Genomic DNA, 72,089 nt, shown 5'->3' with positions numbered 1-72,089 from the left:
AAGGGAGTGGCGGCGAGATCCAAGGCGAGTGTCTCTGGGGCTCACTGGATGGACAACGTTATTTAGGTTTGATGTAAGAGGGGCAGGGACGTCCCCTAATAAAATTGCCTTTAAAACGCGAGGCCAAGGTTTATGGAGTGGAGGCACTAGAGTGCCATTCACGATTGCGTGGAGAAGTACTGTGTCTCTCAAGCATTGCGGGAAGGACATCACTGCAGTGAGTAGCAAGGGTCAAGTAAATCTAGAGGGGTATTTTGAATACTGCGGAGTACCCATACCTGCTCCACTCTGTGTGACACAGGTTTCTTACAGCAGCGGGCAAGAGCAGGTTTGGGAGCCCTGCATGGAGGAGAGTGGCAGCAACGTTGCTAGCCTGTACACAAACAAACCTAGTTCTACCCCGAAAGTACCTACTCTTAAGGCAGGAGTAAGCCGCTATACCCTTCGAAATTGAGCAGTCAGTATAGTGCCTGCACCTCAAAAGCCATTGGCGACCCCGCCAGTGATACAAATCCAGGCTGCGTCCCGGATAGGGAAGGGGAACTACACCAGCAGTCTTACCCCCACGGTGAAGGGAAAAGGTAAAAAGAGGATAAAAAGCACAGTATCGATCGCATCCACCGTTACCCCCTCCCTAAAATAATTTTATAAGGCCCTTTTGTTGTCTACTACAGATAGAGCGGGAAAAATGGCCTCTAATAGTACCTCAACCAGTATAGGACCGGGACCAGGTGCTGTAGTTATTACAACGAACTCACCCATGGCCATGTCCTCCCAGTTAGCTCAACCATTTCAGTCATCCCCATCTGTATCTCCACCTCCAGGGGAAGATAGGGTGCATCCATCAATTGAACTCTCGAATAGCTTTTCAGCTTTGGAGATTCAAGACTCTGTGCAGGAGGAGGAAACTGAAGCGGAGGGTAACGGCCCCCAGTTAGCTGGCGAGGGCGTTCATACAGGCCCTATTCTACTAACGGTGTCTACTCCTGTGAATACTCCTGTTACACTTGCAGATATCTTGCTTGGATTAAAATAGGATATGGGGAAGAGATTTGAGGAGATGGGGAAAGGTTCACAATTTCACAGACCAATCAGGTCGCTATTCAGGCATCCTGTGAGGTGCTGGCCAAGAAGGTGGAGGAGGTTTCATTACGGACAGAGGCCCTAGAAGCGGAGGTGCCCAGAATTAAGGAAGCATTAAGATATGGAAAAGCTAGCGCAGCAAAATCGGGAGATGAAGGATGACATTGAGAGACTTGAAAATCACGCTAGGAGGAACAACTTAAAATTTCTAAATGTCCCAGAAGATATGGAAGGAGGGGACATTAAGGCATTTGTGGTGGCACTACTTAAAACCACAATCCTGAAGGATTCCGCTGATGGCGACTCAGACCTACTAGTGGATATTCAGAGGGCTCACCGGGATCCATATAGGCGGAACCCAGGGAGGGAGCACCCCAGGAAGATTCTGGTGAACTTCCTGACATATGCTATCAAAGAAAGTATTCTGTCCATGGCAGTAAAAACCAGAGCTATAAAATCAACCTCCTTCTCCAGCCCGTTTAAATTCGTTCAGACATCTCACACACAACTGCTGCCAAGCAATGGGAGATGGGCAAGAGACTTCCTATATTTAATGCATTAGGAGCCCGAGCCCAGCTGAAATTCCCCGCTTCACTCTGCATAATGTGGAATAACCACATGTATAACATACGGCAGATTGATGAAGCAGATATACTCATTGAAAAGATCAAGGCAGGCAATAAAGGCCATGGTGGAGAACAGAGCGGGGTAGTAGCCCACAAGTAAAAGAGAATTTAGGATATTTAAAATATGGGTCTGATCTTAACCTGATTCTTTAATTAAATTATAGGCACACCAGGGAGGGAGCAAAGACCACTGCCGCCTAGCAAATACAAGATGAAACTAAGAATGTATCACATTTAACATACACAGAGGGAGGGGGGGTACCCGTCTAAGGGCGTACGCCTGAGAAGACAGGGAGGGCTCCCCAAGGGGGGTGGGGGGGGTTGGGGGTGAGAAGGGTAAGAGGAGAGGCATGGGTGGGGTAGCATGGGGAGAAAAAAGGGAAAAAATGTTGTCCTTATTCCATCATAAGTTTCAGGTTTTCCTGAAGAACAGACAGGTGTTGGGTTGGATGGCTAAGGAGGGAAGGATGGAGATTATAAATGGTCCTTAATAAAGTATCCTATATTTCATGGAACGTGAATGGTCTTAGGTGTCCAAGGAGAAGGAGATAGATTATGAGCTTCCTGGAGCAATCTTCGGCTAAAGTAATTTTCCTTCAGGAAACTCATCTAACCCCCACCGAAAGCAAAGAGATCTTTGAGAAACTGAGATGGATTGGTGCATTTTGTTGTTTGGGACAGACTGGAGTAAACAAGGGTGTGGCAATCCTGATTAAGGCAGGGATTAAGGGGTCTATAAAATCAACATCTACAGACCAGTCAGGGAGATGGGTTTTGGCACAAGTTGATCTTAGTGGTAGTGAACAGACCATCGTTTCCTATTATGGTCGTAATGTAGATGATCCTACCTGGCTACTTAGAGTCCAGTCCAATGTAACCGGGGTCACCTCCCCTGTGATTATAGGGGGGGACTTCAATGTACTCTTAGAACCTCAACAGGATCGATCCAATCATAGTTATTATGTTACTACCCAACGTTCTAGATGAGCCATGGTCAATATGATGCATGAGGTGGGTCTTACTGACCTTTGGAGAATCAAGGGGGAGGCGGCACCGGGTTTTACGTACTTCAGCAAAAAAAATGGGCACGCCTCAAGATTAGATTATGTCTTGGTAGATAGGTTAAGTCTGGAGTCTATGCATGATATAAAAATACCCCCTACCATTCTTTCCGACCATGCTCCCATAATATTTACATCTTGGATAGGGAGCACAAGTCGAACTCCTATACCCAGATGGACTCTAAAGAGGGCTGTATTTCACAATCAGGATATAGTCGCTGCTATCATCACAGCAACTAATAACTACTTTTCAGATAATGTTGGGTCCGCCCCAATCGAGTTCGTTTGGGACGCGTATAAGGCTCATATTAGTGGTCAGATTCATAGCCTCACTAGCTCCAGTACCAAGTAACAAGGAGGAGGCTCTTAAACTTAAAAACCTGGAAGGTAAAATTTCTCTGTTAGAGAATAAAAGATATGGTGCTCAATTAGACAATTTGCCACAGGTTATAGCTGACCTAGAACATCTCCGGTTGGAATATCGCGGGTTGCTGGATTTAAAAAGTGGAGCGCAATGGGCAGCACAAGCCATGGAGAATTATGTGTACGGAGAAAAGACAGGGGCTATCCGGGCCAGTAAAATCAGAGCAGATAGGTTTAGAAATAACATAAATCGCTTAATCATCGACAATCAGGGTACCATATCATGCCGGCAGGAGATATGGAAAAGCATTTACTTTCTTTGTTCTCTAAATTATATGCTGAAGATGAATCTTCACCAGACTCGGGCAATACCCAACAGTGGTTGGAGAGTAAGGCTCTGCCAAGACTAACAGATATAGGTCGAGATATTCTTAACAACCCTTTTACGCAGGAAGAAAACGGAGTGTATATTAAAAATATAAAGAATAATAAAGCGGCTGGCCCGGACTCCCTCCCCGGAGAACTGTATAAAGTATTACAGGACACCTTAGTGTCACAGCTCTGTGAATTGTTTAACTATGTCCATAGCCCGGAGGGTAGGGCACACCCCTCCTGGAAAGAGTCTACAATTGTGCTAATATTAAAACCTGGAAAGGACCCCCTTAAGGCAGACTCCTTTAGACCTATCTCCCTGCTAAACGTGAACTATAAGATCTTTACAAGCGTTTTGGCAGGGAGATGGCAAAGTTAATCCCACAACTCATTAATTCCGATCAAAAAGGTTTTGTGCCCAGAAGACATATACAAGATTTAACCCTTCAGTTGATTGGAAGCATAGATCTAGCAGAGGCACGGTCGGAACCCTTGGCAGTTGCTGCTTATGACGCAACTAAGGCCTTCGACCGTGTCAACTGGGGATTCCTGTGGGATGTACTGAGCTCAATTGACTTTGGGGTAACCTTTATTAAATTAGAATTGGAAAAAACCATGTCAACAGAGGAGTTGCATAAAATTCTAGAGGATGTCAAAGTACAATTAGAGAAACACACCCAGGAGGTCAATGAACGTAAAATAAGAAAGTATCGCAGAGATACTATTGATTACAAGCTTGGCGAAGTTTATACGTGGGCTGACGTATATGCGAGAAAATGACAGAATCGCCCATACACCCAACAAACTGATACTTCGTAAACTGATACAGACACATCAGAAACAGTAGACAGCCTGGACAGCAAGCCTCCACTAGCACAACCGCGCAGCCTTTTTTAGAGGTAGTTCAGAACGAAAGAGAAGACCCAGGAGATCAAAGAGGAGAGGTAAGCAAGGAGAAGGAAAAGGACCCGCCGCAAACGTGGAATGTTACAGCCAAAAAAGACAAGAAGAAAACACAGCATTAAACAATTTAGTCATTAATATATCTGATGTGGTGTTTTCTGATATACAATTACGTACTCTCCAAAAAGGCACGTCAGATGTTCCAACGGCACACACCAACCATTTAGAGCTTGACATTAGCTTTTACAAGCTCATGAGAAAATTGAGGTTGAGACATTTTTTTGAAAATCTAATAGAAGAGCGACAACCAGCAACACAGGATTCCCTAAAAGGATTAACCAAAACCAGCATGTTCATGGCACCTCTTAGCCATGAAACTCTTGATCTATATGAGCAACTGGTAAAACAGGATTTATCTAAAATTAACTGCCGCAAGCAAACTAAAATGAAGAATCTCATGAACAAAGAATTTGGCATTTTAAGATCAATAGCCAATAATCGATCAATCATTTGTCAAAAAGCAGACAAGGGAGAAGCATTGGTTATTCTCAATTTCAAGTATTACCAAGAACAAGTACGCTCTCACCTGTTGGATGAAAACACATATATGGCATTAGACTTCAACCCAGCAGCGGAAATCCAGGATACACTACAAAAAATTCTACAAAAAGCATTGGATAATGGGATTATCAATGAAAAATGAAAACCTATCTCACTACTCACAATCCTAAAGCACCACGATTCTATATGACACCCAAAATTCACAAAGATCCTTTAAGACGACCATGCCGTCCTATTGTGTCAACATGCGGAAGTGTCCATGAGCCAGTTGGCAAACTATTATACAAGTACCTACAAATATTTGTTCAAACTATGGGCTCATTTATAAAATACACCACTGACTTTCTGAATAAACAGTTAAATGTACAACCAGAAAAGGAAGAGAATCTCTTGATGTGTAGCATTGATGTACAATCTTTATATACGTCCATACCACACTAACTTGGTATAGAGGCGGTTGAAAAGGCACTACTCAGGACGGAGTATGAGGAATCAATGAAGATTTTTCTGATGGAGCTTCTCAATTTTACGTTAATGCATAGCTATTTTGAATATGACAAACAGTGGTATCTCCAAAAAAGTGATACTTCTATGGGGACTTGCGCAGCTCCCTGCTACGCAAATATCTTCATGCATGAATATGAAAGCCAACACATTTTGCAGTCCCCGAAATGGAAAGACGATCTACGCTTATACCTTCGCTACATAGATGATATTTTCATCTTGTGGAGAGGCACAGAAGATCTGTTGAAGGAAAACATCATTGATCTAAATAAAGTGAATGAACGTATCCAATTTACCTATGAAATTCAGCACTATTCCATTAACTTCCATAAACTTCTTGGATGTAACCATACAGAAATCTGCTACAGGGTTTACTACAACCTTGTTTACCAAGAAACCAGATCGTAACAACATGTTGGCCTACCAAAGTTTTCACCCTCAGGCTCTTAAACAGCATCTACCATACTCACAACTCCTGCGAATTAAAATAATTGTCTCAGACCCCGAGGAATATACAAATCAATCACTCAAAATAATACAGAGTTTTCGTGAAAGAGGATACCCTGAAGTTGTGTTAAATAAAGCTGTTGAACCAGCTAATACTAAAGATCAGAAACTACTACTAGTGACCCAAAGCACACAGAAGGAACCCAGAATAACTTACGTTAGTAAATTTTCCAGGGATAGCTTTCAATTCAAGAAAATCATCAAAAAACACTGGTTGCTACTTCAGACTGAACCCGATTTCCACAATATTTTTAGCAAAACGCCACTGTTTGCCTTCAGTAGGGCTAAAAATATAGGTGAAATTATTAAACAACCATCATCAAGCACCACTGGTCAAATATACAGAGGCACAGTTCCGTGCTGGAACTGTGATAACTGTAATAACATCTTGTAAGGTAATAGTATCAGTCATCCCATTAAAGGGCATAAAATACCATTGCAAGTGAATGCCACTTGTGACACCAGTAACATTGTATATATGTTAAAATGCCCGTGTGAAATGGGATATATTGGTCAAACTGAGAGGAAACTGAAAATAAGACTGAATGAGCACAAAAGTAACATCAGGACTAAAGCTCCTAATCAGTCGTCGCTGCCCACTTTATTGAAGCAAATCACCAAATGAACCAGATGAAAGCATGCATTCTAGAAATAATTGAGAGATCGGAAGGAAAAGACAATAAGAAATCTCTCCTGACACGCGAAAATTACTGGATTTATCATCTTCAAACCCTGAAACCAAATGGCTTGAATGAAAGGGTTGAATTTCTATGCTATTTATAATAAGTAGTTCATGTTATCAGCTATTGCACAGTGTATTGTGAAAGGGTTGAATCTTTATGCTATTTATGAAAGTAGTTCACGTTATCAGCCACCATATCGTTTTTTATGTCATGACTGACGCTGGGTCTCTTTCTTACACTCAGTTACGAAGTTTAGCGTTTGAGTTATTGCATACATAACATCACACAGACCACTAAGTGTCATTACAGGAGTCCACTGTTTACCTTTTTACTTTTTTCAATATCTTTATTTGTTTAAGACATAATACGCATACTAAAATATGGGTATACACCTTTAATACTATTGCACACTGAATTCGCGTACTTAACCACTCCCCTCACGTTACATGATACACGCCCCTAATCCACTTTGGTGAAGGGACGCGGAATGAGCTTATGGCATATTGAATAAACTGCAGCATGTTCTCATTTGGTAAGCATTAAGTTCTTTCATCCCGTAGAGCTCTTTGAGACAGCTTCACCCTATATCGCACGGTCACAGCGAAGATCACACTTTTGTCGGTTAAACTACCATGCGTAAAGCGTAATGTGGTTAATGTTGTTCCGATCACGCACGCATAAGCTAGTAGCGTAGAGTTCACCACTCCAGCATGTGTATTGAAGCACGCCTCTTTACTCGTACACACCCGCACCACTCTAACATTTACTTTGTCAAACTTAGTCTCGTTTTTGCAACACTATACACTTGATTTAGCTTTCTTTGTGGACATTCCTTGTATAACCATTAGAATACTAACAGTTAAGTTTATGCCTCAGTGATTTTTTATGAACCACGTGTTTTTCAGATTACTTACACGGCAATGCTCATTAGGTGGTGGATACTTTGCAGTGGCATATTCGCATTAGTGATTTATATTATATGTTTTCCAATAGATATTCCCCAGATGAAGGCACTAGCCGAAATGCATTGGGAATGAAAAGATGAAAAGTATACACGTTGTATGGATATCCAGGAGTGAAAAAATATATTGCCAACTTACCTGGATGTAGTAAATGATGAATAATATCACTTACGGTTGATAAAGAAAAAAAATGGAACATTGATTGTTTTATTACAACTTCAAGGTTGAAATTAGCTGCAGCACGCAGCACCAAATCTGTGCCCAAGGAGACACGAGTGTGTTGGTGCTACTTTCTAGTTATAGTGTTTTTTCTCCTGAGCGGGGAGTCATTCTTTGGAGCACGAGACACATTCGAATGTGGTTTGACTTTTGTGGCTGTGCACGGTCAAAACTATTGGTAACCTTTATTAAGACAATGAGGGACTGCTACGAAGGTGCATCTGCTGTAATCCTATTAAACGGCTTATTTACACCACGTGTTAGTGTAAGGAGAGGAACTAGACAGGGGTAATCCATCTCGCCCCTCCTATTCGACCTCTCCATGCTGCCTTATCTCCCCATCTCAGCTGGGAAGACCCTAGTTACCACCTTGGTGTTTTCCAAAATTGATTACGGAAATGCCCTATTTCTCAACTCTCAGAAACTCGTTCTGTCTAAGCTACAGTCTATACAGAACGCGGCTGCTAGAATTCTCTTAGACATTCCTCGCCACCAGCCTACTACTCTCGCCATTCGCCAGCTTCATTGGCTTAGAGTAGAGAGCCGAATTAAATTCAAGGCCCTCTGCATTGCCTATAAGGCAGTGCATGGCGTCGGACCCAAGTTTCTGATCGATGCATTTCAGTTGTACACCCCTAAAAGGCTGCTGAGATCTGCCAACACCTGCCTCCTACCGGTACCCCGCACAAGAACAGCAACTTGGGGAGACAGACGTTTTCTGGTTGCTACGCTAAAGCTCTGGAATCTTCTGCCACTCACTATCAAAAACGCCCCCAACTTGATGAGCTTCCGTAGGCTCTTGAAGACATGGTTGTTTAACCAGTGAATTTTGTTTGTTTCGGTCCCGCTAGCCTACATATGCGCCGAGACACCTTCGGGTATTTGTATGCGCAATAAAAATTCCATAAATAAATAAATTGAGCCTCTAGCGCAAGCGTTGCGGCTGGATGATCGGGTTACACGCTTCAGGGTTGGAAACTTTAGCTGCAAGTTGGCATTATATGCTGATGATTTGCTAGTTTATACTGGTAACCCGGTTGAGGTTTTTCCCAGAGTGGAAGAGATAATGAAATATTTTGGCCAATACTCTGGGTACATGATCAATAACTCAAAAACCGAAATAATGTGCTGGGGGGTAGACAATTGGGAGGGAGCTGAAAGTAGTCAGTTTAGATACCTGGGTATAATAATAACACCGGATCTTAACATCTTAACACAGACCAACATAAAGAAGGTGGCGAATGACATTGATCATCTTCTGCTGAGATGGCAGAACCTTCAGCTCACAATCTATGGCCGGGTAAATCTGGTCAAAATGGTAATCTTGCCGAAGCTGCCATACCTATTTAATATGATTCCATTGACTTTTCCATATAAATCTTTGGCTAAAATTCAGGGGAAAATAGGCAGCTTTATATGGGCAAATAAAAACTCTAGGATCTCTTGGAAAAAGCTAAAAAGCAGATTGATGAAGGGGGGCGGGGTTTACGCTTCCTGACATCCACTGGTACTCCTTTGCCTTCCAACTGAAAAACATCCGATGTCTCCTTACCAGTCCCGATGATTCCAACAGGGGGCGGGTATTGAACACAATGGTTGAACAAGTGGGTGGGGTCCTGGGTTCCTTTATAAATTCGGTGCGCCACAATTTTACAAAAAGGTGCGTCTAAAGGTACTGAAACATGCAATTTTAGTATGGCTCAGAGTTAAGGAGAGATGGGGTATAAAGTATTACTCAGATCTTGCCCCAATCTTGGATTCCCCGGGTTTGCCGTCTTGTTTTGATGATAGTCTCTCTCTTCCTATTGGGAAAGCAGCGATAACAATGTGGTCGGACATAGTAACATCAGAGTGGGGTTTTACCAAGGGAGGATTTGAGGTTAAAGATCGGGGACTCCTTCTCTAGATTCAAGTACATTCAGATCGGCTCCTGGTTTACCGCTGAGAGAGACAACATAGGTGGAAACTGGGATGTTGAGTCTGCTCTCCAATCCCCTAGGCCGATGAAGAGGGAAGTGGGACTCTGGTATGGAAAAATGCTGGAGGAGGAGGAATCGGAAGCCCCCCCAATGTATCAAATCTGGAATACCTCTAGGTTGGAAGATATATCAATGGCTCTATACGATATATCTCTCCATTTTTTGTATAAATATGTTAGATCAGCCTCCCTGAAGAAAAATCATTTATTTACCATTAACAGGCTATACTACACACTAAAAAAGATTGCGAAAGTTGTAAATCCCCCCCCATCTTGCTCAAGATGTGGGTTAGTCGAAGCAGACGACATACATGTTGTTTATGACTGCCCTATATTGGGCCCTTTTTGGTCTATGGTGGAGAAGGCCCTGGAGGGCATTTTTAAGGTGCAAGTAAGCTTGAATATAGCTAGAGTTTTTTTGGGGTTCGATACGGATCTTGTTAGTTTATTAAGGGGGCACAAGTGGAGTGATTTCTCAGTCTTGTTTTAATTGCACGTAGAGAGATTTGTAAATTATGGAACGACCCCAGCCCACCTTTGTATGAAAGTTGGTTACCGGCGGTACTGAGCACTGCGCGTTTAGAATCCGGATTGGCACAAAATGTAAATAGCACAGTGTGGGGCCCTTTGGTAGAATGGGGAAGAGAAATGAGGCTGGTCTAAGGCCCTTCTAGTCCTATGATTACACCATGCCTCGGAATAAAGGGGCAGGGCGGGACAGCCCAGGCTATCGCAAGAACATCAGCCCTAGGGCGCTCACGATGGAATGGGTTGAGAAAGTTTATTTGCACAGCTTTTGGTGGAATGAGGACAAAAAAAAAGAAAAAAAACATTCAGCCATCCTATTGGTATTTATGCATATTTATTTCACTTTTTAATAATATATGGAGTCTTAACATGGTGTATTTCCACATTTATTTTACTGATAAATATGCACTCATACTTTAATGCCTGTTGCCTTTGAGCAAATTAAGCAGTCATTATAGCAGAACACTACACCCACATGTAAATATTACCAATATATAGAAATATATAGAAATATATGTTAGCATATGCCTACATTTAAGGAAATCCCATCCTGTTTTTTGACTCCTGTGCTGTTTTTGCATTCAGATGTTGGTTTGGAATTCATACAGGGCAGTGTCAAATGTCACTCACGAAAAGCACAATATTCTGTATTTTTCTGCTTTCAAAAATAAATACAGACAAGAAACACATTCAGAAATAAAACCTTTTCTGTTAAAAATGATTCCTTTAATATAAGTGGTCCTTGTAAAACTCCAAACCACTTCCTTCACAATGCATTATATTAAAATGACAACATAGGTTAAATGTATCACAGTCAACTGAATAGTGATGAGTGCAAACCTAAAAGTCGAACTAGCTGGATTAACATGGGCAGAGCGGCCATTTAAGCTGATTAAGCCACTTCTGCTCAACCAATCACAGATAATGCTGGACTCAATTGAGGATGCAACAGCTGAATAGTTAGTGAGAGGGATATTATACAACTGACTTTATATCCTTATGGAGATATACATTAGCTAAGAGTAACATTTCAGTTCGATTTTGTTTTACCTGAATTTCAACCACTGATATTTGTGCCCACATACTTATACTTTCTATCCTTCTTACCTTTCTTATTTTTTGTGTGTAAATAAACGTTAAAAGGTCTCCACATAATCAACCGTATCACCTAACATGGCTGAGTTTACATATTGAAATGATACAATCAATATTCGGGTTCTCTTGGAGCTAAATCTCCTGTAGGAGGATAACATGGTATACATTTAAAAGATTTGCTGAGAAAATTAGTCAAATAAAGTGCAGTATAACACGTTGTCAGTCGTCCATGTCTTAATCTCTTTATTGTTCCAATTGTCTCTTCAAGTCAAAGATTGAAGACAATGACACTATTTCAACTCTTCCTTTTCATAATATTCACACATGTGAATGTAATGTTTACTTCGATACTACCACAGCCAACAACTGTTTCACAACAAAAAGGCTTTTTCACAGCTGTTAAATTAGAAAGATTTATTGTAATGACAGTTGCTTGTGATAAACATTACTTTATCCATACCATAAAACAAATTACTCAACAAATCAAATATTTATTAATTTTTTTAAACTTTGCTATTGTATTAATTGCTCTGAATGATCCCAAAATTAACACCTACAATTTAGATCATTCTAGGAAATGACAATTTAATCATGTACAGGAGCATCAGTCATTGATAATACAGATTCACACCAGATTTCTATTAATGGTATGTATTGATTTTAGGCATTAATAATACCCGTTCTAAATTACAGATTAATCTACGGTTTTAGTAAACTTAAAATAATATTTCAAAAGTACTTCCCATGGAACCAATTCACTCCCATTCGACAAATACCTCAAATATAAATAAATAAGTTCATTCAGTATGAACATAGTTTAGGAAAATAAGTCTTTGGTACGTTTTAGAGATCTATAGCATGGTTGAAGTTTAAAATGAATCATAATTCAATACATTAAAATAAAGAATTTTAGATCTATATAACACAGTGCAAGGAGAGCCAGTCAAGTTCAAAAATTAGTTTACAAGTATCCAAATTAGCTCCACTTAAAATATGGCACAGAGAATTGCTGGAATTAACCACTCTTTATTCTTCTCTTGCCTGCCACTTTTTGCACAGAGGCGCTTTTTTCAATGTTCTGTGCCCCTGCTGATGCAATTTCCTTTGATTTCACAAATAGGACAGATTAAAGTTTGAGGAGAGGTTCCGTTACCCACTGTTAGAAAGTGCAAGCTAACCACCATTGGCCACTAAGAGACATGTTCCGTCCCATTTCCTCCTAAATAATTATTAGTTAAGTCATCTAAGGCAATATCGACATCTGAAACATGGTCTTCTACCAAATTTCCTGACAAAACATTATGCAAGTTTTCTAGAGACTTGTTTACTTGTCTTATTGAAGGAAGTCAGCAAATGTTCACATTTTGTAATTCCCCAGTTATATTTTGCTGTTGAAATGTGTGGGACTGTTGATTTTTATTTGGTACTGTTGATTCTTATCTAGTACAACCAGCACTTCTAAAATTATTTTTAGAGTGCCTTGCATAAGCACTATTACACTCAATGAGGCAGAGGACATTGTTGGATTTATAGTTTAACCGGTTGAGAATAAGGAGGGAGAGATTTATTCACCATAGACTCCACTTATTGCAGCTTAGTGTGGCATCTACAATAATTTCATGTGCTTTGAACATCAGCTTCTACTTCTGTTCTGATGATATCCACACTGTTTTGTGCCCCTAAATCACCACTTGCTTTTGCTGTAGTATCTACTGGGATACTCTGGTGGATTGTCTTTCCATCATTAGCTGAGAGGAAATACTTGGACACAAAGTTTCTTATGAAACTTGGTAAAGGAGATCTAGTATCTTTCTTTTAGGAGTCAGCTTTTTTTCCCTCCAGATTCATCTTCCTTATTCACCTGAGAGACTTGTACATCCTGTATACATTGCTTGGGAATTTTTCCTGTTCCCTTAGACTTGATGCAAACCTCATTAGACCTTAATATTTGTGTGGCCATTTGTCATTTCTCCATTTGTCAAACACCTGTTTAACAATCAATAATAATCTACTCTGATAACACTGACGTCTATCACTTGACAGTGGAAGGATTATGCCACAGCATTCACAGGGCCACAAGTCGCATCAGAGCCCCCTCTCTTCAAATTTTCCCCACACTCTTCGACCACCACGACCAACCATCCTCACTTTGAAGCCAATAAGGGTGGCTAAGGGTGGCTAAACAACCTAAAAAGCCAATGCATGGTATGGCTGACCGCAAAGTCGGGGATGAGGTAGTCTACACACAAGGGGGACAAGCACACCATCCTCTTCTGTGGCTCTATTGTCTCATATAAACTTTAACTGAAGACCAGCTCTCCTCTGGAGTGTGCAGGCCCCTCTCCTCAATCAGATCTCCACAAGGTATGACAGATGGGTGCACCACCACACTCCCTGCCACACCATACATTCACCTTACCATATTCCCTTAAGTGGGGAATAGCATTGTGTGCCAAGGAGACAATCACCAAATCTCCATCTCCGATGGCTTTCCGCCATATGTCATGGTGAGACAGCCTGTAGGAAAAACAGATAGGACCTGAAACCCTTCTCATGCTAAACAGTGATGTCACATTGCTCATGCCACTGACAAGAGAAAGGCTGATAAACTAGCAAACATTACAATGATTATCTAGGGATCTCTGTCTAGCACCACCTCAAAAAAGACACCAACCAGGTTAATGATAATGGGCAATGCACTTGAACTCGCATAAGGACACCCCTGGGCATCCCAAAAAACAGCATACTACCTCCCCAAAGCGAGGTCCGAGGTTGGTCACTGTCTATCTCTGCCACTGAGTAGCTGGATCAATACCGCACCTGCAGCAGACGAGGGGCAAGAATAGTACAGGTGGATGAGAGTAAATGGTGTTTCCCCTCCTTGGAGATCACAACATCTTGTGTCTTTGTCCCCACAGGCCTCTAGGTTCAGGCACAGGATTGGCCCCATTTTCAGCTACAACCACCAGCGCCTCCTGTTATTTGACCGTAAGCCTTACGGCAGAGCAATTGATTCAGTGCAGTGCAGCGGCCCTACAATGAACTTTAACTGCAGCAAGATATCCTACCATACTAAGAATAAATATGTGCATTTCATGAGGTCTTCGCTTCCTGACCATGACAATTTTCAGCCTTTCTTAGTTGTTGTAACTGTTATTCTTTTAGGAGGCCACTCTGAAAATGTCCAAGTATTTCAAGTTCCATCATTTTACTACGCCTAACAATTTTTATACAACTCCTAATTGTAAGATTACAAATCGTAATGTGAGATTGGACATGAAACAAATTTCCTGACTGCACTCATGCTTGGAGAGATTATGTTCCAAAATGTGCTTGACTTATTATGTTGCAATACGCCAGTCAGGGAATCCCATAGACTGTCATCGCTGAAGCTCCTGGATGTTAAATTCAGTTTGGAGAGATAGTTTCTTCAAAGTTACTAGGTTTCACTTCTTACTGCAGCTTTTATCACATTCTGTGCAGTGGTAGGGTTTCTCACCAGTATGGATCATCTGATGTGTGAACAGTTTGCTTGTCTGAGTGAAACTTTTCCCAAATGATGTGCCCAAAGAGGGTTTCTCTGCAGTGTGGATTACTCTCACATTTCCCACACTACATCCGCCTTTGACTAAGTAGGTGTCCTCCAATGCTGGAACAGACCTTCCTTTGAGTGAAGTTTTTCCTACAATCTGTAACTTTATTCAGATTCTCCACTGTATGGATTATTGATATCTTAACAGTGTGCTGTTCAGATTGAAGCATTTTCCACATTCTGCTCACAAATAGGGGTTTTCAGGTGCATTACAAAGAGACATTAAAAATTCATTTACGCAAAACACTATATACAAGGTTGAGGCAGAAGGTCAAATACATACAATTGATGATAAATACAATAGTAGACATAGAGGAAACGTGTTTTGTGTAAATGAATTTTTTATGTCTCTTTGTAATGCACCTGAAATCCCAATAAAAATATTTAAATAAAATAAAATAGGGTTTTTAGTGTAGATTCTTTGATGGCTTAACATATTTTTCATAAGAGTGAATCTTTTCTCACACTTTCTACAATGATATGGTTTCTCACCAGTATGGACTCTGATGCTTCACCAGTTCTCCGCTCTCAATAAATCATTTTCCACATTCTGTGCAGTTGTGGGGTTTTCACCAGTATGGATTCTCTGATGTACCAAAAGCATTTTCTTCAGAGTGAAGCTTCTTTTGCATTCTGTACTTGGAAATGGTTGTCACCAGTATGGATTCTCTGGTGTGACAACAGTGATCTCTTTACACTGAAGCCTTTTCCACACTCTGTACATTGAAAGGGTTTCTCACCTGTATGGATTCTCTGATGCTGCATCAGGTTGTACTTCACACTGAAGCTTCTCCCACATTCTGTACACTGAAAGGGTTTCTCACCAGTATGCGTTCTCTGATGTATCAACAAAGTGGATCTATGAAAATAGCCTTTCCCACATTCTGTACATTGATAGGGATTCTCATCAGTATGGATTCTCTGATGTGACAATAGTTTTCTCTTTACACTAAAGCCTTTTCCACACTCTGTACACTGAAATGGTTTCTCACCTGCATGGATTCTCTGATGCTGCACCAGGTTCCACTTCACACTGAAACATTTGTCACATTCAGCACAGTGGTAGGGTTTCTCACTAGTATGGATTCTCTGATGCCGCTTCAAGGTGTACTTCTCACTGAAGCTTTTGTCACAATGAGCACAGTGGTAGGGTTTCTCGCCAGTATGGATTTTCTGATGCTGCACCAGCTTGTACGTCATACTGAAGCTTCTCCCACATTCTGTACACTGAATGGGTTTCTCACCAGTATGGATTCTCTGGTGTGACAGCAGTATGCTCTTTATACGGAAGCGCTCTCCACATTTGGTACATTGATAGGGATTTTCACCGGTATGAATTCTCTGATGCCGCACCAAGGTGTGCTTTACACTGAAGCTTTTGCCACATTCAGCACAGTGGTACGGTTTCTCACCAGTATGGATTCTCTGATGTGCCAAAAGGCTTCCCTTCTGAGTGAACTTTTCCCCACATTCTGTACATTGATTGGATTTCTCTCCAGTATGAATTCTCTGATGTACTAGCAGGTTGCTCGCTTGAGTGAAGCTTTTCCCACATTCTGTACACTGAATGGGTTTCTCACCAGTATGGATTCTCTGGTGTGATAACAGTGTGCTCTTTATACGGAAGCGTTTTCCACATTCTGTACATTGAATGGGTTTCTCACCAGTATGGATTCTCTGATGCTGCACCAAGGTGTGTTTTACACTGAAGCTTTTGCCACATTCAGCACAGTGGTACGGTTTCTCACCAGTATGGATTCTCTGATGATAAAGCAGTGCACTTGCTTGAGGGAAGCTTTTCCCACATTCTGTACATTGAAAGGGTTTTTCACCAGTATGGAGTCTCTGATGTTGCTTCAAGGTGTGCTTCACACTGAAGCTTCTCCCACATTCGGTACACTGATAGGGTTTCTCACCAGTATGGATTCTCTGATGAACAAGCAGTGCACGTGCCCGAGTGAAGCTTTTTCCACATTCTAAACATTGAAAGGGTTTCTCACCAGCATGGATTTTCCGATGCTTCACCAGCCGACGCTGCTCACTGAAGCTTTTTCCACATTCAGTGCATTTGTAGGGGTTCTCACCAGTATGGATTATCTGATGTGTGATTAGTGCGCTTGTCAGAGTGAAGTGTTCCCCACATTCTGTGCACCAGCAGGCTTTCTCACCAGTGAGGATTCTTTGGTGACTTAACATATTTGTCTTACAAGTGAAGCCGGTCCTTATTCAGTACAGATAGAATCCATACTGGTGAGAAACCCTATGATGTAACAGTGTGCTCTGCACATCAAAGTGTTTCTCACTGATGATATTTCTCACCTCAATGAATTCTCTGATGCTTTTTATCTCAGTGAAACTTTTCCCACATTCCATACACTGGTATGACATATACTCAGAACAAACATTTTGATGCCTGTGTAACAAAGAGCCCGTAGAGCCCGTACTGCAGCTTTCCTCAAGGTATGTACACTACGATGTCTCCCATATAAGCAACCTATGGTAAGTCACCTGATTTTGTTGGTGAGTCAAGCTCTTCTAATCCTCTTTACAATGGTATAGTTTCTCTAGAGTATGGATATTCTGATGCTTGCCCTAAGCTGATATTACAATGAAAATGATGTCACACTCCGTGCACATCTATGCTTCAGTCTCGTATGGATCATCTGATACATGTACAGATATGAGCTCTGAGTGACACTTTTCTCCGACTCTGTACAAAAATATGGTTTCTTGCCAGAACAAAACCTCTGAGGATCATATCGATGCAAGCTCTAAGCAAACATTTCTCACTCCGTAGAATGATAAAGATTATTCATGGTATGGAGCATCAAACTGTCCCTAAAGATGCGCTCTGTATGAAGGTCTTCCTTAAGCTAGTTCACTGTTTTTTCCCCAGAATGTATTGTATAGCGTGTGAACAGATCAAGCTTCCAAGTGGATGTTTTTGCAGACTCTTCACACGGATACAGTTTTTTCTTCTGGTAATGCTGATCAGGAGTATTTGGATGCAGGGGGCCTTTAGGTCTGTTCATCAGCTCCTTGATTCTGTAAATGAGAAACAAATGTCTGTGAGTTTGTCACAGCCAGGTGGCTAAAAGACAGAAACGTGGGATGAGGAAGGAGCTACTGTAAAGAGGGGAGAGACACTGAGGGGGGAAAGCTGCAGAACATATACTGATGTCTGATATCACAGTTGAAGCCTAAAAGTAAAATACAGTGTCCTTGCCGGTTAGGAGGACGCTGCTGACACTCATAAATCCAGATCACAATAGCCCAGTTTCGAGGTAAAGCCTCTTTAGGTCGGTGACCTTTGAACACTACTCTTAATTGGTTTTCAGATCAACTCCAGCACCAGTTATCTCTCCTAACTTGACAACTGACTGCAAGGACCAGTTAAACCTGTGAAGGGTTCCTCCATTCACTCAGACTCCAAGCAACAGATAACTAGAAGCACAGTTTGAAGGAAGCCAAGCTCTGATTGACTTTATGAACTACTATTCCATAAAGCAATGAATATTTTATAAATTGTCTGAGCACATTAGCAGTGCTTCAAATCCATAAACTGAGCTATCTTATATCACTCCCAACCTACAATATACTAAGGCAAATCAGTCCTCTACTACGCCACCAGAGCTGTTATGTGAGAATATTTCAATAAATTCCAAAAACAACATTTAAAAAACCCATACAGACATTTCTCCCCTTGCAATCCCGATGACTATGGAAGACGAACCTCACCTACGAACATGCTATTAAAATCTGAGCCAATAGCAGAGGTCTAGCTTATGGTCTTTCGCCTCCAGTCTCCTATAAAGACTTCATCCCAGTAAACACTATGAAACACCTGAATAATTTTTATTCCTCAAACAAGAGTTGCTTTTATTATTGCAGAGTTGCTAGCACAGAGACACATGTTTGTGGAAAAAACTCACCACAAAGGGCTGATCATCAGAATAATTGGCTTTAAATACTGGAGAAGCTGACCCAAATTCACTGACAGATATGCTCCACTTGGCCACTGTCAAATGGTGTTTTTCCTGAATTAACTAGGTGACTCTGGTTCCAGGACGACCACATGAGGCTTCTTAATATAAGAAAATGACCTCAACTTAAAGTTTCCAATACAAAGAGGGCAGCACAAGAAGTCAGTCCCACAGTAGGAGAAAACTCCTACTTACGTTGAATTACACTGCTTTGATGCCCTTTGTGAATATCATTATTCAAGTTACTGCTGCTACCTTTCTGTAGAGGGAGTAGCCTAGTTCCTTTGGGAGCCACGAGGGGAGAATATTTCCACAAGCAGCACCAAATTTAAACTCTTTAGGTCGAGCCTAGCGGCAGCGCGCATGCAATTCTCGCTTTGTGAGACTGCTGTAGTAGAGTATGGGAGAGAAGCCACGCCCACTCTCCTCCCTTATTTTCATTGGCTTGTGTCATTATCTATCATAAATGCTGCCTTCGGATTCGTTAATAGGCTTATTAGTCTCTCCTTAGTACGGCCTTGTCTTCATTTGTACCCTCCCATGGTGACTGCCCTTTTTACTTCAGTTGCTGCGCAGGACCTGTTATTTAATCTGTAAGCACTATCTACTTCATTGAGTTTCTCTTACTGCAGGCCGGACATGCACTGCTTCAGCTGAAATCGCTTGTGTTTTTTTAAGCAGCGAGGCCGCCCCGTAACAAGGGTGCCTGCTTTCAATCACTTTAACCCAGCATTACCTCGTATCTGTATCAACCACCCCGCCCCAATTAAAATGGATTAAGACATGATCAGCGAATTAAGCTATGGGTATTATTCCATGTAGCACATAATCCTGTTCTAATGGGCTGAAGCTGACAACAGCACATATGTGTTACATGTGATCTGTACTAAAGCCACCTGACGGGTTGTTTTCAAAAGCCTGTTTTATTAACACTACCACCATCTCCAATATCACCACAAGGAACCACCAGTACCACCACCACCAACAATACAACCATCCATCACCTCCACCAATACCACCACCAATACCACCACCGCCAATACCATCACTACCACCATCACCAATACCACCACTACCACCACCTATACCACCACCTCCACCAATACCAGCACCACCAATTCCAATACCACCACCTCAGCGCCTCTTGTTCACTAGGAATAGCAGGGGCACTGTACGAAGCCAGAGCTGAGGCCGAGACAATCCCTCCCTCCATACCTGCCATAAAGCACAGCCCACCCTGCATCATGAGGTGAAGCCAGGGCCCTACTACAGCTGGAGTGTTTTTTATTAGGCCAAATATAGCAATGACATTACACAATGCCACACTGCACACTCAAATCACAGAGAGGGCAGGAAATAGCGCCCCCTCCCCGCTTATCGTCCTGAGCCATGACTGTGTAATCACAGAGCGAAAGGTGTTGGAGCGCTTTGTTAGTGTTTAAAGCTCGGATCATATGTAACTCTCACTTCACACTTTGTGTCTGTATACTTTACAACACTTACACATCTTCTTCACTGCACTATTTATCACTTTGAAGACGTTGCAGGCCGGTCTCTTCCTCTAATATTTACAATCTAATAAGCGGTCGAGAAGGCCCTTTATTGCAATGCAATAGGTCTCACATTTGTGGGAGTTTAAGCTATTAGTATTGTAAATGACAATGCCTTTGATTTATGTTTTAAAATCCAAAACATAAATAAAAGGCATTGTCATTTACAATGCCAATAGCTCAAACCCGGGTGAATGCAAGACCTATTTCATTGCAAATGCTTGTTTTACTCTGGAGGTTACTCCACCAAGCTCCATCCAATTTGCCACTTTATGTGTTCCAGGAAAAGCCTATTTATAATGGTGCAAGAGTGTTAAAGATGGTCAAGTTTTGGCTTAATTATTTGTGGGCAGTCTAAAATTAGCCTTTAAGTTCCTATTGTGTTGCTTTTTCAATCCTCCGACTCACAAAATTTACCAACATAGATTCACAACTCATTAAGAAGCAATTACAAGGAGAATAAAGATTTAGGTCCTCCAACCGGTGCTGCATCGGGTCAGCTACATTTGGCACTTGATTTGTCCAGATCAGGCCACTCACTTAGTCCTTCACCCCAAGCATTCACCTTGCAATCCGAACGTTCACCCACATCCACTACCGCTCACAATTAACTACTACCTTTAACCCACCAGCCCTCCTTTCAGTACTAACTACTTGTCACTCTATTTGTCCATCAGGATCATAAATGCTTATTGGATATCAGAAGATACTGACATTAGTCACTCAAGAGAGACCTGACGTCTATGACGGGGGCAAACGTTATAGACCTGGCCACAGGAATTATGTAATTGTGCAGCAGAGTGTTTTGTATAATTACAGATCTGCCACATTTATCACACAATCCAGTTTCTGCTACAAAATCTGCACATTATATAAAAAGTAATTTCCAGCTCAAAAGGTTTAGAAGTTAATTAAGGCGCAGCAACCTGAGTTCCCTCCCAGTGGAAGGCCCTTTGCAAAGGGTAACTGGTCACCGTTCTTTTGCTTATGGCAATGTTCAGGTGTTAAACTAGGAGCTAATGAGCTGCAACCTATGCTCAGACAGTGTTAATAAGTGTAATAATTACAAAATAACAAATCAACACTATCAGAAAATATGACACATTACCCTGCATAATTTGTCTTTTCTAGGTGCATAATTTAGTCAACCCTGCCGCATAGTTTGGCCTTCTCTTTAGTATTTCTCAGTCCTCCAGGATGGCTTATAAGAACTGGATACTTGCTCACCAGCTCGAATTGTGCCAGATACCACAGACTCGCTAAAGCAGCGCTAAGTAGTTCAGAAACAAGCGAAACAGCGCTAGCCAATTTGGAATGATCAACCACTGCTCGCTAACCTAATTTATTAAGAAATCAGAACGCTGCATCTTCTCAGTGGCAGCCATCTTTGAAAATCTGATAGCTTATGTCCGTTAGTCCTGACCCAAACCTAATCCTCTTGAATAAGTGGATTTTTACTGAGCTTGAGCTCCAAAAGGCCCAGTACACTTCTTCCATATCTCACTCTCCTTAATCGTCTGAGTTGAGAGTGACAGCCACCACAGATCCCTACTGCCGGATAACACAAACATGTTAAAATGTAAGACAATAGTGGCAGATAGCACGTATACTCTAAAGCTAAACCCGGTCTGCTGATACCCTAGATAGCACTAGCCACGTTGGAACTACCATCCCTCAGCTGCTCCAAAGTCACTGAGAAACTTTTTAAGAAAGCCTGCCAGTTCTCCAGCTACCCATTGGCCCAAGTAACACCTAATGGTTAAGCTGAGAGAGAAGTTGGGTGCCTACTAACTCTACAGACTCCTCCTATCTTCAGAAGAAATGCAACAAATTTCAATTAAGCAGAACATTAGTTATATCAATGGGGAACATCAACACCCAAGAAGAAAACAAGGCTGAAGAAGGAACAAATCATGCTTTCAGCATCTCACCGACTAAAAGAAGCAAGATACAATGAACTCTCTCAAAACAAGAAACCAATGAGCTACATGTAATTTAATTGTCCCTTGGAAAATAAGTGGTGAACCCATGTTATAGGAGATAATGAGTGGAGTCGGATCATTGAAGTCTTTCCTGACTTTAACCTCAGATGACATACAATCAGTAGAAGCAAAACTCAACAACAGTGAAAATAGAATAAATTGAATTCATGCAAAATAGAACATTTTTCTTATGGAGGGCTAAAACTTGAATTCAAAGTCCACAAGCTCTGTCAAGCCTAGAAAGACCAATATAAGGGAAAAAGAAGAAACAACATGAGCATATATTGCATACCTGAGCAAGAGAAGAGGGAGAGGCAATTTCCATTCTAACCAGCTTGTTAACCAAACTACTTGTTATCTTAATAGAACTTCAACATTCCATTCACCTACTGACAAGGCCCTCTAATCCGTATTCCAATAACCCAACTCTAGGGGCATAATTATGTCCTAGGACCACAGGTTAGGAACCACTGATGTAGAATATGTCCAAGCCTCCATGATTCTGTAAGCAGCAAGTAAAACAAGAGAAAATCACTTGGTTGGTCGACAAATCTACCAGTGCCACAAAAAAAGATGTAAGAATAACAGTAAAACACAATCACATCAAATATAGCATCATCCAACATTTTAAAACTTTGTCTTCTGTAGACTCCTTTTGAATCATTATTGGAATCCAAAGAGAAAGAAACGGAGCTAAGAAAGTCCATACTCATAGAACCTTGAACTGGGAGGGGGTGTCACGTGTACATCAATGCCATCACATACACAAAATCTACTACAATGTTCATTGTAATTGCATTTTATAAAGCGCTTAGTACCCCGGACGAGGCGTCGAAGCACTTTTTCAGCGAGTAGCACACTACTCCGGGACCCATAAAGGATTAGTGCTGAATTAGTATAGTGAAATATGAAAGTAATTAAAGTGGTGGATAGGTTAGCCAGTTATTTGAATTCGGAATAATAGCGGAAGGATAGAAGAGGAAAAAAGGTTTGCATTTAATATAGCGCTGGTTACCCCTGATGGGGTGTTAAAGCGCCTTTTTTTGGGTAGTACCACACTACTCTGGAAACCCATAAAGGATTATTGGGGAATTAGTATGGTGAAATGTGAAAGTGATTTGAGTGGTGGATATTAGTAAGTTATTTGGAGTTAGAAGGATAGCGGAGGGATAGAAGGGGAGCAAGGTTTGCATTCATATAGCGCTTGTTACCCCTGAAGGGGAGTTGAAGCACTTTTCTGGTGAGTAGCATGCTACTCTGGAACCCATAAAGGATTTGTGTTGAAAATTAGTATAGTGAAATTTGAGTGGTGAAAATGTTTGTCATTTGGATAGAGAAGGGTAGCAGCAGAATAGAAGAGGGAAAGAGATTTGTATTTATATAGCGCTTGCTATCCCTGATGGGGTTTGAAGCGCTTTTTTTGGTGAGTAGCACGCTACTCTGGAACCTATAAGGATTAGTGTTGAATAAGTATAGCGAAATATGAACGTAATTTGATTGGTGGATGTTATTCAGTTATTTGGATTGAGAAAGGTTGGGGAGGGGTAGAAAAGTGAAATGTTTACATTTATATAGCGCTTGTAACCCTGATGGGGTGTTGAAGCGAGTTATTGGCAGGTAGCACGCTACTCTGGAACCTATAAAGGATTAGTGGTGAAAATTAATAGAGTGAAACATGAAAGTAGTTTGAGCGGTGGATGTGTTATTCAGTTGGATAGAGAAAGGTAGCGGAGGGATAGAAGAGGGAAAAAAGCTTTGCATTTATATAATGCTTGCTTACATCTGATGAGGTGTTGAAGTGCTTTTTTGTCGAGTAGCACGCTACTCTGGAACCCATAAAGGATTAGTGGTGAATTAGTATAGAGGAATATGAAATTTGAGAAGTGAACGTGTTAGTCTGTTATTTTAATTGAAAAGGATAGTGGAGGGATAGGAGAATGAAGGATTTAGATTTTTTTTGGAGGTCATAGCAGTAGGAGGAGGCTTTTGAATGAGTAAAAGGTGTTGTGAAGGGGAAGAGTCAGAGAGAAGAGTTTAGAAAGGTTTGTTTAGGGGATCGGTATAGTAAAAGAGGTGTCAGATGATGCAAGGAGGGGTAGAGTAAGGGAGAGTCTAGAAAGGGTTATTTTGGGGATCATAGTAGTGGTATGGTGTTTGGGATAAATGAGAGAGTGGGTGTAGAGGATATATTGATAGATGTATAAGGTGAGAAATAGGGTATTGCATTAGAAAGAGTAGTATAAACACGTTTGAGATGAGTCAGAAAGTTGGCTTAGAAGATATATTGAGAGAAGAATAGGGTGAGAAATAGAGTAGTGCATTGGATATGCTGAATTAGAAGAAAGTGATAAATATATAGATCCATAAGTACATTGAAAGTATATAGATACATAAAGAAGGTAAGTATATGTAGATTTAAGATATTGATAAGGGCACAGGATGAGAAATAGGGTCGTGCATTGGATTCCGGAGCGAACGCCGCACTCTACAAATACCCCTCCAAATATCCAAAATATCCAAATATGCTTTTCAGGACGAAAGTAACAAACACACAGATGCAAGTACATGGAAGGTACATAGATGCACAATCGAAGAAGTACATGTAGACCAAAGATGCACCAGATAAACTCCGGTTTTAAAGTGTTATTGTACTTTAATTTATATAATTATTCTACATGTTTAAACAAAGCAATACACAAAGATAGGTTCATATCTATAGTAAAAATAAATGATTATGTACAGAGGGATATGCTGTAAATTTCTGTTTGCGTATGGTGCTTATGAAGGGAAGAGCCAATTCTGGAGTAGTTTTCTGAAGATAAGGTGACTGTCCATGGATCTTATGTTGGGGGTAAAATGTTGTATGGTGGGATTTTGAGGCGAGGTGCCATTTTAGAGCAGAGATTCCTTTTTTGAATGTGTTTGGTGATTTTTATTCCTGATGAAGAGCGGTCTCATTCCATGTAGTGCTTTGTGGATGATACAAAGCAGCTTGAACATGGATCTTCTGGCAACCGGTAACCAATGCAGGGCTTTCAAGGCAGGTGAGACGTGGTCTTGTGGTTTGATATGCAAGAGTAGTCTGGCAGCCGAGTTCTGAATCTGTTTTAGTCTTTGCATAGTCGTTAAAGGTGATCCATGGTAGAGTCTATTGGCGTAATTGAGTTTGGACAGAACAAGGGAGATGGTAGCTTGGACCTTGTGTGGAAATCCCAAATGAGGGAAACATTTGTCGCAGCGTTTTTTAGTGACAAAGCTTGATCTTGCTAATTTGTCCTCTTGGGCATTCATTGATAGCTCGGAGTCCATGGTCATTCCGAGATTTCTCACTTCCTTCGATACAGGTGATGCCAGTTCATCAGGCCAGGTGGCAAGCAGTCATAACGTTTCCAATCGCCACACTTCAGTATTTCCATTTTGGAAGCAGTCAATTTGAGGTGGCTCCAAATCATACACGGCTCTGAGACAACTGAAAATTGGGGAGTTTCTCAGGTCTTTGGGGCTTTCCAGTTGAAGAAGTATTTGTGTATCATCTGCATAGTTATAGCAAGTGAGGTGAAATTGATTGGTCAGTACCGGTAATGACTTCATGTAGGTGTTGAAAAGCATAGGCGAGATTATAGAGCCTTGAGGGACCCCTGTTTTTGCGAAGTATGGTTTGGATGACATTAGTTCTGTTTTGAAGGTAGGACGCGAGCCAGTCTAGGGCAGACACATTGATGTCGGATTCATATAGTCTTTGTTTCAGAGTGTCATAGTCAACTGTGTCAAAGGCAGACAAGAGGTCCAAGAAGAGTAGCATTGCCACCCCGTTGCAGTCTACTGTGTTCTTCAGTTCATCCCAGACGGCAAGGAGGGCAGATTCTGTGCCTCTTACTAGATGGAAACCTGTTTGGAAGTCTGAAAGTATGTCATTCTTGTCAATGAATTGTGACATCTTGGCAAACGCTGCTCTTTCTATCAGTTTGCCCAGGAAAGGTCCATTTGTAATGGGTGTGTAGTTGTCAGGGTTCAGCGGCTCCAAGTTTGTTTTCTTCAGTAAAGGACGTATGTATGACTTTTTGAGTTCTTCTGGAAATATTCCGGTATTTAAGGAACGTTGATGATTCTTCTTACTGGAGTGGCAGCAGAGGTTGTTAAAAGAATTGTCTTGAAATTTTGTTGTGGACACGGGTCAGAAGGGCTGCCGGCAGGCCTGCTTGCTTTGACCAGGTCCATAAATTCATGGTGTCAGATGTATTGGAAGGAACGGAGAGGCTGGGTTTGAGTATTATTGGACTGTTGTTTTGTAAAAGGGTTAGTGCCGGTGCTCTGTCTCTGTTTTAGGTTTAACTTTATTTTTATTGACATACTGCAGCAAAGAAACAACATACATTGCTAATAATTTCTTCCAGTCCTCATCATTACTGCCCCTTCTGGGCATACATATTAACAGCATACATATTAACATCTGTGGTCTGTGTGCGGGTGCCATCTAACTTGGCCCCACCAGCTGCAGTGAGGTACTTCATAAAGTCTCTGCATGTTCTGACATCATACCAATTCTCGATTATACAGCAATGTCAGAGAAGGGAGAAGGAAAAAAGAGGAAACAAGGAGAACACAATCCCCCACCCCCCTTCCCACCCACAAACTGGTGTGCTTGAAGCCCATTTCAATTTTTAACACTATATCTGGCAAGATCGTGGGTATAGATCATGATGCCTTAGATGGTTTATCCGGAGCTGTGAGTCGGAGGAGGCAAGATACCTCAGGCATGCGGTTTCATTAATTTCAGTAGCCAACAGAGAGACTATCGGCTGCTAAACTTCATTAAAGCTTACCGTTGAGTTGGTGAGGGAAGCCTGTATTCGTTCCATCCCAAAGATGTGTCACAACCTGTGTAACCACCCTGTATACAACAGCCCTGTCTGCATCCCCCAATGTGATAAGATGTTTTGAAGCACCACTCCCAGTACCAGTCCGATTTGTTTCCCCCTCCTAGATCTTAAAAGGTATGTCATGGGATTGGGCAGTCCGAGCACTAAATAGACCAGGCACCTCGGGATTTGTGTCTCATATTGTCAGTGCACATCATCTAGGATCGCAGTCCAGTATCCTGATAGTTCCTTGCACTCCCAAAGCAGATGCACCAATCGGTGCCCTTCCTGAACTCCCCCAACAAGTCGGGCTGCGGTCTGGGTTCCCTTTGTTAAGATGGACCGGCATCAGGTACAAGTACGTGGCTATCTTGACTGCAGTCTCCCTGCTAGCTGTGTTGCGTGCAGTGTGGTGGGCCCAGTAGTAGAGGTCTTTCCATTCTTTTCCTGTAGGGTCCCTTCCCAGTTCCCTCACCCACCTTCTCTGCTGCGGGAACCTGAGGGCACAACATGTCCTACAGTTCCGAGATTATTTTCTTGTCTGTATTCTTTGTCAGTAGCCATCTTTCATATTTTGTCAGCTTTCTGCTAACTTTTGGCTGCACATCCGTTTGGAGGAGCCAGTGCCGGAGCTGCAGGTACCTCTGTTTCAGGAAGGCCATATTCTAACCTTAGTTCATGAAATGAAATAATCCCCTCTAGGCCAGAGAGGTGTCCTGCCGCATTACATTCAGTCCCCCACCAACCAGCGAATGCCCTTTCGCCCAACCCAGTTGTAAATACCCTGTTGTCCAGCAAAGGATTAATGGGGGAGGGGAAAGATGACAATCCTTTTTTAGTAGCCACCACATCCCAGACCCTGAGTAGTGTGTGTGTTATGGGTGAGCCCCGGAGATTTATGGGTCTATTTGCACTCTTTAGGAAAGGTACTTTCTATCGCCCTGTCCTGGAACAGCCATCTCTTTTCAGATAACGGTCTTTTCCATTCCACGAGGTATCTGAGCTGAGCCGCTCTAAAGTATTCCAGCACGCTCGGGATCCCCAAGCCTCCCTCGTCTGGCCATAAATAGCCCAGTTCCCTACGCATCTGGGGACATGCCCCTGTCCAAACGAACTGCTGTATCGCCTGTTGTAATTTATGAATAATACCTGGTGGGGGCAATATTGGTATTGTCGGGAAAGATATAATGCTTTAGGAAGAATGGACATTTTAATTGCTGCTACCTGTCCCAGGAGTGACAGCTGGTGGTGTTTCCAGTGTTGCAGCTCCTTATTAATCTGGGTGGTCAACTTGCAGTAGTTTAGTGTGACCGTTTGTGACACGGACAGGGCCAGTTCAATTCCCAAATACGGGATAGACGTCATTGTCTGTATCCCAGCATAGGAGTCCCTTCTCGGTGCATATATTGTCCCTCGCTGATTTAACCAAAGAATTATTGACTTCCCGATATTGACTCGGAATCCCGAGACATGGCCAAAGGATTCTAGTTCCTGTAGAAATTCCGGGATCAATCATTCTGGAGATTTAAGGGAAGCAATGATATTATCTGCATGGAGGCTTATCGCGTGTCGCTCCCCTCCAAAGAGAATGCCAAGGATGTCGGGGTTATCTCTTATCTTCTGTGCCAGTGGCTCGATATATAGAGCGAAGAGGAGAGGAGACAGTGGGAACCCCTATCGGGTCCCCCTTTGGATCCCGAATGGGTTGGATGATACCCCGTTTACTCTGATTGTCACAGTGGGCGTGCTATAGCAACTCAACACCTATGCCCTAAACCGGTCTCCCAGACCAAAGTGAACCAAGGTCTTGTCTAAGAAGTCTGAGTCCACCCGATCAAATGCCTTCTGGGCATGCGTTTGGTGATGTCGCTACTTCGTCTATTGTGGATAAAGCCTGACTGGTCGGGTTCAATGATGCCTGGCATGAGGGGGCCCAACCTAGCCACTAGCACCCCAGTAAACAGTTTCAAACCTACATTAAGAAGCGACACCGGGCGAAAGGAGCCGCTGAGGGTTTTATCTTTCCCGGGTTTCGGCTGCACCACTATGGAAGCTGCCAACATTTCTGGGGGAATCGCCCCAGCCCAGTAAAGGAGTTTAAAAGCAGTGTCAAGAGTGGATTTATAGAACCTGGCCAAAAAGCCGTCGGGCCCCGGGGATTTTATTAGCTTGAGGAGCGAAATTGCCCCTATCACTTCCTTCACCCTTATTGGTGACTCCAGCGCTACGGCCTGCCCTGGATCTAGTGCAATTGTGTTTGCGCTCTGTTGGTAACAGTTTGGAGGGGTGTCCCAGTGATAAAGCTCAGCGTAAACTGCCTGACAGGCCTTCGCGATCTCGTCATCTCCTTCCACTATCCCCCCTGAACTCGACTTGAGGGACAGAACCTTCGTTTGCTGAGTGCGGGCTCTCAACTTGCTTGCCAATATATGCCCCGTCTTATCTCCCCCAATGTAGTAGGAGTGTTGAGCCCGAGTGCTGCAAATTTGGCTCTGTCCAAATCGAGCCCCACCAGTTGGGCTTGCGCCGCTTTTAGCTGCCTCCAAACTCTAGGAGCCCCAGTCTTACTGTGTATCCTCTCTAGCTCACAGACTTGCGCTGTGATCTGCTCTCTCTTGCTTTTGCATTCTCTATTTTCAGCCGCTGATATGGCTATCAATTCCACACACACCACTGCCTTAAAGGCCCCCCATAAGGTGGTCCGGGAGATGTTGGGGGAGTCGTTCAGTTCTAGATAGTCTGTGATGCATTTGTGGATCTGCTCCCATACTCCAGCTCTCTGTAGCATGCCCTCCCGCAGACTCCAGCCCCCTGATTTGCTACATGACTTAGCCATCCACAGGGTCACTGTCACTGAGTCGTAGTCCGAAAGTGCAGCTGGTGTGATGTTCACGTCCCTCACCAGTGCATTCAGTTCCATTGTGCCTAACATGTGGTCGAGCCGGGCATATGTACCGTGTGCATGTGAATAGAAAGAATTGATAGGTGTGTGGATGAGCCACCCGCTAAAGGTCCACCAGCCCTCTAGTCTGTAGCCAGTTTTCCCTTCAGAAGACAGTTCCCCCATTTGAGTGCATCGATTGCTTGATCTGTCCACAGCCGTGTCCATCACTAAATTTAGGTCCCCCCCCAACTAGTAACCACCATTCCTTAATTCTTTAAGTAGGACAGTATGGATTTTAATTTATTAGGATTGTTCAGGCCTCTCACATTTAGGGTGACAATTTGAAGTGTGGAGTGCATCATGGGGAATGATCAAAGGTGAATTGCTACGCCTGCGAATTTTCCTGCCCGCCATACGGGCGTGCGCTCTCTACCCCCTCGTCCCCGATCCTCTCTGCCCCTAGCCGTCTCAGCTGGACTCCTGTTTGTAGTACACCAGTTCCCACCCGCCCTAACCCCAACCTTAACTCCCCAACACCCCATATTGTCCAGCGCCCGCAAGGTGTGATCGCCTGCACCAGGAAAAAAGAAGTATCTGGGACATGCCGTGGCCTAAATATCCCTGACTCCTCGCTCCCAGCAGACACCCCCCTCGCCCTGTGTGTCACATTTGTTTGCAGCAACCCCATTAGAGATCATGAGCTGTCTTGGGATGCTGTGTCCTTGATGACTGCCTCTAAAACAGCAACCTCTCCTGCACCAGAGTCGTGGGATCGGCCCCAGTGGTGTGCCTCCGTCCGACTCTCTGCCATCGCTCTCGTGTGGTCCGGCGTTCTGGACTGGCAATCTCCTCAGGGCCATGATGTGCCAGTCCTAGTAGCTTGCAGGCCTCATGTAGAGATTTGATCTGGTGGAACCTACCGTCCCACCTGAAGATCGGTGGAACTGATGGCCCCAGGAATATTGCACGCCTTTGTCTCAAAGATGTTTGGTCACCTTTCTAAACTCTTGCCTTTTCTGTAGTGTGATGGCGGCCAAGTCCTGGTAGAGGGCTATGGAGTGACCCAAGCAATTGATTGATTGCTTTGCCCAAGCCTCCCGAAGAATGCATTCTTTGAGGGGATAATCTGGCAGGAAGGCTAGAATGTCTGGCAGGGGCGCAGGGGGCTTGTCTTTGTAACCCCACTTTATGTGCCCAGTCAATGCGTATCTCCAAGTCTGGCGGGGCTCCCTAAATGTCGCAGAACATCTCCTGTAAGTATTGAACAATATCCGACCCCTCTGCATCCGAAAGGACTCCCTTCATGCGGATGTTGTTTTGCCTGGAGCGGTTTTCAAGATCCTCCATATGTGCTTGGAGGTCTACCTGTTGGTCCCTTAGGCGGATCATCTCCTGCTGAAGTTGCCTTAATTCCTCCTCTCAGGCCTGCTCCTGTTCCTCCATGTTGGCCAACTGTCCTGACATGGTTTTTGGCTCTATTTCTGAGTGATGGTGACTTTAAGCTTGCTAACATCTTGAATCTCTATTCTTGCTTTGTGTTGGTCCTTTTAAGGCCTTTTTCCAGACCTAGAAGCATAAACTAGAGGATAGCTGCTTTATATGATGATAGATCCCTTATTCTTGACTCTAATCCATCTATTGCCTATTGGCTTTGACATAATTATGTGTCCTTTCATCATCCTACCTATAGTAGAGGGTGGATCCTGTAGTCCTGACTTTATATTACATATTGGTATGGTTTGTGTAAGTACTCTGACAGAGTTAAGTGTTATTTCATCCTTCTCAGGCCTACAAGGCCCAGAACTAGAGAGACTCCATTTTGCTTTCTGTCCCTGCAGAAATGAGATGCTTGCAGGGTAAAGGTAATGTTTTAGTTATGAGCTGTTGTTCACTTGGAGAGAACCGGTCTGGGCCAGCCCTTATCGGTAGGCTGTATTATTCTTTGTGTCGAAGACACCACAAAAGGCCGGCCGGCTGGGTGTGTGTCCTTGACGCGGAGTGGTGCAGAGGCTGGAACTTTCCATGAGGAGAGAATATTCCATATTAGTGAAGTGCAGAGGTGGAGTCAGTTAGTTGAGTTGGATTGGAGCAGAGGAGAGGAGTGGAGAAGGAGAGGAGTTGGACAGTGGATGTGCCTGGATAGATGGGTCCTGAGGAGGGAGGTGGTTGCGTTTCGGCTGGGTTGGTGGTGCTCTGGTGAGCTGATTCTATCTGGTCTGAGAATCCGGTCGTTATACCAACCTTTCTGCAATCGCGTCCACATCGTGTCGGATCACTTTCACTTCTCCTGCCATTTCGCTTTTGAGTTTGTTGAAGTCTTTTCGTAGGTTGTTGAATAGTGTTTCCAAAAAGTAACGGGTGATCAGGGCCACCGCGTCCTCCAACTCGTGGTGGAGCATAGTCGTTGGGGAGGATCGGTCTTCTCTGCCTCCACTTGTGGGGTTTTAGATAACAAGTCTTTCAACGTTCTGTATTTCTTCCCCCTCATTGAGGACATGTTGGCGATGAAGGTTGTAGGGCTGTCTCCCCACTGCTTTCGGTCTGTTGTCTACCGCCTTTCACCTCCGTTGCCTGCACACGGGCCCTATGTTACAGGCTCCCCCAGGGACTGTCACTTTGCTCAAAGAATGCCCTCTGCTGAAACCCGGCGATGCGGCTCACACCCTCAGGTTGGCAGCAGTATGCACCTTCGCTCCCTATTCGATTCCTTTGGTATGTACACTGTCTTCCTCCGCTTGCTATGGGGCTAAAACACTGGGTCTAGAGATATCTGCTAGGGGCATAGGCCTCCCCACCGCTCCACACCCGCACTCCAGTCAAAGGCTTGGCCCTCAACCGTGCTTCTTTTACTCCACAGGCAGACCACTGCCCCAGGGAGTCTACGCCAGTCATTTGCTCTGCCCAAGGGGCTGCAGGTCAGGCCAGTCACTCTGCGGGGAGACGTCGTCGGCCTCTGCCACCCTGCTGCGCTAGTATTCCCTACCCCGTAGGCCACTTGCCCTGCTGCTCCTACGTGCGACTAGTGTCATGCTCTCTGATGCGGTCGTAACCCCTACTCCGCCGATCACCTCTTGGCTATTCGCTGCACCAGTGGGATTGCAGACGTACCTGCAACGTTGCCTGGGGTCACCCTCTGGCCCCAATGCCACCACGTTCGACCAACTGTGACCGCCAATGATTGTGCCTTGTAGTTTGCGCAGTTCCCCTCCACGGTGTGGGTTGTTTTCTAATGTTTGATAATGCCGGAGCTCTGTTCAGCACCCAGCCATCCCAATCGGCCTACGGACCCTTTGCTCCCGCCGGCCAAGAGCCCTTTAGTCAGGGAGGCAGTTACTCAATTCTCAAATGCCCTGTCCCTGGGGCAGCCTTCTGCGTTGCACTCCTCCCATAGCCAGCTGGGCCTCCCCGTGGGTGCCCCCCTGTCAAATCTGCATTGATGTGATGTGCGTTTAGGCCCTGAGTCGCTTGCTTTCACTGCCTCTTGTTGCCATTCCCCTCGGGCGTACAGGGAGCTCAATTGCATTCTGCCCCCTCTTGGGAAAAGTCTCCACTCGCTGCGGAGTTCCGGCAGTCTGCCAGCTCCCCTGAACCACATTGACGAGTGCGGCCCCAGAAGAAGGGTTGTGGCCTGCTCACCCTTTTTTTCCTTCAGCATTGCCTCCGGACCGGACCACGGCTCAGCCTTCTCCTCGGCTCGTGAGCGTCCGTCGATGCGTCTGGCCGATGCTCTGCAGAACCGGGGCAGTCGCCCCTCTGCTGATCCTGGCACCGCCTCAGCTGCCTCGCTCTTGGGCTATACATAGCCTGCTAGGCCTCTCCTCAGCCCGGTCGCCCGGGCGTTCACCTTTAGTACTCCTGTGCCCGTCTCTGTGGGGACCGCGGGTTAGACTCAGCTTTTCCCCTCTAGCGCCAGTTGATATTCTGGCAAATGCTCCACCATGTTAGTTCTCCTCACCTCCGCTCCCCCGGCTCTGTCTCATCCAAGCTGCTTCAGGGCTCTGTGCGACCTGCCAGGCCTTGCCCCGGATTTCACGCCTTGGCGCCCGCTCTTGTTACTCCATCGCCAGGCTCCACACAGGGCACCTCTCCAAGCCCCTCACCTTGCTCAGCAGCGACCAGTGGCCACTCGTCTGCTCCCATGGGGCCAACGGTATCACTCCAGCACTTCTAGCGGCCTCTGCTCGGCCAGCCTGATCCGGCCGCCATTTTCTCTGTTCCGCCTCACGGCCAGGCTGGTCGCGATTTCACCGTCGGGCAAGCCCCAGCCCCACTTTCACTCTGTCTGATTGGCCCTGACGGGCTGGAGGTGTGTCCCCCATTCGATCCCGGACCACCGGGGGGTACACGTCGCAGTAGTGGGTTGAATTGGGCGCTTGGGAGCGGGGAGACGATGTGGAACACGTCTTACCCGCTCGCCATCTTGGCCATGCCCCCCCACCCCTTGTCTCTGTTTTAAGTACGAATCCAACGTGTTTGCTTTGTCCATGTAATGATTTGTCAGTTTGTCTGTGAAATCTTGAGGAACAGGATGAGTTCCTTCTAGGCAATATGGTTTGCGAAATTCTTTTGAGTATTTTATAGAATTCTTTATTTGCACATTTAACATTTTGAATTCTGTCTGAATAGTACCTTTTCTTAGCTTTTTTGATAGCTGACTTGTATAATCTGTTAATTTTTTGTAGGTGAAGTTTGTCTTGTTTGGCGTTTGTTTTGAGCCAGGTACGTTGCAGCTTTCTAATTCATTTTTTAATGTCTTTTATCTCTATGTTTCTCCAAGGCACTTTTTTCTTTTGTTCTGTTGTGTGGTTTTGAGTGGTATCAGGACATCAAAAGCTTCCTCTAGCCATTCATAGTTTTTTAACAGAATTTATTGTTTACAGATTTGTACTGGATGTTAGTTTGGCTTCTAAGTGTTCCAAATTGGGTTTGTTCCACGGTCGATAGGTGGATGAATGTAAGGTAGTAAGGTTCTAATTTGTCCAATGGATGAGAGCCGTTTGGAAGAGAGTTGCTGTATCTGTGTTAGATGTGGTGGAAAAGAGAAAGCTTGGCATTGGTGTTTGTTCCTTTGTGTGGTTTGAAAGGTGGGTGTAAGCTTGTATTTTGTGATGGTACTTAAGAGGTGTTGCGCTTGGAAGATCTTGTGTGTGTGTGTGCGTGATAGGTTTTGTTTTTGAGTAGTAGTGAAAAGAGGTGCTGGTGTATTTCTTTCATGCAATGGATTTGTTTGTAGAGTATTATTTGTGAGAGAAGATTGTAAGGTAGAGGGGTTGATTATGTGTTTATGAGTAGAGTGTATGTTTTGTGTAGGAGGGAATGAAGTAGAGGTAAGAGTGTTTGTCTTAGACTGGTTTGTTGCAAGAGTCCAAAAGTATGGAGCAGTGCAGTGTATGTGTTGTGCGTTTGTGTTAATATGGTAGAAGGAAGAGGAGGGTGTTGGTTGGACAAATGATGGATGGCTGATTATATGTTTGTTAGTGATGAAAAGTGGCCTGTTTGGAGTATTTAGACCAGGGAGTGCATGTCTGAATGGGATGTAGTTAAGTATGGTGTGGAATGGGGTTGTGTTAGTGATGAGTGGATTGGTTGGTGGTTTAGGATAGAGTTGTGTATTGTTTGTAGGAGATGGCGGAAATGTGTGGTAGCTGGGATAGAAGGGTGTATAGGTGTGGCTTGTGTGGTTTTATAGTGGGTGCTGAGACATGGATTTGTGCATAGTGTTGGTCTGTAGTAAGTGTGTGGTGTACATTTGGTGTGGTGAGTGTGTTGCTCTGTTTGTGAATGTGGATGGTGTGGGCTGGGTATTACATAATGGAAAAATGGGCAGCATTTCTGGCCCTAGTCCCGACAAGTCTCAACCAAGCTCAAACAGTCTCGACCAGGCTCATACAAGCAACTGCCCTTGTCCTCTCTGCCCTTAGCCTCGACGTCCTAAGCCTTGGCCTTTTATAGGCCTTTTAATCAGGTGACCCCCTTCAGTCAAAGGGAACACTAGCCCTAACACTATCCAATCACAACAGTAGCCCTAAAATCTAGAACCAATAGGAGACCAGGACCTTACAGCCAATCTTAGCCCTAGTTCAAGCACTGAAATCAGTTTCAAAAACCCTGATCTCTAAATCCAATAGAGGCCCCAGCCCTACCAATAGTCTCAACTCAAGTCCAAGCAACCAATGACACCAGAAGCCCTAATCGCTACTTCCAATTAAAGGCCTAGCCCCAAACCTAGTCCCAACAACCAATCACACTTGAAGCCCTAGTCCCTACTTCCAATAGAAATCCTAACCCTAACCCTAGCATCAACCCTACATTGATTGAGTCACAGACCCAGAAACCAATCAGAACCCTCAAATACCCAACCAATGAGGACCCTAACCCTAATCCACTAGAAACACCAGATACAACCACCAATCAGTGCACACATGTACCAACCAATAGCAGACTATATAAGGTCCCAGCTACCTCAGACAAGGTTAGCTGGCCAGGGAGTTGGAAGCTGCTCCTCAATTCAGAAATCTCCTAGGAGACAGACCGGCTCAATCCAAACTTTGGACTTCTGCAGGTAAGGCCCTAACAAACTTGTCCTCTAACAATACTGTTTGTATAAAATTGTACTCCCTTTTTCCTGGCCAAAAACGAAGTGCACAGTCCCTAATAAACACAGCTTAAACAGAAGATTACTGTTGCCTTAGAGCACCCTCCGATCTCTCTCTGATGTAGAAACGTCCCTGTGGCTAGGGGGGATGGCTGGTTTCACTCACTTGCTAACACAAAATGGGAGCTGGGGGTGGACTGCTTCACATACAGGTCTTAGCACAGAGCAAGGGATAAAACGGATGAAGTCTGCCTCCCTACCACTTCCTGGACTCTGCTGCTTCACTGCAATCTGGGGCACAGGTAGACTGCAACTCACCCACATGGCGGGGAATGTCATCGCAAACAATGCTTTTTTTTTAAGTTGACTCAAAGTCCAAACCTTGATGTATGACTATGTATGACAAACCAAGAAAACACCTTTTTCTCCAATATTCATAACTCATTCATTTCATAAATCTTTATTTCGGTAATTTGTCACCATAAAAGATATAAGTATTCAATTCATAAATTGTTAAAACTATAAAGCATTAAAACCATTAAAGATACATCAGAGTACATATGAAAATTTCATTAAGAGAGGGGGTCACATTTCTACTACAGTGAAAATCAATGACCAGCCTTAAGGCACTGACTTCTCAGAACCCACATTGCTCCTAGGTATTTGGCCACTGCAAAGACAATGTGATCCGACAAGTCTGTTTTCAGCACTCTAAACGCGGCCATGCACTCTACAAACCCCAAATTCCTGCATACAGGGACAATCCATTTCTTGCGGGACGCGTGATATGCCGGGCAGAAGAAAATTATATGGAGCTCAGATTCATTGGCCACTCTGCAAGCCGGACATAGACTATCTGCTGGTTCACTCCACTTGCTAGTTAAAACTCGAAGTGGGAGGGTCCCATGTCTCCATTGCAAATAGAGTTTCCTGAGTAAAGCAGGATATAGTTTGTCCAAGGCTGGTTCAAAACTGTAAATGGCCTTGATACTTATGAATGACTCCGTAAGTGTCCCAAGGTTTTGCCGACGACAGAGTGCCGCTATTTTACTGTCGTAGTAAACCTTTGCCCGTCTCTTTTTGGAAATTAATGGACAAGCGGATGAGGGATCAGACCAGAGTGTCGATAGGCCTAGACCCTCCAGCTCAGTTTTGATAAATTTAAGCCATTTAATTTTCCCTGCGTTAGGCATGGCTAGCACCTCCTGGAGCCCCTGCCTATAGGTAGTCAGTTCTGGGACTGACCACACCCTACGCCAATAGACCAGGGGACGCAGTGCCACTTCTTCAGCAAGAGATCGCAGCCCTAGATCTAACCTTAATGGAACAAGGGGCGTACTGGGCGGAAGTGCTACCATCCGCCTAATGAACTTGTTCTCCTCTCTCACCAGGTCTGGAGAAGATGCATGACCCCAGAGCTCACAACCATACATGGCCGCCCCCCTTGCCTGTGCCCTGTAAATCTGGAGGGGTGGGCCAACGGGTTTGATGGATGACCTGTTTTTTCCCATAAGCTTTAAGACCCCCTCCCCCCCTCCATGTACTGAGCAATTTTAAGTAGTGCTTTCTCTTGGTGTGTGCACCAGGTCATATTCTCATTTAACATGACACCAAGGTACTCAAAGGTTCGCACCCTTTCGAGACTACTTTGCCCTATGGTGGGGCTGGGTCGTAATTTTGGTGGGGGATTAAAAACCATGAATTTGGTCTTTAGGGTGTTGATTTCTAAACCATGATCCCCACAAAAGTCCACAAAGCCATTTAAAACACGCTGAATCCCCATTGGGGTCTTGGAAAGCAGCAGGGTGTCATCAGCGAACATAATCGCCAGCACTCTGCAGCCTGCCAACTTCGGAGCATCAGAGTTGGTAACCCCATTCAGGTGGGTGATTACCCCGTTGACGTAGAGGCAGAACAGGGTCGGTGCAAGCACACAACCCTGCCTTACCCCCCTGTCAACGGGGAACCGGCTTGACAACGCCCCCTCCTTGCCACACCTCACCTGAGCGAAGTTGGCAGTATGGAGACGGATAATCATCTCCAGCAAGCCCTTAGGGACCCCCAGTTTGGCCATCACCTCCCAGAGTTTTCTGCGGGGAACCAGGTCGAAGGCCGCCCTCAGGTCCACGAATACAGTGTAGAGGCTGCCACCCTCCAGCTGTACCGTTTTCCAAAAAATGAGGGCGAGCCGAAAGACCTGGTCTATGGTGGAGACCTTCCTTCTGAACCCCGCTTGGAATGGACTCAGAATGTCATATTACAACATCCATTCCGACAGACGATCCAGAAGTAACCTGGTGAAAAGCTTCTGGGAAACATCTATCAGGCTTATTGGCCTGTAGTTGGCTGGGAGCAGAGGCGAGCCCTTCTTAAAAATAGGGACTATCTCTGCCACCAGCCAAGTTGGGGGGATCTTCATGCCGTTCAGAATTGCATTGAACAGCACCCTCAGATACGGGGCCCAGATCTTAACTTCGTGCCTGTAAAGGTCACCTGGGAGCTTGTCTAGGCCTGGCGCCTTTCCAGCAGCGAGGCCCAGGATTGCCGTAGTGAGTTCTTCCAGAGTGAACCCATCCATCGGGGATATGCTTTCAGTAGGTTAGGCCATCACTGGTTCAAGTAGGTTCCCCAGTTGATCCTGATCGGGCGCGCTATACAAATTTTTAAAGTGGTCTTCCCACACAGCAGATGCAATATTTGCATCTACTGCCGCTATGGGTTCAGCTGAACCGTGCTTGACGATCTGCCAGAATCTTTGGGCGTCTCGAAGTGCAAGGGCAGCCGACATTTCGGACCAGTTGTGCTGGTCCCATTCTATTTTAGCATTGCGGAGGGTAGACTTATAGACCAGCCGCTTTTCCCTAATCTTGCTAGGGGTGTCCCGCATTTTGAGGGATTCCAATAGGTCAGCCTTTGCTCTCTTGCAAGAAGCATTGAACCATGAGGCTCTTTTCCCCTTGTCCCTTTTCGTCCTGGCCACAGGGTTCAGTACTTCTGCTAGGTTAGAACAAAGCTCAGAGTGAATATCCCCTAGAGTGGTGAGCTTCTTGGGGGTGGGTGACTGTGGGGTGAGAGCCACAACTTTTTCTAGGGCAGGGACCACAGCCGCATAAAGCCTCTGGATGTTTTTAGGGTTCTCCACTAGTCTCGGCCATCTAATTCTACGTCTGTTGCTGGTTGCAACTAGACCAACAGGAAGTACTATATTCCCATCTGTGATAGCCGTGGACATTCCCTGAACAGCGAACCTCAATGACAATACATTGTGGTCACTGTCAGTCCTTGTGACTATCGTGAAGTCCCTCACTTTGGTCCAATCCTTCGTTGAAACCAGGATATAATCTATTCGTGACTCATGCCCTGGTCTATTGAAGGTGGGCTGGGGTGGGATATCTCCCTTGAGCCGCCCGTTACAAGCCCTCAGTGAGTGGGATAGAGTAAAAGATGTTATTTGGGTGGCTAATGGTGACCATGATTTTACTGGTGGTCCCGGCAAGGTGGGTATCTCCCAAAGATCATCCTCTTCTCTAGTTACCCCTTCCAAGTGATCCGGGAGGGGCTCGAACTGGATGTTAAAATCCCCCCCAACTATAAGTGATGGACAGAGGGTAGCAGAGTCAAGGAACAAGGCTAAGTCCTCAATTGTCCCCGAAGTGCCCGTTATCCCAACCGGTCTGGAGTATACATTTATTAATGCTATACTCACACCAGAAGCCCACTCCAGAACAACACATTGAAAGTCCAGTGAATTGGTTTCAATGTTTCTCGCCCTGCATCCAAGGTGGGAACCCACCCAGATCAGCCAGCCACCAGACGGTCGGCCCTTCCCACCCCATTTTGCCGCAATCTCAAAGGAAGCATACCCTGTTCGGGAATGTTGTTCTCTGGCCCACGTTTCCTGGAACAGACATATGCCATATTCCTCAATAAATTCCACCCACTCTGATGAATCTAATTTATTGGCCAACCCGCCAACGTTCCAGGAGAGTATCGAAACTGTGCCGAGAGCTCCTGCCTTATCGATAGTGTTAAAACCCAAGGAACATCTGCTTGTCCTACTCTGGCTGTACCGGTGGCAGGACAGTCCCTCTGTTGCCGGCGGACATGTTACATGCAGCGCCTCAGGGAGGGGGTTATCCTTGGTATTTTGGCCAACTGGGCCTAGATTGGTTGTATCGTCTTTTGTGAGCTCAGTGAGTTTACCCCCCGCACAGTGTTCAACAACCTCCCCCTCAGTGTGCCTAATCTCACCCGTGGTTTGGTTACTGTCTCCGTGGAAATATTGTGATGGTAGTGAAGCAGAAAAGGGGGTGGTGATGAACAGAGTGTCTGAATTAAGCAGACCACTCTTACCCAGTCCAAAGATCAGGGCTTGATCCATCACCGTTTTTTAGCTCACTGCACCATCCCAGCTCAGAACCTGGCTATATGCAAATTAGTCTATCCTGTCTGTAGGACTTGGCCCTTTTCCCAGAAATTTTTCGTTTTTACTCCCTTAATTTAGGATGTCCCCCATAGTAACAAAGTGTATAGGCCTTGTGTAATGGAGAAAGCCCTGTGAAATGTTAAACTAATGTTAAGGTACAGGTGCTTCCTTCCTCTAACATGGCTGCCACTGACCCCTGCTACTGCAGCGCGGTCTTTGTGGGCGCATTCTAGTGGTCAGGAGCTGGCTAGAACCCTCCAAACAATGTAACAATACTAGCCTGCCAGCCTGCCCACAGCCAGAATGGTGGAACCTCCTAGAACCACCTGGAACCTTCTGGAACAGGTGAGGTGACACCAACTGCTACTGCCAACTGTCAACTAGCACTATAAAAGGAAAGGGAGGAAAACTTTCCTGAGAGGCAGAGGGAGCGCAGACCTGGGGGAGAACCTACGCAGGAGCTTTAGGCGGTGGGGCCTAGACAGGGGTCTATGACACTGGTAGAGACAGGGCCTAGGTGCTGCCTATCAAGTGTTGAGGTGTCCTGAATTTGCCCCTCTGACCTGGCCCGGCGGAAGGGGAACCCCCGGTTTGCTTGAAGGGAACTGGCTGAGGAGATCTAACACCAGCCATCAACTTAACCCCCTTCACGGAACCAAGAGACTGAAACTTACAAGGGGGCAAGAAACAGCTGTGCCAAGAAGAAACAAAATCACCACAGAACTATTAAGAAATCAACCAGGTATTGGCGCTGTGTCGCTCCCCGCGCCCCCTGACGCCACCTGGGATCCCTTTGGTTGGTTTGACACGGATGTGTGTCCTGTCCTGTTGGACCGGCTGACCTGATGCCAACTTAAATAAACTGTCTGCTGGCTAAGCGTCATACTGCCCCTCAAGCGCTTATCTACTGTGTCCCTGTGAGAAGCACTGAACCGGCTGATGCTGCCAGAGTGCGCTGTGATTCTTGAGGCTATAGTGGCCCTGAAGCGCTAGAATCCTGAAGCACTATATCTGCCTGGATTGCTGTCCTGATTGAGTTGCCTTGCTAATCTGCTGAAAACTGAGTCGAGCTGTATTGCCCCTCAAGCGCTTTCTTGTGTGCCCCGGGAGGAGCCCTGGTCTCCCTAGAACTGCGGCACCCATACAAGCGCTATATTTCTGCTCCAGGCGCTGGACTGCTCAAAAGTGATTTGAAATGAAATGTGCTGTCAGCCCTGCCTTTTCAGCTCTCTCCTGCTGTCCCTATGAGGAGCGCTGAGGTACTGGAGGAGGTTGCTGCCTCGAAAAACCCTATTGCCTTGTAAAGCGCTGTACATACGGTCCTGTTGTGACCCCTGCGGCGCTTTGGCCGCCATCCTGCTTCTTAGCGCTGTGGAGAGGTACAGGCCGGGTCCACTCACCACCGCCGCTCCGGTTGTCCATGTGGGACTGCTGTGAGTGCAGTCATCGTCCTCGGCGGCCCCCGGTGCCTGGAGAGGGCCGCCGCAGCATTGCTGTGTGTCGCGATCACCGCCGCAGCCCAGGCCAAGCAGAGGGAGTCTCCACGGCAGCCCCCGGTGTCAGGAGAGGGCCGCCGGAATTCCTGTCAGGTCGCGCTGGGCCTTACAGGCCGTGAAGCCTCGACCTCACCTCACGTGACGGAGGTGCGCCGCGTCATCGGCCGCACCCCCGCCCATTGCCGCGCAGCCATTGGCTGCAAGTGTCAAGCCCCTTTGCCGGCCGCGCTGTGGTTGGCGGCCGGCACTTACTTGCTGAGAAGACTGTTCCTTGGCGGATCGGGGCCTCCACTGCTGCATCAGAGGCCCCGGGCTATCCCTAATCTGCCGGGCCTCGATCCAAGGACGTGGGAGGCCTACTAGAGGGCCGGAGCTCTCCCCGTCAGACCCCAGAACCGGCGCAAGGGCTCCTCAATGAGCCGAAGGAAAAGGTAAACCCCCCCCCCCCCCCCCCCCCCCCAGGGAGGAGGGCAGGAGGCCTGAGTTCGCCCTTCCCCGAGGGAGACTGTGTTGGGCCCCGTTGGCCCCGTTGAACTGGGTAAGAGCCCCGGATTGTCAGCAAAGCCCTCAGGGAGGACTTTGTGTTTGCCAATTAGAAGGTTATTGCTAAAGTGACCAGTTGGAATCAAATGTTAATCCTTGCATAGGGATATGTTGATTGAATGCTTTAATGAAATGCTGGTACCGGCTTAATGGAAGGTTTTGTTCCGGCTTAATAAGAGGGGGCCTGGGTTCTAATGACCCGTTTATGCCTATTTGATGACATGTTAAATCCTCCCTAGTGCCAGGTTTCCTGAAACCCCTGCAGCTAGGTACTAAAATGTTCTGCCCCCAAACGTAGGATATGTATACTTCTGCCTAAGGCATTGTTATCTGAATGCTTTTAGCTGCTTCAGAAAGTGGTTATCCTTACCTAAAGAAAGGTGTTTATTTTACCCAATGAAACGCTTGTTCTTGCCACATGAAAATGCCTATGCTGGCTCAATGAGAGTAATTAACTGGTTGCCTTAGGTAATGGGGTGCTTAAACTTACGTAATGAAATGTTTCTTGGCCCACATGTCATGTTTACTCCAGCCTAATGTAGTGGTTCCCGTAGGCCTCTAGATATATAAGGAAATGGTTACTCCCATTAGAGGAGAGGTTTATTCCTGAATAAGGAAGTGCAGTACCTGTGTCTAAGAGGTGGGTCTTCCTAACTAACTGTTGAAGGGGTTATCTCAGCCTACTGAGTTTAAGGATCTGTTTCTTTTTCACTCCTGCCGAATGAGATGCTAAAGGAAGCCTACAGTTAACCCCTGATTAGGGGAAGGGTATATACTAAGGCGAAACTACTTTAGGGAGCTGCTTAGGCCCTCAGCTATGTTTAAGACCTGTTAAATGAAACAGTGATTTCCTCATGCCTCATTAAATGTTTTACTCCTGCTTCACAGAAGGTGGTATGTCAATCTAGGCTACGGCCAAGGGAATGTGTTACATTTACTGAAAGATTGTGTATGCCTAATCCAAGTCTTTTAAGCGCAGGCTTGCCTGTTAAAAAGGTTACACCTACCCACAAGGTTGTTTATTCCTAATTAAATGTTTACTTCCACGTAGTGCTATATTTATTAGAAGCCTACAGTGATTTATTTACATGTTGCTGTTCTGAAACGCTCAGCTTTCCTTTGGGAGTAAAAAGTAGAAACCTACTGTTATTTATTGAAATGCTTTCTGTTGTAACTCCTTAATGTATTTGATGCAGGTGCTGACCAGGAGCAAGGCATAGGTCAGGCCTGTGTTTTACTAAAAAGGTATTTATCCAATATTTATTATTTATGGAATATCTAATATTTATTCACCTGAAGTTTAATGCCAAGTGTTGACACACAGGTACCTGAAAAGAGAGCTATGAAGCTAATCTTATGATGAATTCCTAATACCCTGATCCTGCTCTATCTTAATAAAGTTGACTTGAGTTTTTACACAAGCTCACTGGAGTGGTGTCACTAATTGCGTGCCCATGTTTCTGGCTCAGGGGTTGAGTGTGCTGTATGGTCGCTTAACACATGTGCTTTCGGATACCTACCCGCTCGTGCCATGCTACCCTAGGGGACTGGTGACCCCAGTTCCAACACTGTCCCAGTGCATGATGGGAACAGGGCAAACCAAACTACTAAGCCAGTTCTTATACTGGGAAGGAAACAAGCTACCGGGGACCGGTTTCTGGCATTCCAGCCGTCTTCGGCCCGGCTTGCTTGAATCCTGATGGTGCAATGAGCTAGGGACTCACATCTGAGTATACCCTTCCATGCTTATGGTGGACAAAAATGATTCAGAAAAGGGGGTGGTGATGAACAGAGTGTCTGAATTAAGCAGACCACTCTTACCCAGTCCAAAGATCAGGGCTTGATCCATCACCGTTTTTTAGCTCACTGCACCATCCCAGCTCAGAACCTGGCTATATGCAAATTAGTCTGTTCCTGTCCCAGTGCATGATGGGAACAGGGCAAACCAAACTACCAAGCCAGTTCTTATACTGGGAAGGAAACAAGCTACCGGGGACCGGTTTCTGGCATTTCAGCCGTCTTCGGCCCGGCTTGCTTGAATCCTGATGGTGCAATGAGCTAGGGACTCACATCTGAGTATACCCTTCCACGCTTATGGTGGACAAAAATGATTCAGAAAAGGGGGTGGTGATGAACAGAGTGTCTGAATTAAGCAGACCACTCTTACCCAGTCCAAAGATCAGGGCTTGATCCATCACCGTTATTTATCTCACTGCACCATCCCAGCTCAGAACTTGGATATATGCAAATTAGTCTGACCCTGGCCCACTGCATCATGGGAACAGGGCAGACCAAACTACCAAGCCAATTCTTATACTGGGAAGGAAACAAGCTACCGGGGACCGGTTTCTGGCAGTTCAGCCGTCTTCGGCCAGGCTCGCTTGAATCCTGATGGTGCAATGAGCTAGGGACTCTCATATAAGTATACCCTTCCACGCTTATGGTGGACAAAAATGATTCAGAAAAGGGGGTGGTGATGAACAGAGTGTCTGAATTAAGCAGACCACTCTTACCCAGTCCAAAGATCAGGGCTTGATCCATCACCGTTTTTTAGCTCACTGCATCATCCCAGCTCAGAACTTGGCTATATGCAAATTAGTCTGACCCTGGCCCAGTGCATCATGGGAACAGGGCAGACCAAACTACCAAGCCAATTCCTATACTGGGAAGGAAACAAGCTACCGGGGACCGGTTTCTTGCATTTCAGCCGTCTTCGGCCCGGCTTGCTTGAATCCTGATGGTGCAATGAGCTAGGGACTCACATCTGAGTATACCCTTCCATGCTTATGGTGGACAAAAATGATTCAGACACTCTGTTCATCACCACCCCCTTTTCTGAATCGTTTTTGGCCACTATAGGTGTGGCAGTGTATACTCAGACATGAGTCCCTTTCTCACTGCACCATCAGGATTCAAGCAAGCCGGGCCGAAGACGGCTGAAATGCCAGAAACCGGTCCCTGGTAGCTTGTCTCCTTTCTGGTGAAGAATTGGCTTGGTAGTTTAGTCTGCCCTGTTCCCATGATGCACTGGACCAAGGACAAACTGATTTGCATATAGCCAGGTTCTGAGCTGGGATGGTGCAGTGAGATAAATAACGGTGATGGATCAAGCCCTGATCTTTGGACTGGGTAAGAGTGGTCTGCTTAATTCAGACACTCTGTTTATCACCACCCCCTTTTCTGAATCGTTTTTGGCCACTATAGGTGTGGCAGGGTATACTCAGACATGAGTCCCTTTCTCACTGCACCATCAGGATTCAAGCAAGCCGGGCCGAAGACGGCTGAAATGCCAGAAACCGGTCCCTGGTAGCTTGTCTCCTTTCTGGTGAAGAATTGGCTTGATAGTTTAGTCTGCCCTGTTCCCATGATGCACTGGGCCAGACACAGACTGATTTGCATATAGCCAGGTTCTGAGCTGGGATGGTGCAGTGAGATAAATAACGGTGATGGATCAAGCCCTGATCTTTGGACTGGGTAAGAGTGGTCTGCTTAATTCAGACACTCTGTTCATCACCACCCCCTTTTCTGAATCGTTTTTGGCCACTATAGGTGTGGCAGGGTATACTCAGACATGAGTCCCTTTCTCACTGCACCATCAGGATTCAAGCAAGCCGGGCCGAAGATGGCTGAAATGCCAGAAACCGGTCCCTGGTAGCTTTTCTCCTTTCTGGTGAAGAATTGGCTTGGTAGTTTAGTCTGCCCTGTTCCCATGATGCACTGGGCCAGGGACAGACTGATTTGCATATAGCCAGGTTCTGAGCTGGGATGGTGCAGTGAGATAAATAACGGTGATGGATCAAGCCCTGATCTTTGGACTGGGTAAGAGTGGTCTGCTTAATTCAGACACTCTGTTCATCACCACCCCCTTTTCTGAATCGTTTTTGGCCACTATAGGTGTGGCAGGGTATACTCAGACATGAGTCCCTTTCTCACTGCACCATCAGGATTCAAGCAAGCCGGGCCGAAGACGGCTGAAATGCCAGAAACCGGTCCCTGGTAGCTTGTCTCCTTTCTGGTGAAGAATTGGCTTGGTAGTTTAGTCTGCCCTGTTCCCATGATGCACTGGGCCAGGGACAGACTGATTTGCATTTAGCCAGGTTCTGAGCTGGGATGGTGCAGTGAGATAAATAACGGTGATGGATCAAGCCCTGATCTTTGGACTGGGTAAGAGTGGTCTGCTTAATTCAGACACTCATTTCATCACCACCCCCTTTTCTGAATCGTTTTTGGCCACTATAGGTGTGGCAGGGTATACTCAGACATGAGTCCCTTTCTCACTGCACCATCAGGATTCAAGCAAGCCGGGCCGAAGACGGCTGAAATGCCAGAAACCGGTCCCTGGTAGCTTGTCTCCTTTCTGGTGAAGAATTGGCTTGGTAGTTTAGTCTGCCCTGTTCCCATGATGCACTGGGCCAGGGACAGACTGATTTGCATTTAGCCAGGTTCTGAGCTCGAATGGTGCAGTGAGATAAATAACGGTGATGGATCAAGCCCTGATCTTTGGACTGGGTAAGAGTGGTCTGCTTAATTCAGACACTCTGTTCATCACCACCCCCTTTTCTGAATCGTTTTTGGCCACTATAGGTGTGGCAGGGTATACTCAGACATGCGTCCCTTTCTCACTGCACCATCAGGATTCAAGCAAGCCGGGCCGAAGACGGCTGAAATGCCAGAAACCGGTCCCTGGTAGCTTGTCTCCTTTCTGGTGAAGAATTGGCTTGGTAGTTTAGTCTGCCCTGTTCCCATGATGCACTGGGCCAGGGACAGACTGATTTGCATTTAGCCTTGTTCTGAGCTCGAATGGTGCAGTGAGATAAATAACGGTGATGGATCAAGCCCTGATCTTTGGGCTGGGTAAGAGTGGTCTGCTTAATTCAGACACTCTGTTCATCACCACCCCCTTTTCTGAATCGTTTTTGGCCACTATAGGTGTGGCAGGGTATACTCAGACATGAGTCCCTTTCTCACTGCACCATCAGGATTCAAGCAAGCCGGGCCGAAGACGGCTGAAATGCCAGAAACCGGTCCCTGGTAGCTTGTCTCCTTTCTGGTGAAGAATTGGCTTGGTAGTTTAGTCTGCCCTGTTCCCATGATGCACTGGGCCAGGGACAGACTGATTTGCATATAGCCAGGTTCTGAGCTGGGATGGTGCAGTGAGATAAATAACGGTGATGGATCAAGCCCTGATCTTTGGACTGGGTAAGAGTGGTCTGCTTAATTCAGACACTCTGTTCATCACCACCCCCTTTTCTGAATCGGTAGTGAAGCAGGGCACAGCAAAGAATAAAACAAGGAACTGTGGGGGTCTGCCAAAGATGGTGTATCAGTGAGGCTGTGTGATAACGGTGGAGCAGAGCGTGGTGAAGGGTAGAACAGAGAACAGTGTAAATCTGCTAAGGACGGTGTACCGGTGATTCTGTGGGAAAGTCAATCCACATCCTCAAGACATCCAAATCTGTTGCGGGTGGGTACCCCATTCCAACCCCCATGTGTGTCTTGCCAGTAGTTGGGTAGCCCACCCTGTGCACAATTTCTCACCGGAATCCTATTCCAGTTTCCCCCCGTATTGTATTGAGAGCGCGGAGGATAAAAGTAAGTTAGTGGTCTGGTTGCTATGGGCGAATTTGCTTCGTGGTTGCTCCATGAATAAATAAAGTGTGCAGTGTTGGGGTCCTCGAAAGAGACAATAACACAATCACCTGTGATAGCCTTGTGCGAGGTGCCTATCCAAGGGACCCGACACACCATAAGAATTTTGCTTCTCAGGTGATTGGGTAATGGCCTATTTGCATTGAGCCAATGGATTACCTTATTTTTTAATGATCCAAAGTCTTCCTGCTGTTGAAATGAAATTTCTGGCACCCCCGTAAGCACAACTACATACGGCCTTACGTCTGGGGGAAGATCAACAAAACCCCTGTAATGATTATTAAAGGGTTTTTGTCTCTGTGGGTTATGGTAGTAGTTGTTGCGATCTTTCGCCCTCGGGACTGGCTTAACTTTCGGAGCTGTTGCTTGTTGAGCCGGCAGCTCATTTGCACTTTCCACTGCTCTATTGGTGGAAATGCTTGTAGTGACCTTGTGCCGTGGTTTCGGAATGGGTTTAACCACCTGAGCTACTGATGGAGTAGCAGCAGATATTGATGAGGTTTGAGTCGCAACTGGTGGGCTAGATGGTTTATTGACAGGTATTGTCAGGGTGGCTAGATTTAGAATACTTGTTTCTGTCTCGAGGAGCTGGGTTTCTATTCGAGAGAGTCTAACTTCCAGGGTGGTTAGGAGTTTCTTTAACGTTTCCCACACAATCGTTAAAAATTCCACATCCTTTCCTTCTATCGTGCAGAGTGGTACCCCACCGTTCTCACTTTCGATTACAAGGTTCTCGTGTTCCCCCACCGGTAATGCTGGACTAGATTCTAGTACTGGTGGGCAGATATTTACCATGGGAATGGGTGAGTTGGATGGCTGGGCTGGTACTTGGGAGGGTAACTGAGCCTTTGCAACTTTAGCCTTTTTCCCAGAGTAAGTGGTGGTATTGTTGCGCTTTAGTTTTTGAATGGGACCCTTTAGGGGGGTAGGGGAAATCCTCCCACTCAAAACCTTGCGCTTGACAATCGGTAGCGTCTCAAAGGGGACCCCACCCAGTGATGGAGTAAGGGTGGGGAGGGATGCACGTGGGGACACCATCTTCGATGCTGGGGCTGAAAGGGATACGGCTGGTGGGTGGTGGATCACTGCCTGCGTCAAGAGAGGAGCTGGGCCAATTGGGCGGTCCGGTGTTTTGGCAAGGGCAAAATTACCTAGAGAAGATTTTTGGGATAGCCTTCTGGCTGCATCAAGTTCAATGAAGACCCTATGCTGCATTTTACTGATCTCCAGGTCTATGGCAGTGTTGGTTCTGGTGATAAAATCGTCAAGTGTTCCATTTTTCAACTTCCATTTGGCAGCCCTGCTTCTGTACTCGCGTGTAGACATTACACCTGATCTTCAGCGAGCACAGCTAACAGGTGGGTTTACAATATCAAGAATGGGGCCAAGGGGATAGCCTGGACCGGACTCGACCGTACTCGAACGGCCTCAAACGGCCCGCTCTTTGCCCAGTCTTCGCCCGCGCTTCCGTCCGCGCGCGTACCGCGTTCGTGTCCGGAGGCGGGGCTAAATAGGAGGAGGAGGGGGGCGGGAAGAGGCACCAGGTGCGCACGATGACCAGGCGCAAGCACCTCTGGGCCTCGCAGTCCCGCTCCCGCTGGCTGATTAGGCGTCCCTCTCCCTCAGCGATAGCGCGAAACCCAGGGATGGAGCACACGGGCTCAGAGTTCCACAGGCAATTCCAAGTTCAGGGCAGTGTCCAGAAGTGATCCCAGCGAGTTCAGCACAGGAAACGACTGCGAGCGGCACCCCTTGACTGTGAGCGGCACCCATTCATAATTCACACATGAGGAGCTATTACTCCCAACATAAAAACACTTACTTAACATCCCCACTGATGTCAACTTTGGATCAATAATGTTATCAGGCCATACTCCAATATCATTGGTATTTCACAACACTTCTGTCCCTGTATACAACTCCAGTTGACAGTTTTACAAATAATTGCTGAACAATCCAGATATAGTTAATCTTTTCAGAAAATTCCTTAATGAATTCTTTAATATTAATGACACAGACAATTTAAAAAAAGACGATTGTGCTGTGCCCACAAAGCATGTCTTGGTAGAGAAAATATAGTATTAGCCACCAAAACAAATCTAGAGACTACCAAAGGCTCTGTAGCCCTACAAAAGCGAAGTAAAACAAAACCTAGAAAATGTGTACATTAACAAGAAATGTACATATGTTGAAGACAACACCCTCCGCGGCATTACATTGTGATGAAATATTGGTGGGATTGGAGAAGGGAAAATCCTGGCCACCTACAGCAAAGTTAAGAAATGAAAAAGCAAAATAATATCACTTAAAAGATAAACCAGGGACTCAGGTCAAAAGATAAAAATATGATTTTACTCTTAAGCGATTTAGAAGTTTCTTTCCCCTATCAGGAAGCAACAACAAGAAGTCTAAGATAAAAGACTTTAGCCCTGCTGGACTTGCCCCTCTCTGCAAGGTCACCACCAAACCTTTTGCTTTCACTGCTTCTGTGTTTATTAACCAGTTTTAGATGGCTTTTAGCACTATGTTCCCTTTGCCACTGCTAACCAAAGCAAACGTGCTTGGGCTACTCTTTTAAACATGATGAAGGTGGCATGCATTCAACTGCCACATTTAATTTACTGGTTAGTCTCCAGTAATGTGGCACTATACATACCCAGGGACTGTAAATTAAATGCTACAAGTGGGCATGCAGCATTCATTATGCCACGCACTAAAGTAGCCTTAAAAACATGTCTCAGGCCTGCCACTGCCGCTGGGAAGTGCAGCTTAAAACTTCCATTTCGACCTGGAAAAATGAACATTTTGTCTGAACCAAACCCTCTTTTCAAAAACATATGTCGCCTCTAGGGTAGGCCCTAAACAACCCACAGGACAGGGTGCACTGTATGGAAAAGGTAGGACATGTGTTCTTAAATATTACATGTCTTGGTAGTGAAAAAACCCTACATTCGTTCTCACTACTTGAAGGCCCATCTTTCCCATTGGATAACATTGGGATGCATTATTACATTTTTATAAGTGATAAGTTTTGACTGGGAGCAGGTAGAAATAATGTGTTTACACTCTAATGAATTCAAGCACAGGCGGTGCTGCCTCTCTTCACCCTGCACTGTATTTGCCCTCACAGTTTCACCACAGTCTTCAGTCCAGGGCACAAGCTTTCTCCTTCCTGGCTCTCTTTTGTTGGAGGATTGACACCTGTTGCCTTACAGGCATCAGCCAACCCCACAGGCCCCTAAGGATGGACACTGCTTGCCTACAGGCATCAACCAGCCTCACAGGCCCTTAAGGATTGACACAGGTTGTCTACAGGTATCAACCAGCCTCACAGGCCCTTAAGGATTGACACAGGTTGTCTACAGGTATCAAACAGCCTCACAGGCCCTTTAAGATTGACACCGGTTGTCTACAGGCATCAACCAGCCTCACAGGCCCTTTACAATTGATACTGGTTGTCTACAGGCATCAGCCAGCCTCACAGGCCCTTAAGGATTGACACTGCTTACCTACAGGCATCAGCCAGCCTCACAGGCCCTTAAGGATTGACACTGCTTACCTACAGGCATCAACCAGCCTCACAGGCTCTTAAGGATTGACACTGCTTACCTACAGGCATCAGCCAGCCTCACAGGCCCTTAAGGATTGCCACTGGATGTCTACAGGTATCAACCAGCCTCACAGGCCCTTTAAGATTGACATTGGTTGTCTACAGGCATCAACCAGCCTCACAGGCCCTTTACGATTGATACTGGTTGTCTACAGGCATCAGCCCGCGTCCTAGAAGTACAACAACACGGTGTGTATATTCTCAGGAGACTGCTCAACATTACAAAGCCAGGCTTCTCTTTTTATACAAAATATTAAGCTTCAGGCAAACATTCTTAGATTTACAGTGAGCTATTCACATATTTTAACTACAAAGAAAAGGCAGAGTCATGATGACAAGTCCACATTTCAGTTTGTCCAGCCCACAGCAAATTACCCAGCAAGGCCCAACATTTCCATCAGATATCGGTGTACCCCCAATAAAACCGGGCTCCTCATCATCATAAAGAAAAAGGAGAGAAAAGAGCAGGGACAGGTGTGAGCAAGATTTGGGCAGGGTGTGTGCGATGAGAACAGTTTATGGCCTGTTGTGCTTTGATGCTATCTTGTTCGTCCACTGGGAGAGAAACTGACCAAACAGGTTTGGCTTGGGGCAATGGTTCCAGCTTGCCCAGGTCACAGAAAAGTCAATTAAGGTGTATGTGTCCTTTGATATCGAATTCAACTGTAGCTACAAGCCTATGTGAAGGGCAACTCACAAAATGGCCGTCAAGCGTAAAATGGAACCCAAGGGTTCAAAAACGAAAATGACGATTTCGAGGTGAAATCGTTACTCGATTATGACGAAAATGCTTGTGCATAGTGTACTAGCCATTATCGGTCTTTTGATATAAAAATCGCCATGCTTCGACAAAGTTTGTTGCGCGAGTCCAGAATTTTTCAGAACTACACTCACAGGCCCTTTACGATTGGCACTGGTTGTCTACAGGCACCAGCCAGCCTCACAGGCCCTTAAGGATTGACACTGCTTACCTACAGGCATCAGCCAGCCTCACAGGCCCTTAAGGATTGACAATGGATGTCTACAGGTATCAACCAGCCTCACAGGCCCTTTAAGATTGACACCGGTTGTCTACAGGCATCAACCAGCCTCACAGGCCCTTTACGATTGGCACTGGTTGTCTACAGGCATCAGCCAGCCTCACAGGCCCTTAAGGGTTGACACTGCTTACCTACAGGCATCAGCCAGCCTCACAGGCCCTTAAGGATTGACACTGCTTGCCTACAGGCATCAACCAGCCTCACAGGCCCTTAAGGATTGACACTGCTTACCTACAGGCATCAGCCAGCCTCACAGGCCCTTAAAGATTGCCACTGGTTGTGGGATGCTTCATTGCAGATCCCTGGTGAAACATTATCAGGAGGTGTCCGACGTGTTAGAAAACATGGATCTGAACGTCCTCTTTTTAACAGAAACGTGAACCCGTACTGAGTCGTTGGTACAAATGAGCTTTGCTTGCCCGGATGGATATAAAAATGTTCACAAACCAATGACTGTTGGGAGAGGAGGAGGGGTTGGGGTGATTTTCAAGGAAAAATTGAACTTCTCACCTTTACAAGTAGACGATGTTACTGGGATTGAACGGTTGAGCTTCTCGTTGCAAGAGGCTAAAGGTAGGCTACTGACAGGAGTGGTCTGTTACAGACCCCTGGGTGCAGATACCCAGTTTCAAGATCTGCTCAACTCCATCACTGACCTGAGCCTCACCCATTTGAGAATGATCGTACTAGGGGATTTTAACTTATGAGATAACGGCAGCTTAGATAACCATTTGAGAGACTTAAGGTACACTTGTGAGAACGTTAATTTACATCAAATGGTCCTACCACCGACTCATCTAGCAGGACATGTCTTAGATCTCCTGTTTGCGAACCAGGCCGAGACTGAGGTGGTCGATGTGCTGCCTCAAAACTGGACCGACCATTCTTTAATTCATTTCCGTATCATGACACCCAGTTCAGAGGATAATAATAACCAGTCATCGACCTATCGAAAAGGAAGAGAATGGGTCAAGCTGGTGAAAAATAGAGCACTGCCGATCTTTCAGGACTAGAATCTCTTTACTCCCTCTGCCCCTGTAGGTGAAAATTATCAGACGTACTGTAATTATATTGCAGGAACCCTGGATTTAATAGCTCCAGTAAAATGTATCAAAAACACGAAAAAATCTCTGCTCCCTGGTATAATGATGAATAAAAACAGCTATGGGTAGCATGCAAAAAGGCCGAGAGGAAATGGAGGAGGGCCTACCTAGAATCAGATAAGAAAGCCTTGAAATCGGTACAGGCCCAGTACAGGGAATCTATCGTCAGGGTCAAAGCCGACTTTAATGCTAAATCGATTCTGCAAGCTCCAAATAGAACAAAAGCGCTTTTTAATATTTTTAGGGATTTATCTAGTCCTGCTTGCACGAGCAATGAGGTGGTCGCATCGCAGAAACTCTGCGATGAGATTGCCCTTTTCTTTGAGGAAAAAATAACTAAAATTGTTGGAGGACTACATCCTGATGGTCCGGATGATTTAGCCTGGACGTTAGATGCAGAATCTCAGATAGAAACCTCTTTGAATATCTTTCATTCCCCACGGAGGATTCTTTTAACCAGCTGGCTCAAAGTATATCCTCGGGCTCCCCGTTAGATCCGCTTCCAAATAAAATCCGGAAAATGTTTGGTCAAGAAACCTTTCCCTGGCTATGGAAGATCCGTTGTCAGTGGCCGGATGATTTAGCCTTGGCATTAGATACAGAATCTCAGATAGAAACCTCTTTGAATATCTTTCATGCCCCCACGGAGGATTCTTTTAACCAGCTGGCTCGAAGTATATCCTCGGGCTCCCCGTTAGATCCGCTTCCAAATAAAATCTGGAAAATGTTTGGTCTAGAATCCTTTCCCTGGCTATGGAAGCTCTGTTGTCAGTCGTTGGAGGAGGGGGAGGTACCAGAGGTCTTGAAGCAAGCAGTAGTAACTCCTTTGCTTAAAAAACCATCCCTTGACCCTTCTAATCCAGCAAATTTTAGGCCAATCTCTCTACTGCCATAGCCTGTTAAAATTTTAGAGAAGGTAGTTAGTAAAAGTCTATTGTGCTACCTTGAAGACAATCTCCTGCTGGACTGGGACCAATATGGCTTCCGCACGGAACACGGTACCGAGACTGCTTTGGCAACCGTAATGAACAATCTACGAATGGGTGCTGACAATGGGAATTCCTCTCTCCTAGTGTTACTGGACATGTCAGACGGGCCCTGCAGTGGTTACTATCTTACCTGTCAGGAAGACAACAGGCTGTGTCTCTGACGCCGTTCACCTCAGGCATGTCCCCAGTACATCATGGGGTGCCACAGGGCTCGGCGATTAGCCCAATTCTTTTCAATATCTACCTGCGCCCTCTATTCCCCATTATTAAATATTACGGGGTAGACCTGGTCATCTATGCAGATGATACCCAACTGGTGTTTTCCCTGGATGGGAAACAGGCGGTATCTATGGACACCTTCCAGGAGTGTATGAGCCAGACTGCTGGTTGGCGTAGGAAAAATTCCCTACAGTTTAATGGGGGGGAAAACAGAGGTGGTGGACTGTCCTGCCACTAGAATGTCTCCTCCTCTATCGGTGGAATTTAAACGAACCCCCGAGGACGACCCCCTGATTCCGGATAAAGTGGTGCGTAACCTGGGGGTCATGGTGGATGGAAATCTTCAAATGGACTCACAAGCTAATAAAACGGCCAGTGTTTGCTTCACCCTGCTATGCATGCTATAGAAAGGTTCTTCTGCTACTTCCAAAAAACACTTTTAAATCTCTGCATTGCATACTGGTGCTGCACGGGACCCGGTATCACTGCCCGTTTACTAGAGGAGGTCGTGTCAGGCTGTGACAATTCTATCACGAGTCGTCTTGCTTTCCATGGATGGGAATTGTGCCTTCTATTTTTGAGCCAAGAATCATTCTTCAATATTTGAGGGCTCATGTTTATGTTTGGTATCAGATTGTGTGCACCTCATCAAGAATCGCTTACAACTGATTAGTATGTTGAATTATATCTTTTGTCTGTTGGCGCTCTTAAAACATCAGCCAATATTACTTGTTTGACACACCAACATATTGACACTGACCTCCGCATGGCTATTCTTGACTTCCGGTTTTGTGATGTATATACCCCAGATTGATATTAAAGGGCTGAATCTTTGATCAAGCCTTGCTCTCGCTAATGGTCTCCCTGTTATCCTGGTGAAGACGCTCTTCTGGACACATCTAATAGATATCCTTTATCCAGTTCCAGCTCTTACTGAAGACGATTAAATCAAGAAATAGAACAAACCAGCGCGGCTACTCAAATTAGAATAAACCGCCCTGAAGAAGTCCCCAGAGGACGAAACGCGCCGGCTGTACAATTTTTTTTCTTCACGTTTTTTGGAATAAAAAGAATCGAAATTAAAGAATTCTACTCCTGTGATTATTAGATTTAGATTTGTTTTTTATTGCCTAAAGTTGTGTTGTGCACCTGTGCGTTTATGTATACTGCTAAAGTTCTCCTGTGAACTAGAATTGTGACGGTGGGTGCCAATAAGTGTGCACACAAATCCCTTAACTAATTTTAAAGGGAATTGTATAATGATGAGTTATTTATGTTAGGTGCTATGACTAAGAAGGTTCCACTATCCCCTTTGTTTCAAACAGGGCAGCACATGGTCAGGGTCCTGTCCCCCTGCAGGAAATGTTTACCTGGTACAATCCTGGGAGGCTGCCCCGCTCTTTGAATGTAAATCTGATAACAACTGCACGATTTAAGCGGGCTCGGATGGGGGGGCAGAGCCTTTGGTGTGACGGCCTCGCGTGTATGGAATGACTTCCCTCTGGACCTTAGACAGGCCAGTTCCCTGACATGCTTTAGGAAGAGCCTGAAAGCCTGGCTATTTCCAAAGGCTGATCTTTAGATCCTCTCACTGACAACTGAGTCTGCTTTGTGGTGTCTATTCGACAATCAAGGCGCCAGGATACCCGTAGGGTGGCAGTTTTACGCTATATAAGTGTATATTTCATTCATACAGGCATCAACCAGCCTCACAGGCCCAGGAGGGTGGACAGTGCTTGCCTGCTTGAGGGTGGGCACAGCCAGAGGAGCCCCCCTTACAGTGCCTGCTCAGAGGAGCCCCCCCCTTGCAGTGCATGCTCAGAGGAGCCCCCCCTTGCTGTGCCTGCTCAGAGGAGCCCCCCCCTTGCTGTGCCTGCTCAGAGGAGCCCCCCCTTGCTGTGCCTGCTCAGAGGAGCCCCCCCTTGCTGTGCCTGCTCAGAGGAGCCCCCCCTTACAGTGCCTGCTCAGAGGAGCCCCCCTTGCAGTGCCTGCTCAGAAGAGTACCCCTTGCAGTGCCTGCTCAGAGGATCCCCCCTTGCAGTGCCTCCTCAGAGGAGCCCCCCCTTGCAGTGCCTCCTCAGAGGAGCCCCCTTGCAGTGCCTCCTCAGAGGAGCCCCCCTTGCAGTGCCTGCTCAGAGGAGCCCCCATTTCTGTGTCTGCTCAGAGGAGCCCCCCCTTGCAGTGCCTCTTCGGAGGAGCTACCTTGCAGTGCCTGCTCAGAGGAGCCCCCCTTGCTGTGCCTGCTCAGAGGAGCCCCCCTTTCTGTGCCTGCTCAGAGGAGCCCCCCTTGCAGTGCCGGCTCAGAGGAGCCCCCTTTCTGTGCCTGCTCAGAGGAGCCCCCCTTGCAGTGCCTGCTCAGAGAAGCCCCCCTTGCAGTGCCTGCTCAGAGCCCCCCTTGCAGTGTCTGCTCAGGGGAGCCCCCTTGCAGTGCCTGCTCAGAGGAGCCCCTCTTGCAGTGCCTGCTCAGAGGAGCCCCTCTTTCTGTGCCTGCTCAGAGGAGCCCCTCTTTCTGTGCCTGCTCAGAGGAGCCCCCCCCTTGCAGTGCCTGCTCAGAGGATCCCCCCTTGCAGTGCCTGCTCAGAGGAGCCCCTCTTGCAGTGCCTGCTCAGAGGAGCCCCTCTTGCTGTGCCTGCTCAGAGGAGCCCCTCTTTCTGTGCCTGCTCAGAAGAGCCCCCCTTGCAGTGCCTGCTCAGAGGAGCCCCCATTTCTGTGTCTGCTCAGAGGAGCCCCCTTTCTGTGTCTGCTCAGAGGAGCCCCCTTTCTGTGCCTGCTCAGAGGATCCCCCCCCCCCTGGGCAGTGCCGGCTCAGAAGAGCCCCCCTTACAGTGCCTGCTCAGAGAAGCCCCCCCCCTTGCAGTGCCGGCTCAGAGGAGCCCCCCCCCTTGCAGTGCCTGCTCAGAGGAGCCCCCTCTTGCTGTGCCTGCTCAGAGGAGCCCCCCCCTTGCTGTGCCTGCTCAGAGGAGCCCCCCCTTACAGTGCCTGCTCAGAGGAGCCCCTCTTGCAGTGCCTGCTCAGAAGAGTCCCCCTTGCAGTGCCTGCTCAGAGGATCCCCCCTTGCAGTGCCTCCTCAGAGGAGCCCCCCCTTGCAGTGCCTCCTCAGAGGAGCCCCCTTGCAGTGCCTCTTCAGAGGAGCTACCTTGCAGTGCCTGCTCAGAGGAGCCCCCCTTGCTGTGCCTGCTCAGAGGAGCCCCCCTTGCAGTTCCTCCTCAGAGGAGCCCCCCTTGCAGTGCCTGCTCAGAGGAGCCCCCTTGCAGTGCCTGCTCAGAGGAGCCCCCCTTCCTGTGCCTGCTCAGAGGAGCCCCCCTTGCAGTGCCGGCTCAGAGGAGCCCCCTTTCTGTGCCTGCTCGGAGGAGCCCCCTTGCAGTGCCTGCTCAGAGAAGCCCCCCTTGCAGTGCTTGCTCAGAGCCCCCCTTGCAGTGTCTGCTCAGAGGAGCCCCCTTGCAGTGCCTGCTCAGAGGAGCCCCTCTTGCAGTGCCTGCTCAGAGGAGCCCCTCTTTCTGTGCCTGCTCAGAGGAGCCCCTCTTTCTGTGCCTGCTCAGAAGAGCCCCCCTTGCAGTGCCTGCTCAGAGGAGCCCCCATTTCTGTGTCTGCTCAGAGGAGCCCCTTTTCTGTGCCTGCTCAGAGGATCCCCCCCCTTGCAGTGCCTGCTCAGAGGAGCCCCCCCCTTGCAGTGCCGGCTCAGAGGAGCCCCCCCTTGCAGTGCCTGCTCAGAGGAGCCCCCCCTTGCTGTGCCTGCTCAGAGGAGCCCCCCCTTGCTGTGCCTGCTCAGAGGAGCCCCCCCTTACAGTGCCTGCTCAGAGGAGCCCCCCTTGCAGTGCCTGCTCAGAAGAGTCCCCCTTGCAGTGCCTGCTCAGAGGATCCCCCCTTGCAGTGCCTCCTCAGAGGAGCCCCCACCTTGCAGTGCCTCCTCAGAGGAGCCCCCTTGCAGTGCTTGCTCAGAGGAGCCCCCCTTGCTGTGCCTGCTTAGAGGAGCCCCCTTGCAGTGCCTCCTCAGAGGAGCCCCCCATGCAGTGCCTGCTCAGAGGAGCACCCATTTCTGTGCCTGCTCAGAGGAGCCCCCCTTGCAGTGCCTGCTCAGAGGAGCCCCCCTTGCTGTGCCTGCTTAGAGGAGCCCCCTTGCAGTGCCTCCTCAGAGGAGCCCCCCTTGCTGTGCCTGCTCAGAGGAGCCCCCCTTTCTGTGCCTGCTCAGAGGAGCCCCCCTTGCAGTGCCGGCTCAGAGGAGCCCCCTTTCTGTGCCTGCTCAGAGGAGCCCCCCTTGCAGTGCCTGCTCAGAGAAGACCCCCTTGCAGTGCCTGCTCAGAGCCCCCCTTGCAGTGCCTGCTCAGAGGAGCCCCTCTTGCAGTGCCTGCTCAGAGGAGCCCCTCTTTCTGTGCCTGCTCAGAGGAGCCCCCCTTGCAGTGCCTCTTCAGAGGAGCTACCTTGCAGTGCCTGCTCAGAGGAGCCCCCCTTGCTGTGCCTGCTCAGAGGAATCGGATCGTTTAATACGATTACAAAAAAAGCATGTACGCACGGAACTGCATGGACATTTTCTCCTTAGGCACTTGAAAGGGGGCACAATTCCCTGGGGCCTACAGGTCAAAAATGTCCCTGTGATATTCATGGAAGATGCAGAATATAAAAAAGGCTTCAGCTTTATCAATACGAAGTGCAGCAGGGACCTCATGGTCCACACCATAGAGACAGCACAGAGGTTGTGCTTAGAAGAACAAAAAGAGATAGAGGAACTTACTGAGACGATTAAGACCAGTCCGGCCGTGACGGACGCCAAGACACTATTGGAGAAGATTGAGAAAGACATCAGAACTTTTAGAGACAACACTATTAATGACAAAACTTTTAAATATGAAAGAGACGTGAAGGCCTTCAAAATCGAACAAGTATACCCCTTTTTAAAAGAGGATTACTACACCCAACAAGAATCCCGGAGAGCCCTTTCTACCTTTCAAGGACGCTCAAGAAATAGATTCACAACATTTTCGGAAACCTCCTCTTCCGATTCATCTGGGTCTGATAATCGCAATCCAAATAAGAAACAGGTGGCTTTTTTAGACCAGGGCCAACAGCCAAAAGCCCGGTTCAAACAACCGTGGGAGATGCGAACCAGGAACCGCTCATACAAGTCGTAGAGCGTTCCAATGCTGTTGTCAATTTATCCAACAGACCCCTGACACCGGACGAACACTCAGTCTTAGCGTTGGGCCTCAAATTTGTGCCCGGCAGGAAGACTGATTACACAAAACTCAAGCTGGAAGCCATTGAGTTCTGTTGCAAAATCCGTCTAAGGGTCTTCTTTTGGAGCCATCCCTCCTCACCCACTACAGAAGTAACTGGACTACGTAACAGGTCCACATTTGTCCCTTACCAAAATATCCCCAAGGAGGTTCTCGCATTTGAACAAGTCCTCCTGTCATCGATAGAGAAAATGGAAAAAGCCAGACATTTTGTACCACAAAACATAGGCCATAAACAGCGCGCAGCAATCAAAACCCTAAAAGAAGACAATTCAATCATTATAAAACAGGCCGACAAAGGTGGGGCGGTGGTGGTGTGGGCCCGTGAAAAATACCTAGCAGAAGGCAACAAACAGGTGAACAATGTAACCTGGTACAGACGCCTCCAAGAAGATCCGACCAAGGAGATTCAGAGACTTATCGCAGACACTTTACAGAATGGCCTAGATGGTGGGTTTCTGGGCAAAAAAGAGTATGACTACTTACTAAAGAAACACCCAAGAACTCCGGTGCTTTATCTCCTGCCAAAAATCCACAAGAGCCTACAAGATCCCCCAGGACGCCCAATCGTGTCCGGGTGCGATTCTTGTCTTGAGCCCTTGTCCCAGTACGTGGATTTCTTCTTGAAACCCTTCCTAAAAACGGTCAATTCGTATTTACGAGATACGACTGACTTTCTCCTCAAGGTTGAAGACACAGCATTCAACTCTGAGACCCAACTGCTAGTCACAATGGACGTCACCTCCCTGTATACACAGATCCCGCAAGAAGAAGCACTAGAGGTGATGGAAATCTACCTGAACCAGAGAGATAGGCCCCACCAAGTACCCACAATGTTTATCTTAAAACTGGCCGAGATTGCTCTAAAAAAGAACTACTTTTCATTTAATGGGGAGTTCTTTATGCAGGTCAAGGGCACCGCGATGGGGTGCCCTTATGCCCCTGAGATGGCCGTGCTGTTCATGGCGCAGTATGAACAGATGTTCATTGACAACAATAACCCCTTTAAACAGCACATCTTACAATGGCTCCGCTACATAGATGACGTCTGGCTCCTGTGGCAGGGGAGCCAGACTGATCTTGTAGCATTCCATGACTGGCTCAATAACCGGCATGCTGACATTAAATTCTCGATGACACAAAGCAACGAAAGGATGACTTTTCTTGACGTTGAAATCATCAACATCAATGGAGTATTGAAATCCTCTCTCCATAAAAAAGACACAGATAGGAATACTATTTTGCACCACAAGAGTGCCCATCCCAGGAACTTGAAATCAAACCTTCCATATGGGCAATTGTTGCGCATAAGGAGGAACTGTTCGAACCTGAGGGACTTTACGTCCCATGCAGAGACGTTTTGCCAAGAAATGCAGGAGAGGGGGTATCCTAAAAAATTACTCAAGCACTCCCTAACAAGAGCGCGCTTCACCCCCCGTGAAACTTTACTGCAAGTACGGCCCAAACCCACGCTTGAAAGGTTGGTCTGCGTCACCACCTTTGGACCAGACACCCACAAACTGAGAAAAACGGTGCTGAGCAATTGGCACCTATTGGCGAACTTAGATTGCCCACCATCCAACCCTCTGTTTGCCTACAGAAGGAATCAAAATGTAGGCCAACAACTTATGCGGGCGGACGTCACTTTACCAAAAAAGAAAAGTGACCTTCTGAGTCAATGGAACCTCAAACCAATCACAGGGCACCATAAGTGCGGTACCTGTATTGTATGCCCAAACACTATCGAGGGTGACGAGTTCCAACATGGAACTACCAGATGGAAGCATTCGGACTTTTCAAATTGTAAGACCAAGAATGTCGTTTACCTGGTCCAGTGCCCCTGTGATCTGATTTATATCGGCAAAACCACACAACAAGTGAACACACGCATCTGCCAACATCGATCTAGGATCAAGAATAAAATCATGACTGCCCCCATGGTGGAGCACTTCATAAATGCAAGCCATGATGTCAATCACTTTAAATGGACAGTGTTGTATACACTACGCCCGGCACAAAGCAATGTGGATATCGATAGGATGCTTTTAAAAACAGAAGCTTATCTGATATTGAAATTTAATAGCGTGCAGAGGGGCCTTAATACTTTATCTGAAGTCGCTAGACTCTAATTCAATGGTGTCTTGTTTTTCCAGATGACCGACTTGGTCTCGTCTCAGTATGTTTTAAATGCAACACGGATGCTTCCCTACTAAATAATTGACAATTACACAAACTACAAATCCCACAATGCATAGCGGCACCCCAATGATTCATCACCATAGTAACTGCAGCAGCATCCATTTTGGGAAACCAAACAGTATGCTGCGAGCCGCCAACTGAACCACTTCGAGGTAAGCAATGCTCCTGCAGGCAAAGCGCCGCGTTCCAGCGCGCTCGCTAGGGCTGGCTCTGGCTGTTGACTAACAACAACTTCGTTTTTTCCCCAGCGGAGTTGGAGCACGCCAACTAAACGTTTAAAAGGGGATTGCGCCCTTCAGAAAATAGGATCCCATTTTGGACCCAGCAGCGGTAAAACGCAAAAGGTACTACTCCCCGCTAGCCGGTAAAGAATTGTTTTAAGACCCAGTCTGTAACTCAATCAGTACCAATATACAAACCCTTTTTTGCACACAGTGCTACTGCCCTCTCATAGGCAGCGAACACGCTGCGGAGCCCTCACCCCGCATCAAGCAGCCGCTTTGATCGACTTCAAACCCAATAACGGTATGCTCAGTGGGTATTTGTTTTTTAAGTGTAAACAATCAAATGTACAATTCGCGCTAAAATGTACGCCCATTTTAATTGTAGGCGCTTCATGTTTGGACCCAATCTTGAGTCTGCACTTGCAATCCCAGGCTGAAATCAGCTTCTTCTAAACAGCGGTAGGTCAATGCTGATTGCCACAGCATAAGGAGAGTTGTCCTCACGTCAAACCATGACACTGAAATCTTTTTTCCCCTTTGTTTAAATTCACAGATAGATAAACTATGCCCTGATGAGAATCCTGACAGTTAATTTCTGGATTCGAAACGCGTCGGCGAATTAGAAAAAGGACAATTCAAATTTAAGTCATTGCTGATGACAATATAGAGCTTCGAATTCACTTTCGCGTTCCTTTTTTCTAATTTTTTCTAACCTTTTCTTTCTTTGCTATGCTTTTGCTTTAATCAAATTTTGCACTGATATAAATATGTGTTGCACTATGTACTTTGTCACATATGTTTAATGTTTCTATCTGTTGACCGCATTCAGGTCTACGTTTAAGTTTGACAATGTGTTGCAATGATTGATTCAAACTTTGTGTAAAAATTGCTGTGTTGTACAGGTCTTTTCTGCTGATCATATGTTGTGTGCGACAAATATTTGACAAAATACAAAAGTAATTGGTAAAAATAAAAATACCGTGTTGAATACGACAAATAGCGTCTTCAAACGCCCTGACTTTTGGCTTTGAGTAAATAGTGAGAGGCACACTTATTTGATTTCTAATTTCAGGCCCAGCCTCCTCACTTGTCCCCTAGGGCCAAGCTCCCCTTGTTCTACTACGTGCCTGCTCAGAGGAGCCCCCCTTGCAGTTCCTCCTCAGAGGAGCCCCCCTTGCAGTGCCTGCTCAGAGGAGCCCCCCTTGCTGTGCCTGCTTAGAGGAGCCCCCTTGCAGTGCCTCCTCAGAGGAGCCCCCCTTGCTGTGCCTGCTCAGAGGAGCCCCCCTTTCTGTGCCTGCTCAGAGGAGCCCCCCTTGCAGTGCCGGCTCAGAGGAGCCCCCTTTCTGTGCCTGCTCAGAGGAGCCCCCCTTGCAGTGCCTGCTCAGAGAAGACCCCCTTGCAGTGCCTGCTCAGAGCCCCCCTTGCAGTGCCTGCTCAGAGGAGCCCCTCTTGCAGTGCCTGCTCAGAGGAGCCCCTCTTTCTGTGCCTGCTCAGAGGAGCCCCCCTTGCAGTGCCTGCTCAGAGGATCCCGCTTGCAGTGCCTGCGCAGAGGAGCCCCCATTTCTGTGTCTGCTCAGAGGAGCCCCCTTTCTGTGCCTGCTCAGAGGATCCCCCCCCTGGCAGTACCGGCTCAGAGGATCCCCCCCCCCCCTGGCAGTACCGGCTCAGAGGATCCCCCCCCCCGGCAGTACCGGCTCAGAGGATCCCCCCCCTGGCAGTACCGGCTCAGAGGATCCCCCCCCCTGGCAGTACCGGCTCAGAGGATCCCCCCCCCTTGCAGTGCCTGCTCAGAAGAGCCCCCCTTGCTGTGCCTGCTCAGAGGAGCCCCCCCTTGCTGTGCTTGCTCAGAGGAGCCCCCCCTTACAGTGCCTGCTCAGAGGAGCCCTCCTTGCAGTGCCTGCTCAGAAGAGTCCCCCTTGCAGTGCCTGCTCAGAGGATCCCCCCTTGCAGTGCCTCCTCAGAGGAGCCCCCTTGCAGTGCCTCCTCAGAGGAGCCCCCCCTTGCAGTGCCTGCTCAGAGGAGCCCCCCCTTGCTGTGCCTGCTTAGAGGAGCCCCCCTTGCTGTGCCTGCTCAGAGGAGCCCCCCTTGCAGTGCCTGCTTAGAGGAGCCCCCTTGCAGTGCCTCCTCAGAGGAGCCCCCCCTTGCAGTGCCGGCTCAGAGGAGCCCCCTTTCTGTGCCTGCTCAGAGAAGCCCCCCTTGCAGTGCCTGCTCAGAGCCCCCCTTGCAGTGCCTGCTCAGAGGAGCCCCCCCTTTCTGTGCCTGCTTAGAGGAGCCCCCCTTGCTGTGCCTGCTCAGAGGAGCCCCCCTTGCAGTTCCTCCTCAGAGGAGCCCCCCTTGCAGTGCCTGCTTAGAGGAGCCCCCTTGCAGTGCCTCCTCAGAGGAGCCCCCCCTTGCAGTGCCGGCTCAGAGGAGCCCCCCTTGCAGTGCCTCCTCAGAGGAGCCCCCCTTGCTGTGCCGGCTCAGAGGAGCCCCCTTTCTGTGCCTGCTCAGAGGAGCCCCCCTTGCAGTGCCTGCTCAGAGAAGCCCCCCTTGCAGTGCCTGCTCAGAGCCCCCCTTGCAGTGCCTGCTCAGAGCCCCCCTTGCAGTGTCTGCTCAGAGGAGCCCCTCTTGCAGTGCCTGCTCAGAGGAGCCCACCCCTTGCAGTGCCTGCTCAGAAGAGCCCCCCTTGCAGTGCCTGCTCAGAGCCCCCACCCCCCAGGTGCTCTGCCTGCTCAGAGGAGCCCCGCACCCACGTACTCTGCCACGTGCCAATGCAACCTGACTCCCAAAAAACTAGCGCTTTAAGACCAAGGGCTCGGCGGAAAGCGCTGCACAGTAGCTGAAGTCCTCACTCACTCACCCATGCTCTGCACCCTCTGCTGAACGGTCAGTACCCCCTTCTCCAGGGGGTGCCCTCTGTGCCCCCCCTGGGTACAGGTCGTCCAGCGGCAGCAGCTTCAAGGCGCTAGAGTGCAGTGCGCCTGGAGTCACGGTGAGTGTGCACTCCCTGCTCACTCACCCATCCTCTGCGCCCTCTGCTGAACGGTCAGTCCCCCTCTCTCGTCCGGCGGCAGCAGCTTCAAGGCGCTAGAGTGCAGAGCGCCTGGACAGGCAGGCTGGAGTGAGGGTGAGTGTGCACTCAGGAGGGCTCCGGGGAGGGCCGAGGGGTCTGGCGTCTGTCATAAGGGGCCTGGCACTGAAAGGGCCAATCAGAGAGCGGGGACCACACCCCCGCCCTGCACAGCCTCCCCTCCTGTGCTGCTCGTGCACTCTCACTTATTGATTCGTTTAATGCGTTTTTATCTCGCGCAGACTTTATCCAAAGGCGTCGGAGGCCTCACAACAGGAACAGTAAAGATACATGAGGAGAAGATGACAAGTGAATACATTACAAAAGCAAACGTTGAGTTACAGGAGGCAAAGGGGACAATTGTGAGCAAACAAAATACAAGAGGAGCAAACGGAGTGTTACTCGCACTCACACTCACAGCCCCCACCCACGTCCTCGTGCAGGTGCTGCACCCTAATTACCTTCACACAGTCTCACAAGTAAGCTTCACACGCGGGCTCTGATTGGCCAGGGGGCATCGGACACGGGCACTGCCTGCAGACATGTCCTGAGCTTGACCCCAGAGGCAGAGGATCCTCGCAGGTGCGCCCCAGGCTTCGAGGCGCTGCAGACATATCCTGAGCCTGCCCCCAGAGGCAGAGGATCCTCGCAGGCGCGCCCCAGGCTTCGAGGCGCTGCAGACATGTGCTGAGCCTGACCCCAGAGGCAGAGGCTCCTCGCAGGCCCGCCCCAGGCTTCGAGGCGCTGCAGACATGTGCTGAGCCTGACCCCCAGAGGCAGAGGCTCCTCGCTGGCGCGCCCCAGGCTTCGAGGCGCTGCGGATGGCTGGGTGAGCGGCCCAGAGGGCCGGGGTGGGTGGTGGGGGCTGGTAGTTTGTGCTCGGGCCTAATCGTGATCCCCGCCTGACAACCCCCCCCCCCCCTTTCCCTAAATCTCCCTCCCCCCTCCTCGGACCCCGCCCTTTCCGGCTTTTCTAACGGACTCTTTTCCGCGGTGGCGCTGGTGCTGCTAGCGCTGCAGGAAAAGAGGAAGTGTGGGTAACGAAGCGCTGTGTCCTCGGGTGCAGCACGGCAGGGCAGGCGGGCAACTAGAGCCACATGGGGGGGGGGGGGGGCTGAAAATTATTTCGGGGGGCTAATTCTTCAAACCAAAGACAGAGGGGCTGTAAGAAGGGGTGCGTGAGCCCAATGGGTGTTGCGCGCCTGCAGCAGGGTATATTTACCCTGGGTGCCCCCACCTCCAGGCACATTGCTGTTCACTCTGCCCCCACATCTGCTCACTCTGGGGTCCCCTCCTGTTCCCTCTTGGACCCCCTCCTGTTCACTCTGCCCCCCCCCCCTGCTCACTCTGGGGCCCCCTCCTGTTCCCTCTGGGACCCCCTCCTGTTCACTCTGCCCCCCCCTGCTCACTCTGGGGCCCCCTCCTGTTCCCTCTGGAACCCCCTCCTTTTCTCTCTGGGGGCCCCTCCTGGTCACTCTGGGGCGCCCTGCTCACTCTGGGCCCCCTCCTGTTCCCTCTAGGACCCCGTCCTTCTCTCTCTGGGGCCCCTCCTGTTTACTCTGGGGCCCCTCCTGCTCACTGTGGGGCCCCCTCCTGTTCCCTCTAGGACCCCCTCCTTCTCTCTCTGGGGTACCCCTGCTCACTCTGCCCCCCCCCCTGCTCACTCTGGGGTCCCCGCTGCTTACTCTAGGGCCCCTGCTGCTGATGCTCACTCTGGGGTCCCCGCTGCTCACTCCGGGGTACCCCTGCTGCTCACTCCGGGGTACCCCTGCTGCTCACTCTGGGGTCCCCCAGCTGCTCACTCTGGAGTCCCCGCTGCTCACTCTGGGGTCCCTGCTGCTCACTCTGGGGTCCCCCTGCTGCTCACTATGGGGTCCCAGCTGCTCACTCTGGGACCCCGTGGACCCCGCTGCTCACTCTGGGGTCCCTCCTGCTGCTCACTCTGGGGTCCCCGCTGCTTACTCTAGGGCCCCTGCTGCTGATGCTCACTCTGGGGTCCCCGCTGCTCACTCTGGGGTCCCCCTGCTCACTCTTGGGTCCCCGCTGCTTACTCTAGGGCCCCTGCTGCTGCTGCTCACTCTGGGGTCCCCGCTGCTCACTCTGGGGTACTCCTGCTCACTCTGGGAATCCCCGCTGCTTACTCTGGGGCCCCTGCTGCTCACTCTGGGGCCCCTGCTGCTCACTCTGGGGTCCCCCTGCTGCTCACTATGGTGTCCCCCTGCTGCTCACTCTGGAGTCCCCGCTGCTGCTCACTCTGGGGTCCCCCTGCTGCTCAGTCTAGGGCCCCCTGCTGCTCACTCTGGGGTCCCCGCTGCTCACTCTTGGGTCCCCGCTGCTCACTCTGGGGCCCCTGCTGATCACTCTGGGGTCCCTGCGCTGCTCACTCTGGGGTCCCCACGCTGCTCACTCTGGGGTCCCTGTTGGTCACCCTGGGGTCCCTGCTGCTCATGCTGGGGTCCACCTGCTGCTCACTCTGGGGTCCCCCAGCTACTTAATCTGGGGTCCCCGCTGCTTACTCTGGGGCCCCTGCTACTCACTCTGGGGTCCCCCAGCTACTCACTCTGGGGTCCCCGCTGCTTACTCTGGGGTCCCTGCTGCTGCTGCTCACTCTGGGGTCCCCGCTGCTCACTCTGGGGCCCCTGCTACTCACTCTGGGGTCCCAAGCTACTTAATCTGGGGTCCCGCTGCTTACTCTGGGGCCCCTGCTACTCACTCTGGGGCCCCTGCTGCTCACTCTGGGGCCCCTGCTGCTGCTGCTCACTCTGGGGTCCCCTCTGCTCACTCTGGGGTCCCCTGCTCACTCTGGAGTCCCCGCTGCTCACTCTGGGGTCCCCCTGCTGCTCACTCTGGGGACCCCGTGGACCCCGCTGCTCACTCTGGGGTCCCTCCTGCTGCTCACTCTGGGGTCCCCCTGCTGCTCACTATGGGCCCCCCCTTCTTCTCACTCTGGGGTAAGCATGGGCGCAAAATCCGTTCCGCTAATCCGCGAGTGGAACGGATCCGGGGGGCAAAAGTTCAAGCTTCAAGCTTGTAACTATTTTAGAATGGCGTCGGCAAGCTGCCAGCACCATTCTAAAATAGTTACTAAGTTAGCTTCAACAGGAAGCACTAATTGAAGCAGGTGCTCGAGTTTAACTGAATTCGGTCACACCGTCTTTATTTGATCTATTAGTGCTTCCTGATGAAGCTAACTTAGTAACTATTTTAGAATGGCACTGGCAGCTTGCCGGCGCCATTCTAAAATAAAACAGGAGAGGGGCAGAGGGCAGAAGGGCACAACGACGAGTGTGGCAGAGGGCATAAGGGCACAAAAATGAGTGGGGCAGAGGGCAGAAGGGCACAAAAATGAGTGGGGCAGAGGGCAGAAGGGCACAACAAGGAGCGGTCTCGCAAAAAAAAAACCTGCGAAAACGCAAAACGCCACGCGAACACGCAAATCGCCCCGCGAACACGCCAAAAAAGAAAAATCCGCAAATTTGCACAAATTCGTGAATTTTGCGGATTGCGAATTCGCAAATCCGCAAATTCACGAATTGCGAATTCGCAAAATTCGCCCATGCTTACTCTGGGGTCCCTGCTGCTCACACTGGGGTCCCTGCTGCTCACACTGGGGTCCCCCTGCTCACTCTGGGGTCCCCGCTGCTTACTCTAGGGCCCCTGCTGCTGCTGCTCACTCTGGGGTCCCCGCTGCTCACTCTGGGGTACCCCTGCTAACTCTGGGAATCCCCGCTGCTTACTCTGGGGCCCCTGCTGCTCACTCTGGGGCCCCTGCTACTCACTTTGGGGTCCCCCTGCTGCTCACTATGGTGTCCCCCCAACTACTCACTCTGGAGTCCCCGCTGCTCACTCTGGGGTCCCCTGCTTCTCACTCTGAGGTCCCTGCTGCTCACTCTGGGGGCCCTGCAGCTCACTCTGGGGTCCCCTGCTGCTCACTCTGTGGACCCCGCGGCTCACTCTGGGGTCCCTCCTGCTGCTCACTCTGGGTTCCTCCTGCTGCTCACTCTGGGGTCCCTGCTGCTCACTCTGAGGTCCCCACTGCCTACTCTGGGGTCCCCGCTGCTTACTCTGGGGCCCCTGCTGCTGCTGCTCACTCTGGGGTCCCCGCTGCTCACTCTGGGGTCCCCTGCTTCTCACTCTGAGGTCCCTGCTGCTCACTCTGGGGTCCCCTGCTGCTCACTCTGTGAACCCTGCTGCTCACTCTGGGGTCCCTCCTGCTGCTCACTCTGAGGTCCCTGCTGCTCACTCTGTGGACCCCGCTGCTCACTCTGGGGTCCCTCCTGCTGCTCACTCTGGGGTCCCTCCTGCTGCTCACTCTGGGGTTCCCTGCTCACTCTGAGAGTCCCCGCTGCTCACTCTGGGGTCCCCGCTGCTCACTCTGGGGTCCCCGCTGCTCACTCTGGGGTCCCCGCTGCCTACTCTGGGGTCCCCGCTGCTTACTCTGGGGCCCCTGCTGCTGCTGCTCACTCTGGGGTCCCCGCTGCTCACTCTGGGGTTCCCTGCTCACTCTGAGAGTCCCCGCTGCTTACTCTGGGGCCCCTGCTGCTCACTCTGGGGCTCCTGCTGCTCACACTGGGGTCCCCCCGCTGCGCACTCTGGGGCCCCCTGCTGCTCACTCTGGGGTCTCCCTGCTGTTCACTCTGGGGTCCCGCTGCTGCTCACTCTGGGGTCCCTGCTGCTCACTCTAGGGCCCCCGGCTGCTCACTCTGGGGCTCCCCTGCTGCTCATTCTGGGCCCCCCTGCAGCTCACTCTGGGGCCCTCCTGCTGCTCATTCTGGGGTCTCCCTGCTGCTCACTCTAGGGTCCCCCTGTTGCTCACTTTGGGATACCCGCTGCTCACTTTGGGGCCCCAGCTGCTCACTCTGAGGTCCCTGCTGCTCTCTCTGAGGCCACTGCTGCTCACTCTGGGGGCCCCAGCTGCTCACTCTGGGGTCCCCGCTGCTCACTCTGGGGTACTCCTGCTCACTCTGGGAATCCCCGCTGCTTACTCTGGGGCCCCTGCTGCTCACTCTGGGGCCCCTGCTGCTCACTCTGGGGCCCCTGCTGCTCACTCTGGGGTCCCCCTGCTGCTCACTATGGTGTCCCCCTGCTGCTCACTCTGGAGTCCCCGCTCCTGCTCACTCTGGGGTCCCCCTGCTGCTCACTCTAGGGCCCCTGCTACTCACTCTGAGGTCCCCCAGCTACTTAATCTGGGGTCCCCGCTGCTTACTCTGGGGCCCCTGCTACTCACTCTGGGGTCCCCCAGCTACTCACTCTGGGGTCCCCGCTGCTTACTCTGGGGTCCCTGCTGCTGCTGCTCACTCTGGGGTCCCCGCTGCTCACTCTGGGGCCCCTGCTACTCACTCTGGGGTCCCCCAGCTACTTAATCTGGGGTCCCGCTGCTTACTCTGGGGCCCCTGCTACTCACTCTGGGGCCCCTGCTGC

The 72,089-nt window shown here is 47.9% G+C and overlaps 1 pseudogene across 1 annotated transcript; it reads right to left on the bottom strand.

The window, feature by feature from the left end:
* Positions 1–11,504: 11,504 nt before the first annotated feature.
* Positions 11,505–67,390, bottom strand: LOC147737481 (uncharacterized; annotated as a pseudogene). The gene is made up of 2 exons (XR_015298484.1): positions 67,130–67,390; positions 11,505–18,082 (listed from the first exon to the last, which is right to left on the bottom strand). The product of XR_015298484.1 is annotated as an uncharacterized LOC147737481 (transcript).
* Between the last annotated feature and the right edge of the window lie 4,699 nt (positions 67,391–72,089).

The sequence above is a fragment of the Lissotriton vulgaris genome, chromosome 1_1 (genome assembly GCF_964263255.1).
Source record: "Lissotriton vulgaris chromosome 1_1, aLisVul1.2, whole genome shotgun sequence".
NCBI lineage: Eukaryota > Metazoa > Chordata > Amphibia > Caudata > Salamandridae > Lissotriton > Lissotriton vulgaris.
This window is presented reverse-complemented; position numbering and strand designations above follow the sequence as displayed.